The sequence below is a fragment of the Cryptomeria japonica genome, chromosome 9, assembly GCF_030272615.1.
Source record: "Cryptomeria japonica chromosome 9, Sugi_1.0, whole genome shotgun sequence".
Taxonomy (NCBI): Eukaryota; Viridiplantae; Streptophyta; class Pinopsida; order Cupressales; family Cupressaceae; genus Cryptomeria; species Cryptomeria japonica.
In genome coordinates this window covers 676,416,159-676,488,247 of record NC_081413.1, presented here as the reverse complement: position 1 = coordinate 676,488,247, position 72,089 = coordinate 676,416,159, and the positions used below count along the sequence as shown (strand labels likewise).

Genomic DNA, 72,089 nt, shown 5'->3' with positions numbered 1-72,089 from the left:
ATAACAATGCTAGACCTATGTAATATCAAACAAAAGAATGGTGAACCTTTCATGGTCTTTTTACAATGATGGAGATGATTGTTTAATAGATATCCAAGAGATGTACCAGATCAAGAGAAAATGGACATATTCATTGACAACCTTACCAGTGAAATGAGTTATCGTCTCAAATTGCAATGTCCTCCTACTTTTGCTAAAATGATTGATAATGGTCTAAAGATAGAGGATGCAATGCTAAAGAAAGGAGAGTTAAAACTCTACAACAGTTCCTACAACAACAATCACAAGAACAACAACAACGACAAACCTAATTTTTGGTCAAAGAATAGAAACGTTACCAATGGAGGAAATGATGATAACAATGCTGCCAAACAACAACCAATCTTCAACTTATCAAGTTAAGTGCCAAACAACAACAATCAAGAGAATAGTAAACCCAAGTCTTTCTTCTCCAATCCCCACAAGAAATTCACAAACATTGGGGAACCATTGGAATCAACTTTGAAGACTCTTCTTGTGAATAAATTGATTACCTTACCAGAAGCAAGAAATTATTCGCCTCAAATTAAACCGAGTTGGTGGAATGACAATCATTTTTGCAATTATCATCGAAACAAAGGACACCAAACCAATGATTGTCAAAGATTGAAGCACCTTATTCAAGACTTAATTGATAATGGAACTATCACAGTGGATGGTCATAAAACGAATAAATCACATCTAGCATTAAAAACTCCACTCCCAAATTATGAAAAAGGTGAACAATCCAAACCAAAGGATGACAAGGGCAAAGCCAAGGTAAACTATACTTACACATATGATGATGTGGCAGATGTCATCATTATCAAAGACAAAACACCTTCAAAACCAATTAACATCATTACTAGAAGCAAAACGAAGGTTACATTTTTGGGTATAACAAATGAATCAACATCCACTTCATGACAATACAACTTAGTGGAACAATTACAAAAGATACCCACCCAAATATCAATTTTGGAGCTCCTAAAATTTTCACCTATGCATAAGGAAATATTAGAGAGAGCTCTAGCATAAACAACAGTCTCAAAAGACCTAGATGTGGATCAATTCCAAAACATGGTGGGACACCTCATAGCCCCTCATTGCTTATCTTTTTTTGAAAATGATGACACATCCTTACAACATCCTCACAATGCTCCCTTACATATTGAAGTCACCATTCATACAACCCGTGTCAAACGCGTACTCATAGATGGTGAAGCTGGCTTGAACATTTTGCATTAAGCTTAATAAAGGCTTTGGGATATTCAGAGAATGCAATAGATCCAAAGAAAAGAAATAACTATCAAGGTCTATGATGAGGAAGAGCGTTCTTCTAAAGGGACTGTGGTGTTGCCAATCAAAATAGGACCAATGGAAAGAGACACATTGTGCCAGGTTCTAGATTTGAATCTATCTTATAACATTCTCTTGGGAAGACCATGGATTCATGACATGCAAGCAGTTCCTTCTACATAGCATCGGTGTGTTAAGTTTCCTCATAATGGACAAGAAATCGCCATATCAATAGACTCCAGCCAATATTGCAATAATCTAAAACCAACACAAGATGTAAGAGTTCCACATAATAGAGAACCAATCTATCCCACCAAAGAAACTCAAAAAAAATTATGGGAAAATTTTGAGAAAAAACTCAAATTAAATGATGAAGGAATGGGGAAGTACTCTTTACCACTTTCACCAAAGTCATATGGAAAACCTACAAATGCTCAAATATAGATCCAATAGAAATCAGTCCAAATGTTTGATGGAGCATTTGTTAGAGATGGAACACTTTCAGAGGAAACTAAAGACAAGGACATTCTTAACCAGTTGTACAAAGATGAAAATAAAACTATAGCAACACCTGCAGAAGTCAATATTCCCATAGAGCAATATGGCAATGGTTACAAAACCATGCAAAGGATGGGATATGAAGGAAAAGTACCAATTGGCAAGCATCAAGAAGGTATTTCAGAACCCATTTGTCCTCGCACACAATCTAAGGAAGATAAATCAAGAATCGGGTATTCTAAATCAAAACAAAAGCAACAGAATTATCAATACCCAAAGTAGAGAAATAAAGAAATCCCTAAAGAAGAACCATGGAAAGAAAGGATACATCAAGCAACAGAAACAGTAGCCAACAAACAAAAACAAGAAGAACATGAGAGGCAACAGGAAGAGCTTGCTATTAAAAGAGAAGAAGAATCTTGCAAACAAGTCCAAGGAATACAAGTAAGCACGAAACCTGATCAAGATATTTTAGAAATAGTGAAAGAACAAATGACAAAAATCAAAGAACTATTCTCACCGTATAACATCCCTGTCAGATATAATAGTGTGATTTTAGATAATAATTCAGAAATAGATTCAAATGAATATGAATGGGGTCCAGATCCATTATCTAATGTATCAAGTGAAGAAAATGACGAGGAGCAAAATACTGGTACAAGTGAAGACACACTTTTCACAAAATAAAGAATAGAGTTGGAAAGAAGGCAAGAATAAATCAGGATTCATAGAAAAGAAGCTTATGCAAGGCAACAAAGAAAATAGAATGAGAAGGATCAAGAAGTGACAACTTAGGAACACAAACAATTACTCATCAATCATCAAAAGATCAACATGATATCAGATCTATATCAAACATTGAGCAAGAGATACCAAGGTATGGAAGAACTATAGAAGAACTAATAGAAAGTCAAGCAGGAATGACTATTAGTCCAGAAGAAGTTGAGTTTGAGAGAAGGTAGAAGCTAGCAAAGGAAATGGTGACAAAATCATCTATGCCATGTGCACAAATATGTCAACTTCAAGCCACAAATGAATATGATGAAATTGACCCAGAAGGAACCTGCAGTACCAAATATATATGTGTTGATATAATCCATTCATTTGAGGGACAAACATCAAATGATGAGTCGCTTGAGAGCGAATTGCAAACTAACCATCCTGACTTTGTTAGAGCTAATTGGAGAGCACTTGGGAAAGATTATCCTCAAGAGAGTTCTATCTATGACATTACCTACTCTACACCAAACTATGACTATTACGTCATGAACCTTGGAATACCCAACGATGATGATGACTATGACCTACCCCTACTTTATCGAGAGCTGATTGATTGGGATAAATTAGAAAACCCTGAATTGGATATCTTTTCCACTGATCATGACTTAGTTGTATATCTTAATTCCATTAAACCAATCACACCTAAGATATCTTCCATTGGTGAATCGAGTAATGCTTCTTGTAGTCAGGAAAGTGCCAAACTTTTCGGTCACAAAATTGAAATAAAACAAGGAAAAAGACCTAGTGTTGAAAACCATTGCATGACAACACTAGATCAATCAAGAGGAGATACAAAAACGTATCTAATGGTGAAAACCTCTTTGAGGTGCCGGAAGATGGAAATTTTGACACCCCCCTACATATTTTCAAGAGAGATCTGCTATATTAATAGATACAACAAAAGCAATAAACATTGGCACACCAAAGGATCCCAAGGTCCTTCATCCTGATGCATCATTATCAGATGAAGAAAAGAAAAAATAAATAGAATTCTTCAAACAAAGACAGATAAATTTTGCTTGGTCCTATGCAGACATGTCAGGACTTGATCTAGATCTTATTATGCACCATCTCAATGTAGATCCAAAAGTGAAACCAATTAAGCAAAAGCTAAGGAAGATGCATCCACATATCGCTCTCCTTGTCAAAAAAGAGCTAAATAAACTATTAGATGTGGGCTTCATAAGACATGTTGCTTATCCAGAGTGGGTCTCAAGCATTGTGCCAGTGTCAAAGCCGGATAAAAGCATAATAGTCTGCACTGACTTCATAGATTTGAACAAAGCATGTCCCAAAAATGATTTCCCACTACCCAACATTTATATGATTGTAGACTTATTAGCAGGTCATCAGATGTTTTCCTTAATGGACGAATTCTTGGGGTACAATCAAATAATAATCGCCCTTGAAGATCAACAGAAGACATCATTCACTTGTGCATGGGGTACTTACTATTGGAATGTCATACCATTTGGGCTTAAAAATGTAGGAGCAACTTATCAGAGAGACATGACAACAATTTTCCATGACATGATGCATACATTAATAGAAGACTACGTCGATGACATATTTGCAAAATCTAATACAAGGAAAGATCTTACATTTGAATATCTTGGGCAAGACCTTTGATAGGCTTGAACAATATCAGTTAAGATTGAACCCAAAGAAACATGCATTTGGAGTTACCTCTAGAAAACTTCTTGGGTACATTATATCAACTCGTGGAATCGAAGTAGACCCTGAAAAGGTTAAAGCTATCACGGAGATGGACTCACCTAAGAATATAAGTCAATTGCGTTCTCTACAAGAGAGATTGAAATCAATTAGAATATTCATTTCTTAGCTAGCAGATAGATGTCATCCCTTCACTCACCTATTACACAAGAATGTTCCATTCAAATGGGATCATAAATGTGAGGAAGCTTTTATGCAAATCAAGGAATATCTAGCGAATCCTCCAGTATTGATATTACCGATCAAAGGGAAACCCTTGTTGCTTTACATCTTTGCAACAAATGTATCACTAGGATCTTTCTGAGCACAACATGATGAAGAAGGAAAAGAAAGAGCAGTGTATTACATCAACAAAACACTTGTAGGCTATGAATTGAACTATACATCAATTGAGAAGACATGCCTAGCAGTTGTATTTGCAACTCAAAAATTGCGACACTATATGCTGACTCATTATGTGAAATAGATAGAAAAAATAGATCCGCTAAAGTATTTGCTAAGCAAGCCAACTTTGATAGGCAGATTAGATAAATGGGTCATGATACTAATTAAGTTTGATATAGAATACATATTGATCAAAAATTTATCAAAGGACAAGTCATTGCTAATCAATTGGCTAAATTACCCCTGTCAGATGATACACTATTGCACATCGAATTTCCTGATGCAAACATTTTGACAGTTAGCACAAATTTTTGGGAGTTATACTTTGATGGCTCCTTTACACAACATGGATCAGGTGCCGGAATCTTGTTCATCACACCTCAAGGTCACACAATTCCAAAATCATATAGACTGCGATTTCCATGCACGAACAATACTGCAGAGTATGAGGCATTGGTTATTGGGATCAAAATGGCTATTGAATGGAACATCAAGGAATTACATATTTATGGAGATTCATAGCTCATAATAAACCAGATAAATGATGATTATCAAACCAAGGATGACAAGTTGATACCCTATAAACAGCTGGTTGAAGATTTTAAAGAGCACTTTGAAGAAATATCATTCACTCAGATCCCAAGAAATGAGAACAAAGCGGTATATGCAAAGGCTACAATATCATCTCTTTTGCAGAACCAAGAGAATCAACAACATTACGAATTTCTGGTGGAAGATATCTTGTATCCTACTATTGAATCCCAAAATACCCACATGATTTGCCACATAGCCAGTACTGATCAATCCTTATATAGCCAAACTTATCGATACCTAAAGAAGAATATCCTTCCCTCTAACCTATCCCGCAATCAGAAAAGAAACTTTATCCGTCAGTCATCCCGCTATACTATCATTCCTGATACCTTATATAGACGAGGTCTAGATAGCACTCTACTGAGATGTCTCGAACAAGAGGAATCTGAGAAAGCTCTCAACGAAGTCCACGTAGGGATTTGTGGCACGCACTCAAGTGGTTTAACGCTGGCTAAGAAACTTATTTGATTGGGTTAATATTGGCCTACTATGGAGAGAGATTCATTTACATATGCCAAAAAATGCAAACAATGTTAGATCCATGGGAACCTCATCCACCCACCAACACAATAACTGCATCCTATGGCAGGATCATGGCCATTTTCTCAATGGGGTCTTGATATAGTGGGTAAGATAAATTCTTCATCTTTTAATAGACATAAGTTCATTTTGACTGCTATTGAGTATTTCACTAAATGGATTGAAGCAGTACCTTTGACAAAGGTGATAGGAAAACAAATATCATCATTCATCTTGAATTACATAATCTATCGCTATGGAGTCCCTATGACCATCATCACTGATAATGGGAGACCATTTAAGAATCAAGATGTGAAGGAACTATGTGAGCAATTCCATATCCAACATAGGTTTTATACAACATATTACCCACAAGGAAATGGTCAAGCCGAGGCATCAAATAAAACAATCCTAAATATCCCGAATAAGACAGTTAATGAAGCTGGTAAAGACTGGCATATTCAGCTAAATCCTACTCTATGGGCATACCAAACCAATATTCGCACACCAACAGGGGAAAATTCATATTGTCTAGTCTATGGATTAGAATCCACATTACCAGTAGAAGTAGAGATACCTTCTCTATGAGTATCCTTGAAAAGTCTTACCCCAGAGGCAGAACAACGAGTCTCTAGGCTTCAAGAATTTGAGCTGGTTCAGGAACGTCGCCAAAATGCTTCATATCATTTAAAAGCATACCAACAAAGGATGGCGAGAAGTTACAACCATAGAGTTAAGCCACACATTTTTTAGATTGGAGATCTAGTCCTAAGAGAAAATCCACGTAATCAACAAGATCGAGAAAAGAAAGGTAAATTTGAGCCAAACTGGCTGGGTCCTGTTGTCATGGTAGCAGCATACAGATTATCTACACCAGAAGGTGATTGGTTCAATGATCCTATCAATACTATGCATCTGAAGAAATTCTATGCTTAAAAGTATTAGCAAAAAATACCAAAAAATAGTGAAAAATTAGAAAAAACCCTAAAAAACAGAAAATCAACAAAAATCCCTAAAAAACATAAAAAGAAAAATACAAAAAACAATGTAAAATAGCAAAAACAGTCAAAAGAATCAAATATGGAAAAAATGCAATAAATTTAGATGGTGAAAACTTGGCAAACAGGTGCTATCTGAAAGTGGGTTCCTCCATCTATGAGATCACTTTGCCCATCTATCCATCTTATTGCATCCATCTTTCCTCGCATATTCATTTCATCTTTCACATCCATTTCTTTGAACCATTAGCAAGAAATATGCAACTTATCAACAATTATCAATCTTTGACATACTTAGCATAGTCATTGTTTTGGATTTTATCAGAATCAATCATATCTGCATTGTATCCCACCATGATTTGGATCATCCATCATAAAGTTTGTTTCCGCTGGGGGAAAAATCCTAAATCCTTTTGCTAAGGGCATCTTTAAAAGCTTAGAAAAATCCAAAAACATTCAAAAACTTAAAAAACCCCAAAACACCTAGGGTTTTGAGACAAACGACAAACAACAAGGCAACAAAGATCAAGACATTTGTAATAATTGGATCGTGAAATCTAGAATGCAAAGATTAAACCAACAGGTAATGAAGGAATATGAATGATCATTATTCAAGATGATTATATTAGTTAATGACCATGAGAACATATACACGACATACATGATTCAATGTTTATATCTTGATTTTTGTTAATCATGTACCCTATGTAACTCAATGATGTCCATGACTAGAGGAGCTATGGTGGGGCATGATTATTTTGTTTGTTTGTTGTCTATTGTTTATCTCTAAGTAAGTTATGTACTTGTCTAAGGATATGATCGACAAAAGATCATGGAGGACGTTCTGAGTCATGCATGAAAAGGAATAATCCTTGTCCGTTCTGCAAGAAATACTCAGGTCGACTTGATTCATCATATCAAGTTGCTTGTATTAACTTGCTATATCAAAATCCATGTAAGAAGTACTCAGGTCAACTTGAATCATTATGTCAAGTTGCTTGTATTTTCTTACAACAATTTAAAAGCTCAATGATGAATTTAAGAACTGTTTCAAAAACATTGAAAATATGGCAATATCATTTAGGTCTTTGTATTTCCATTGCATTTTCATTTTCATTATAAGCATATCATTTAATCATTGCATTTCATTATCAGTACATTCATTATCATCACATCATTATCATAATCATTAGTCACATTCATCATTGCATTCATCACATGCATATCTATCGCAACATCATGGTATCATTCTTCACTTTAATATCTTCATCATTCATCCAACGATCATCTATCATGTATTATACGAGATGTATCTTTCCTGAAACCAGACTTGATCTCAATCCAATCAATTTTATCAATCCAATCCAATCAATCTTGTCAACCCTGTCTCATCACAAGGGTGTATGCAACAAAAATCAATGTCTCATATCAATATGTCAACTAGGACAAAGAGCACCACTCTTTTCAGATGTTGTAGGCCTCGCTGATCCTCCTGTCACCCCCTGATGAATCAATACATCTAGATCCTCCTGTAACATGATATCAACAAAATGTCAGTTCTCGATCCAATCAATCGTTTTGATCAATCAATCAACTATCCTATCTGCTCACTTGAGATTTCTATCAATCTCTTTGACCACATATTAGTGATGCTCATTCATCATGAGGTTACGCATCTAGTCTATCCAATCTTGAGTTTACATCATTGATGTTCATCAACCATGAAGTCAATCAAACTCTACCCTATCAGATCATCAAAGCTTCGAGTTTATATCATTGACCCTCATCGATTATGAGGTCAATCAAACTCTATCAATAATCAAATCAAGCAGCATATCAAACTAATCAAAGAACGAACATTTTCATCAAACAAATTTGTAAAAATTTAAATCTTTTCAAATAATTATCGTGAGATCAATCGCTCAATCAAATTGTTTTGATCAATCTCCCGAGGGGGCACACAATCAGGATTTTCATTATTGTCGGAGGCATTATTGAGATTTGATTTAATCTTTGAAACAATGTCGTCTCAACATCATTTCAAAGAGGGGCAAAATGTATACACATAAAATTAGCTATGAGCAATTAAATAAATATTTTATAGTTATTTAATTATTCTTCTTCTATTAAATAGTTAATTTGAAAAGATTAATTTATTTAATTTATTCAGATATTCTTCTATTAATTAATTTAATAGATATATTCCAATTGATTAATTCATTTATCTTCTTTTCTTCTAAACCAATAATTAAATATCTAATATTTAGTTATCTCCTATCCACTATCCTATAGTCTCATCAATTAAATAATTTCTCAATTATTTTAATCTCCCTTTGTCAACTCACCTCATCTCCACATCATCTTCTTCTTTGCCAACTCATCAATCATGTGGCAAAGATATTAATATTTTTAATATTAATATGCATCATTATCTCCAACTTCCAAATTCATTCTTCAAATAATGTGTACGTACACACATTTCTCAACCTCCCTATATTCTCTCCGACCTTCGTACATCTTTGGAGGGAGTTGAGTCCACTTGTCCTCTTATCCCTAAATCTTTTCCAACTATCCTATATTCTCTCAGTCTTCATTCTCAGTCAAGGTTAGCCTTCTAACACTTGGCTTCTCCTCCCACCTTTTCCTCCATTTTATAGGTGTAGGAGGAACATCTTCCACCTTTATCTCTCACATCTCAACCGTGCTTGCTCATAGCCATCCAAATTACAAGATTTAATCAGGACTGTTGATCTCTACCACCTTAGCTTATGCACTCAAAAATCTATAAATAGAGGTCTCCTAAGACATTTTTGAAACTAATAGCTAATATGATAGTCAATTAGGAGTCTTTATCTTTGCATCTGTGAGTTCATTTGTTTAGCATTTTTAGAGTTTTTGAGAAATTTAGCATAAATCATTATCATAGCATTAGTTTTGCATATCATATTATCTATCAGTCCATTCTACACTTGCCATCTTGGAAGCTAGCAGTGCTTGTCTGAGAGCAAATCATCTGCAACCAAGAACAATGTGGTTAGGACACAATGAGACATAAATCATGAAGGTATAATCTTTTATTTACTTTTATTTCATGTTGTTTTATTTGTTGAAGCTTGAGTTATATTTGCATGATGGACTAATGAGTTTGCAGGTAATTTATCTGAGGTGAAACTTAAGTTGATACAGTAAATATTAGTGTCTCTTGCTAAATTGGTGCTTAGTTGTGGGAGTTGTTGCCCTCGGTAGGTGTCGTAGTTTTCTCCCATAAGGGTTTCCTCGTAAAATTGTATGTTCTACTTATGTTGCATGATTATTGCATCATATATTCTTGATATAATGCAATTGATGGTTGTGTGATTGTTAAGTTAAAAAGTTAGAAATGAAATTTACTTATTCATCCCCACTCTTAGTAAATCATGTGCTCTTCACATTTTTCTCAAAATGTAGTAATTTTTAAACTCTAAACCCTTATAATTGTAGATTAAATTTTTTCAAATAGTATCTATTAATCTTAATCCTAGACCTTAATGCTTTTTGGGATTTATAAATAAAGTTAAGATTTTATATTTGTAATTTTCTAATATATAATCACTAACCCTAATTTTAGACCCCAATTATTTTTTTCTAATATATAATCATTAACCCTAATTTTAAACCCCAATTGTTTGAACTATATTATTAAGAATTCAACTTTTTAAATCAAAATGTACCACTAACCTTAACCTTATATCCTCTTTTAGGGTTTACAATCAGGATTGAAGTATTTTTTGAAATTTCTAGTATAAGTTAATTATTAGTGCTAACCCTAAACCCTAATTCCTTTTTATGATTTTTTATTGAAGTTGGAGTTTTTTTTAATAGTATGTATTAATCTCGACTCTCAATCTTAAATTTTTATATGGTTTATAGTTAGGGCGAGGGCTTTATTTAAACAATACATATTAAGGCTAGGAATAATATTAGGGATTTTTTATGTATGTATTATGTTACGATCATATGTTGTAAAGGTTGTTTGTGTCCCTTATTTTCTATTTAAGGTTATTGTCATACAAGAAAGCGACTTTGCATTTATGTATGATATAATCATCTTTAACTTGTACAAAGTCAAATGTAATTATTATGGCCTTGAATTTTGTGGAAACTTGTATCCTTTCAAATGGAATTTAGTAAAATAAATATGGCCTATTCTTAAGTCTTGTAAATAAAGTTTACAAATATCACAAATTAGGTTTCAAATGACACTCAGATCATATTCAAGAACTAAGATAGAGAAGGTAAAGACAATAGTTGGATCAACATCTTATAAGGCTAGAATCAATCTTTCAAATGAGGTAAACCTATCACAATAATCTATCTCGGATACATTTACACCTTCCTATACATCATAATAACCTAGCATAGCCATCAATGCCTTATTTGTAACCCATAAACACTAAGATTGTAACCAATGTTTAAGAGTGTAGAGTGGATAAAAATTGTTTATGAGTAAACTTAAAAAGTGATTGTTAATCTTTAATATTATTTTAGCTTATAATTCAATATTGTTAGGTATCCATACTAGCAAACTATGGTGAATGTTATTGTTGTGAATCCTAGGTTCAAATACCCCTCATATGGGACTTTATAGATTGAAATTTTAAGTGATATAACATACAATATGTGAGCAATGCCCTCTTTAAATATCACAAGGAGTAGAAAAAGATAAGTTACATTATGACCTAAAGGGTTAGATAAGAATATTATGGTGAATGGTAATTTTGTTATGGGTATTGGGTTTAAATCCCCTTCATGTGACTTAATTGATTAAAATGTTAATGGATAAAAATTACAATATGTGATTAATGTCCTTTCTAAATATCATAAGGATTGAGGAAAGATAAATTGCAATATCATGTCAAAGAGGTGGATACATAGGAGAAACCATACTCTTAACATCTTCCTTGCAACATCCAATGTTAGCACTGTTGGTGTGAATGTGGTTATATCTTAACTAGTTCTTAGTTAGAACTTATTCACATGTTAAGTTTACTTAGGACCTAGATTGCATTTAAGTTAGTTGTTATACAATTTCTTTATGTAACTTGTCATTTAATAATGTTTAGAGGATCATTCTAGTTATCTTAGGTAGCGTTCTAGAAGATGTGAGATCATGTCCCATTATTTAATATTTTCTTTAGGCATTTATCATTATGCATTGGTTATTGAATGTTTGTATCACTTGGGTAAATGTCTCTACATCATTACACCTTACATGTATATACAAGGTTCTTGTACATTGTACTGTATCACATTTTCATTTAATCAATATTGATTCTCTTGTTCATGCAAGTTCATGTTGCAAAATTCTCTTGTTGTTGGCATCTTTCTTGGTTGATCTTTGAAGCATGTATCTTCAAGATGGGTTCTTTATCATTCCAACATAGTATCAAAGCTTTGTCCAAGTGAAATCCATCCTATATCAGATAAGTGATCTTTTTTAATAGAGATTTATTTTAAGTTTTCAAGGTTTGAAGTTTGCTAGTTATCAACTCTAGGAGGTAGTTGATTGTCTACAACAATTTGGATGAAATCCAACCTTGCTATCACATCTAGAAGGCTTGAAAAACCCAAGAACATCTATCAAATTATTGAATTTGGACACTTTCATCATGGGAGACACTGAGGTTTTTTTAGTTTGTATCATCTGTACGACATTAGTACATCGCATGGATCTTTACAATACAAACTAACAAAAAAATCATCCTCTGCCAAATTCACAATTTTTTTTGCCTATCCAGCTTACTATTTTGGGAAAAAAACAGTGTATTTTTTTTGGTGTGTTTAGGCACATATTTGCCTCTTTTCCATGTACATTATCAACTTTGTGTTTTGTTAGCAAGTCAAAATTAGCTGAGGTACTGTTTATCAGTTTTAGCATTTAAAATTCAAAATCATAATTTCTTCCATTCAAGGCCAATATTGTGCATTCATCAGTTAGTGGTTTTGATATCGTGTTTGGGTCCAAATTTCCCATTTGTTGAGGTGATATAGAAATTGGCGGGTTTGAGGCTTTTTATTGGTAGTTGTATGTCATTTTGTTTGATGTGATATTATCTTTTGGTGCTTGATATTTGTGGTAGACGTATAGTTCATTGGTAGAGGCAACAATTTGTGGAGCGACTTAATTGCGGAGGCCGAAGTCATTTCTTTATTGAATACTAGCAACTTCAATGTTGATGTTGTCTCCCTCAATTGCCAAGAGTCTTTGCCAGCCAGGTCTCCAACCCCATACTATTAAAAATATGGGTAGTGATAAACATATAAGCTGCAAATAAATTTAACACAAATAATACAGTGCTTCCTCATTTTTCATTCAAATACATAACACATATATAGGAGAGTCTACTCATATATTCAAGGAGAGATTATCTTGACAGATCCTTGTTTAGTTGTGATTGTTACTCACACAACAATACACAACTCAAATCATATGAGTTGTTAAAATAACTCCAAACCATAATATATATTATTGTTAATATAACAATAATATTACTAAATACAAACATTTACATAATAATAATTACTCACATAATTATTATTTACCCACATACATGGAGCACTAACTCATATTTACTAACATCCCCCCCCTTAGTGCAAACATGGTAGAAAAACATTCACACACTCCTTTGCAGTATGCTCACCCCTGTAGCATGTCTATTCTCGTGGCTCATGACCTTGATACAAAAGAAAGTCTCTCTCCTTCAATGGTTTTAAACAAGCTTACCACAAACATTGACATGAACAAGAACCCATCAACTGTCCACCTTGTGTGGTTTTCTGGATTCTCCCACAAATCCTTTCAAGATCCATGGACTGACTTACTCTAGTGCTTTTTTTCACCACTATTCTTGTACATCAAGGAAGTTATATAGAAATCAACATATGTATCAAAAATATGAAAAACCCATACTAGAAAAGGTTTCACATTATGTTCCATAAGAACACGATGTTCTTAATTGTAGTTTGTTATCGATCATTGTCACTCGATCTCAAATAGCATAGATAACCACCACTGCCACCAAAAGCTACCCGTAACTTTAGTCATTTTGGAATTGTTCGTACCCAAATCAACAAATCCCCAAACCCTAAAGGATTAGCTACTATCTTATTCTCAGGCTCAGGGTTGGATTTGGCCAACGAATGAGATTTAGTCACAAGACTAAAATCTCCCACACTTTTGGCCCTACAAAACCAAGGTGGGTCTCCCTAAACAATTTATAAATATCCTACTTCATTTCATGCTTAGACATTGTAAACTATGGCAGATATCCCAATGAAAATATACCAAGGAAAGTGTATAAACTTCAAATTTGGCTACAATCTTGGCTTCTTAACATTCACTCAGCCACTGAGATTGATTTTCTACACTAACACTACTCCTACAAACAAAAAGGAAATGATATGATTTTGGATACTTAGAACCAAACTGAAGCAGAACTTGTAAAACAATGACCAGTGCCAAAGAGAGGGCATCAGAGTCATATGGAAAGCATTTTATGCTGTCATGTTTTAAACATTCTTTAAAGATCTCCAAAATGTTATTAACTGGTAATAACAAAATCACTAAAACATATCACACAACCATTCTTAACAATCCATCTGAAAACATAAAAATCTCATTGCATTCATGAAAGCATTTACTCTGCCCCTTAAATAGAAAGCAATCACGACATGCAACTCACGACAACAAATGTGCTTGAAGAATGTGAATAATACTTGATTATTTTCCTTCAAAGAAGTTTACATTTCGAGTTGGAGATAGTTGCTTGATAAGATAAACCCATTAAACATGTTTCAGAAAACAACATTACAAGCTAATGACTAACTTCCATATACTTGACCCAAACTATGAACACTTGACAAAAAAATTACAAACTTTTTGACTGCCTTAGCCAAAATCAGAATTGGAACTGCTCAAAATGAGGAGAAAAGAAGAATAAAAAGACATAGAAGAAACCCTAAAGGAAACTTAAGAATGACACATGGCTTTATCTATGTCATTAATCTTCAAATCTGCATTTTCTCTCCTCAATTTGCCTTTAATTTGCATCCTTGAGCTTGTTGGTGACACTTGGCAATTTTGGAAAAAGTTCCAGCATCTTCACACTCTTCTTCTCCCATGCTTTTAAGTAAAAAAATTATCTTTATCTGCAAACATACTTATTGTGACAAATAAATTTGTCTCTTTTTGTTTTATGCAATTTTGCCTTTGCCTAGAAATCTCTTTTTTATATCCTTTTGTCTCTATTTGCAATATGCATTTTATCTCTAACTATGTAAAGTAATCCATTTTGTGGTGGTGGTTGTCATGTCTCTTTCTAGACATTCTCTCTCTCATGAAAAATATTCACCCTTTTTGAACAAATCAGAGCTCATAGATATTATTTCATGTGTAGTTTCTCATTTATTATTTCTTGTGAGAAAATTGCACTCTTAGGTGAAGTGATCAAATTGCAACATTAATAAAACAATTTCTTGTGTGAGTAAAAAGCACATTAATAAAACAATTTCTTGTGTTTGCCCTTGCTCTGCCTATGTAGAAAAAATTTATCCCCTAGTAAAGACACTTGCCACACAACATATTACTTTCTGAGCAAGAAAATATTCCTTGCCAATGGAATTTCCACTTGATCAGTGAAAATACTTTATTTTGTCTATTCTTTGTCTCCTTCGTGAACATATTTCACTTTGAGTTTAACTTTTATCATTGAGAGGGAGAATCAATATTTATTGCATCTCACCTTGTATGAATTTGTCTTTTGTGTGTATTGCAACTAATTTCTATTTTATTTCTCAACCTCATGCCTTATATCATTTCTTATCATAGTTCTCTATCTGATGCAACCTTAACCGCTGGATGTACTTTTTCATCGCAATCCTCTTTTTGCTCTCCACAAATGTGTCTTTAGCTAGTGACAAATATGAAATCCGCAGACATGAGACCATCCTTGTGCATGTTAACATATTCACCGCATATCATGTCCCAACTATAGAAATGTACAAGTATTCGATGGATTTTGAATAAACATTGCATTCTAAACCACTTCATCATGTCAGCGCAAGGGGTACCAACATGTTCCAAATCTACGGGCTGAGAGGTTCAAATAACCATTTGCTGATAAATCTGTACTCGCTACAATTATAATGGGGTGCCATAAAACATGGGTCACTGCCTAACTAGGGTTCTTTAAGTCTATGTGTTGTGCAATGCCTGAGGGATACACAAAGAGGCGTCATAAAATATTTACTGCACCTATATGCTAAACCAAGTTCGCAGTGGTTGCCATCACTTCCCATTACATGGTTCGACCCTCTTCTTTTCTCAGCATAGGGGCGCATATAGAAGTGTACAAGACCAAGTCCCAAACCAATGATTGGGGAAATCATCTACTTCGCCATAAACACGAACCAGGCAGCGTGGGATGTGTGTCGGGCGTCTTCTTTCCCTCGCATCCTCTCTTTGCGTTCCTGCTCTATCATCCAAAGTCCGTCAATGCAGCTCATGGAACTCGTATACACTGAAAACGTGGCTCTAAGCTAGGAATGTGTGGCCTTGGGTCGAAGCCGTTGTGCAAGTTCATGCCTAAGGCCCAAATCATACGATCCATGCCTATGATAGTAGGCAAAAATATACAATGAAGAACCTCAGCCCAATGTTCCCTTCAAACAAAGAATATATATCTTGCAAATTGCTCCCACTTCCACTTTCTGGATCGCTGCCATATGAGAACGATCCGTATGCCATTCTCTGTAAAGATTTTCACATCAGCATTTATACTTATTCCTGGTTGTAATCTCTTCAAATTCTAACATGAAAACATGCCCATGAACCAACGCGCAATCATTGTTATATTTTTCAAGGACCAGATAAGGCGTCCTCCTCCTTTGAGCTCGCACACTTGGAGCGCCTCCAAAAGCATATAAGCCAATGATGTTGTGATGTGTTTGAAAGTGTATCGCCGATGTATTATGATTATCTCTGCTTTCTCGCAATAATAAGCTATCAACCTTGCTTCATGTCCGAGAGCCACGCTGCTGGGTCTCGAACAGACTTTGCTCTTCCTTATATCTGCTGGGATTGTGCACAAAATGGGCTATTCTATATGCCTTGGCATTCCCTTTTGCTCATGATCTTTATCAAATTTGGAACTCGGGCTCAGTTTCTGGATGATCCATTCAAAACCAGTGAAGGAAAAAGAACAACGCATGCGAACCCTAATCTTTTTTTTATTGCCTGCTCGCATTCATCTTTTGCCCTAATCTCCTTACTTCTTCCTATGCTATCTCTTTGTTGCCTTGATCTTTATTCTTACTGTGGATAAGAGAGCCTCCTGCATCCCCGCACACATTTTCTTGATACCCTAAAACCATGCGGGCTGGAGGGGAAGTCCCCTCCCCTGCGGGCCTGCAATATTCTTTCTCTTGCTTAACTCCTCCCTTGCTCTCCCACGTGCTTACAATTGTTTCTTCCCTTGCTTTGCGTTATGGACGAGGCAATAAGAACATTTTAGCAAATCTTTTCCTCAGCAAAGTTTGGAATGTTTTCTCGGGGCCCACCACATTAAAATATACTTAAACCAGTTTTTAAAAAGATGTGCATAGGCTTCACATTTTCCTTTTGAAGGTTTGCTCTCAATATTTCAAATCATTTATAACTTAAAATATTCATTTTACCACCCACTTATTAAAATAAAGTGGGCATTCATGCAACCTTGGCCCCATTAATAATATGATTATTTAAATCTTATATTGATTATAATAATATGAACTTTAAACCATTCTTGTAATAACCCCTCAAAGCCATTAGTTCAAGCAAAAAAAATCATTTTCAAACCCTTGAAGATGTTTAAAATCTCATCTGCACATATTCTAGATTCAAAAGCTTAAGTGGATCATCATTTAATTTGACATTTGGCATCCTTGGATTCTGATCAAAATAACTCAAGTGACCTTCGAAACTGGTTTTAAAAGCTGACCAAATCACCTCCCCAAGTCTTGGAAACTGACACGCCTGTAAAATGTCATACAAAGAGCTCAAAATACCAAACAATTGCTCATGATGATGCTTGAGATGAAATTTTTTAATCCTTGAAGTTGCCTACTCAGACATATCTGAAAGTGCACTTTTCAAACCATCCTAAAACAAATCTAAACACTGATTTGAAAAAAAACCAAACTCTAGTTTCAAGGGCCGCCACTTGGCAAAATGATACATCTAAATACCATGAGCATGTGTGCAAAGGGGCTTGTCTCAATTCCATCATGTGTAAAATATTCATACCCAAACTTAACTTCTTTGAAAATTCTGAAAATGTTGTTTTTTAACCTTTGTAAAGTCCATCTGGATTTGACTTTGAAAAAATATTAAATGAAGTGCTAGAGTGCTACAAGCTAGCAAAGTGGTAGATAAACATATAGAGAAACATGGGGAACATTCACCTTTACATGAAAGTCAATAGGTCATGAAATAAAATTCAATATGCAGGGCTACTTTAGCAAATTTTACACAGTCCAATCTGCAAATCTAAACAAATTGCAAACGGATTCGACTTGGAAAACATGTCAAATGGATTCATGGGGTTCTGAAAACTGACATGGGAGTTCATTAAGATGTAGAGAATAACCAAAAATTATTGGTCTGACATGACACTCAACTGACAACAAAATGCAGCTCTCCAAAGACGGCTACTCAAAAAAGTTTTAACAGTTGCAATCAACAAACTTACTTCAGGACCCCAAAACAAGGACTTAAAAAACTTTCAAATATGATCCTGGGAGGGTACAAATGGACAAATGCCATCTCTGGTAAGAGGTTAACATGATCTCAAAGTGGTTTATCATGAAAATCAAGGGATGTCAAAATACTGGCCTTCAAAGTGGGCTACTTGGAAAGATTTTGCAAGGGCGTTTTTGAATGTCATAAACAAAATTTCAACATGGGACCTCAAAATTTGGCCAAATTTTGAGGGTCCCAACAAGAATGAAATGGAAATGGAACATTGGTTATTAGTCCCCCCCACAATTTGAAATTTCCACTTATTCACACAACCAAAAACACTAAAAAGTGAATCATATTATGTTGCATACTACTGTCCAAATCTTGCTGCCTAGATCTCGCAGCACAAGATCACCATTGCCAATGAACGTATTCATTGGACGATCATCTTCCAATGAAGTACGATAGTCAGAGGATCTCTACAATCATCTGCTCTCCAATACAATCATTTATTCAACATTCACACACCATACAAAAAAGCTGAAAACACACACTACATGTTGTACATTTATCACCACAATAATATTACTAAATACTAACATTTACATAATAATAATTATGTGAGTAATTATTATTTACCCACATACATGGAGCACTGACTCATATTTCCTAACACATACACCAACCCACTTACCTTTGCAGCTCATGTGCCTATGGCCTATCCGGCTCGTACGACTTTTGTCACACCCCTGTCTCATCAACTAAGGATCTATATCATCACTAGTGTCTTTGTTTTGTTAAAAAATATTTTAAATCTTGATGGTTTTTATTCACCGATATTTACCTCATCAACTAGCAACTTTAAATGTGGAAAAAAATCACTCTATCAATCCACTTGATTTTGTCGTTTATCAATCTTTTGTGTACCTTGAAGTTGACCCTTATTTTTGGACTCTCAAGCTCATAACATTTTGCCACGATCTCTAATTTTTGTAATCCTTACAACATTGGAAAGGTATTAACAAGCTCTATCGTTCAATCTATGCAGTTTTTTTGTTTCCAACACCAAGTACTATCTATTGAGTTTTTGCATTTTAGGGTATTTACTTGATACCTTGGTCATCATAATACTTGGATAGGTACAATTTGTTGGGGGGATTCATTTTCAGTTGCTTATCATATCCAAAAACTTTCAAGATCAATTTCTATTAGATATTTTTCTATTTTTCTCTATTTGCATGTTGTGGCTTGCATGGTTGATTCAACTTTTGAGGTTCTCAACCCTCGTAATTATCACATGTGGAAGGTGATGATTCATGGATTGCTTTGATCTAAGGGATTATGGTCTACATCCTTTCACCAAAGAGTATAAAGGATTTGCACATAGGAACAAATATGATGAGCGATGGGCTTGATTGCTATGCATGTTTCAAATTCCTTGTTCTTCCACATTGAGAGGTGTCGAAGTTAACTCACTAGTGCCTTGACACATGTCACCATTATGCAACTCCAAGAATTTTCCACAACTTTCTCTCTCTAAATGAGCACCCAAGTGACAAGTGGCACTGTGACACATTTCCTAGGAGTAGCCACAAGATACAAGTCTCCCATGAAGCACATAGGTGACAAGTGGCACTCTATTGTGATATCCTCAATATGCATGTGGGATTCTCCTCCCATACTGACCCCACAAGGTGATATGGCTTCCTATTAAAGTTTGCAACTTGAGATATAGCAATATTTCCATCAAATATTATATGCAAGGACTCAAAGGTTGAGACACCTTAATCCTAACAAAATCTAGTAGCTTGCAAGCTCTTTTTTTTTGTTGCAATAAAACATATTGTAAAATTTAGGCATTTAGAAACCAATTGAATCCAAAACATATATGGTGATTTCAATGCAAGGCTCCAATAGTAGCATGGATTTATAATAAAACCTTTCTACTTAACAATCTAATCTAACATAGATTTCTTAAAAAGATCAAAAGAAGTAGGATAAAGAGAACTTAAAAGAAATCTATTCTATCTAGACAATGATAACAAACACATTCACTTTGCTACAACGGATGGTTAGATTGAATCTCACTAAACTAAATATGCATAAATTAGAAATCTACAACTCATACATAATACAACCATCAAAGAAAAATTGTGAAATACTTAGAACTTTCGAATTTCATCACAATTACAAAGCCATACCCATGCGCACATGTGAGATGAAGTCCTACGAAGGATCATGGAGTGTGATCCGAAACATTGATTCAAAAAACACTCGTGCAATCAAAAGATCATTTGACAACCAATTCATCTAAATAATACTAATATGAAAAACATATCTGAGGTACATAAATTTCTATTTCAGCTTTTGGATAAGCTCTCAATTGCTTCCAATCATGCAAAAGTCTTCAGTAAAAACAAACACTCCATCAACAGTCCCTACAACCAGCATTCAACACGAACCGTAGCAGTTATTATCATATTTGGTTACATTGCAAAGGCATTGTGTTTTGACTCTCGCTTGGAGACTGAAGTCTGTGCTTATGCTCATCCTTACGGATTTGCATATCTGAGAACATAAATCCAAAAAGAATTAAAAACAAAAACAAGAGAAATTTAATTACAAAGAAAGTAATTTATTTCCTTTTAAACAACATATATAGATTTCAGAATGAGCTAGTGCACGATTTAATCAGTCACGCAATATGTCATCATCTCCATCTGAATCCTCATCATCTGGAATCATCAAAATGGCTGCTACTATATTGCCCAACAATGCTTTGAGAATTGACTGGTTCCAAAGAAGGACCCTCCCAGCTCTTATCCGTCTTATCCTTTCTGAAAGAGAAAGCCAACCAGATGAACCACCAGCTTCATATTCTTCAGAAGATCCTCTTGACAAATCCTCTGACAATGAACCACAACACTCAAGTCTGTCTGAGTATTTTAGAATGTATTTCTCTTCTTGATCTAAAGCCTCAAAATCATATGCAGCAGGAAGAGGCCTTCCAACAACTCGTGCATGACAAACACTGCAAAGACACTCAATAAACAATTCACATTATCAAAAAATTTCAAATTCCTCAATTATCTTTAGTAACGCCCATGATTTTTGGTTTAACCATACTAATTTCAAATTCCTGGATTATCAAGAAAGATAAAAAATAATCCATTCTGAGTTGAAAAGCTATCAGTCTAACCATACTAATTTTCAAATAGAGCTTTAGATATTAGATCCACTATCAAAGGACAGTCCTAAAGATTTCTAATGCTTATAGTGATTCTATCAATTACGAAATTCAAGAAAAAGTAAATGTCTAAAAATAGACTACATACCATATATAATATAACCCATCCATTTCTTGTCTCTGTACTCTTCCCAGCAATTCAATCTGCAAGATACCCCCAATGCATAAGACTGGCTTTGGTAGTCTGAATGTTTGAAGTTTATCCTCCTGGAAAAAAAGGGGCCAATTAACATTCAGGTTCAAACTACAAAAAAATTCATGAATTGATAAAAGGAAAAAAATTCTGTCATAACACCAGAAATACCCTTAATTCCTCAGACTTTCTAACATTGAAATTTCTTGCTGTTTTCTGAAATCTTGCTTGTATTAATGAGGTTATTATATAATATAGTCCAAGGTTTTATATAATGTGATGTTTTTAGGGCATCTATCCACTATTATGATTTCTACTGAAATCGGGGGTAACATAGATGAAAATTAATAAAACTGCAAATCAAGTCGGGACAATAAATATTTCACTAATACAATTTTTAATACATAGTAATCAAAATGGCAAATGTTGGGATGGCCCTCCAATAACCTTATAGCCATTGCAGACGTATTGCAACACAGTAACACGTACTAAAAGTTCCAACAAATAAGAATGTGAAGCATTCTTGCAGTGGAAAAGGGATTATTCATGCTTGTCGAAGGAAGAAATTCAGATATCAAGAACCCGTGATGTTAAAAATTGGGACAATCTCTTACTGCTGATATAACTGCTAAAGAAATATTTTTGATACTGTTGCAAGAGATGTTATTTGGCAGTGTAGAGATTGAATAGCAAACATTAGGGCATCCCATTTATGCCATGTAAAACCAGAAAAATGGACAGGAGAGAGAGAATGATGATGATGATGATGATGATGATTGAATGATAAAGTGTGGGTCAACTACAGATGTGTGGGGTCAACTGCAGATGACTGACGATGATTATGATGATTGCATAGGGTCAACTGCAATCGTCAAGTCTAACTCCCTACCGTATTCCTACTGCTCTGTGGACTCAGGTTTAGTCAGTCTGTTTCTGCATACCAAAAAAAACTACCAAGACACCCAAACTTCAGTAGAGCAGGCTGTATAGCAGAATTCTGGAAATTGAGGAATTTTGGCTCCAAATTTGAAGAACTGGTTTCCCTTCTCCAACAACAACGACAAGAGGACAGTGTCACTAATGATTTTTAGGCATGTATCTCTCTGCTTGAAAAATGTCATGCCATCACACCACATTTTCAGCAACTTGAAGAGAAAGTTTTGTTGATTCAAAACAAACAATTGGAATTATTCCTTCAGCATGAGCACCTAAGGAAAAAAACAACAGTACATCAAGAGTCCAGCAAATTATGGGTGGATGAACAAAATTCATGGATTCATTTGGTTAAAGGTGGTAAGATAACCCCTCCCATTATTGTAATTGTTGTTCAGGTCAAATTTGATGAGAAAAATGCTAGGCTTGCCAAAGCACTCAACCTCCAAATTCATGGGCCCAAACTGATTGAACCACTACAAGAGGACGTCCCCCAACCATCCTGGGGACAATGTCAGGGAAACTTTTTTAAAAACACTTTCAAGTTGCCAAAAAAAGGCATTTTTTTAATTGTTTTGTGGGCCCCTACCTCCCAAGTCGCCCTAAAAGTCATAGGCAAAAGATTGACTCATTTGATCATTTGTATGAGAGGAAAAAAAGTGGAGCAGCAAGAGGATTTGAAGAAAGCAGCGGGATAGAAAGAAAAGAGGTTGAATCTACGGTGGGATGTTGATCCCAAAGATGTGACCCAGGTTGATGAGGAGACACCAAAGGGATTGGTTGGGATTCCGTTGGATGAGGTAGACGTGGACCATGACAGTGGTAGAGACTCAAAGGACTCTGGTTTTGATGCAGTGTTAGGAGCTGCAGATTAGGGGCAGCAGCGTACTTTGCTTTTTTGTATTTTTTATCATAATTGAAAATGAAACTATATGGCAGAAGTGTAGCCTTTGGGCATTTTGTATGTTACTTTTTTAATATCAAAAGCATTTGACAATGAATTCTAAATTATGAATGCATATTGAGTATTGACAATGATTTTTGAACACAAATGTTCTATGTTAAAACTTAAGGTTCTAAAATGTTTTCATATGCATGCTATATCCATGTTTGTATATGAATATAAGGTATATATGCATGCTTAATCCATGTTTTCATATGAACATTTAAAATTTCTGTATATATATTGCCATCCCGAAAGAAGCCCATCCCCCCGTCCCCGTATCGGAAACTCAGGGTAACATTGGATAACACCCTTGTAATCATGTTCCAGTCTAGTCAAGCGCATTTACAAGCACTTAGAGCTAACAATCAACTTTTCTCTCCCTGGAAAAAACAGTATGCAGATCTTGGAGGACTTTTTGAAGAGAAGCTTAGTAAGGCTTGTGCTCTGGTTTTTTGTTGTCGAAAAGGAGAACAAGTGGGTTGTTATTAGAGACTACAAAATTGTTGGAATTGATTTTTGAACCCAACAGCACCCCAAAATCACTTGTAATCAGAGTACCCAATCACACAAGACAGAAGCAACTAATTTGCTATAACGCCTAAGATTTCAATAAATGCAAATGAATAATGATTGAATATAATTAAAATATACAAAGATAAACCTGTGTTATAAAGACAAAGATGAAACCCTATGATAAGATTTAATTAGATCATGACCTATGTTTTAATCCTATGACATGAGAAAGAAAAAAGCACATGGCCTAAGTTTTAGTATGCTAATGTGAATAGAACCTAAAATGAACTAATTAGGTGATTTACCTTTTTTCACACCAACACTTCCCCCAAAGTGCAACTTAGGGAGTATGATAAGCCGCAAAGATGTACCCATGATGAATATGGACATGTCTTGAATAGAAGGCCTAATGAAGTACCGATACAATGCAAGCAAGATTTGCAGTTATCTTTATGAAACACTCCTATAGATTGACTGATCCATTGTACATTAATGACAAAAATAGTATTCGAGCAGGGCATAATGTTAAATTCTCCTTTCTTCCATCTCATGCACATGCTAGTTTACACTTCTTCTCTCTTTCGGAGAGGAGCTTTTTCCCTTGAGGTTTTTCTACTTTACTCTAGGTGTTAAGAGTTGCAACAAATACTTCAGCCAAAGCTTTTTGCCTTTCGTGGTTTAAGGAAAAAGGCATCAACAAGATTGTTATGGAGACAGACTCCGAAATTTCAGCCTCAAATCTGAATCTAACCAATCTCTTGCAAATTGGAAATTGAGAGGGATTGTTAAGAAGATACAAAAAGTCAATAGTCCTCGGTGACTTTGTGAAATGACATATTGCAAACATTATTCCTGTGGAATAATACAATGCCAAACTTTCTAGAAAAATTTGGCCTCAAAATTGGAAAGTGACAAGGAACTTAACTCAAGATAGAACTGTCATATCCCCAAATAGGGATAATAAAAAAAAAAAAAATCTCCAAAAAGAGGGCAACGAAATTTTTTAAATTTTATTTGCATATAAGAAATTCTTCTACAAACTCAGATTTGGATTCAGATTACTGATCTGATTTTTCTGCTGCTATAAATAAATTACTGAGTATAGAAAAAGTACAGAAAATCACTCTTAATTTGCCCAAAAATTTCAGAAATGATTCATGTTGACTTAATTTTATTTTTTTAAGACGAAGATAATTAACAGTATGCAGATTTAGACACAATACCCTAGAAAAATCTTCAAACCCTATCTGTCCTTGCCAAAATACCAAAAAAATCAGAGTTAGGTATGTTGTACTTGTTTCCACTTGTCCTTGTTGTTGCTATCTTCAATTATGCCCAGTAACATGAAGACACCTTGCGGTAGATAACCCAAATATGAACCTGATGCTTGAATTTCACCTTCAAAAACTGGCCTCGAAACCTAATAATGAATTGCAGCTCTAAAAATGATGTGCTAGGGCATCACAAATCGAAGCCCTCCCACCGAAACACACCCTTCTAACTAGAGGGAGCCCATATGTCTCTCTGAAACTACGAATACTTGAGGGTTTCATACCTTAAACCAAAGATTGCAAAAGCAATAGATAAGAGACTGATAGCATAATGAGCTCCTCAAGAACCCTAGAATGTTATATAATGACTCCCCAAAGGATGATTTACCTCAACCCCTAATCCACTACCAACTTAATCCAATGCTTCACATAAAAACATTGTTTCACAAAGTTTCTTGACGAAGGGACGCAAGGACCAAGGGCCTAAATTTGGGGTCGAAGGCAGGTTGGGGCGGGTAGTGCTAATATAAAAATAGAGGTGAATCGAAATCTTCAAAGGCAAAATCTGCAGTATAACATCTATGTGAGTACCCCATGAAAAGCCAACTAGTTTTCACCAAGTTAAAGGTTGCAATCAATAAGTAATGGCGTATGCCATATAGCAAGTGACCCAACGACGTTCTCAACAGAGGTGGCAAAAGTGGTGGTGTTGTGAGGGGACAATCCCTCAAGTCCCTAAGTCTTAGAAATGTCCCCTTACAGGGGACGCAAGTTTTTGGGGGGGGACACGTCCCCATGGAACATTGATAAAGACCCTAAAAATGAGCCAACAAGCTCCTTGAAATCCCAAGCTCCCTTGGCCTTTTTGGTACAAGCTTATTAAAATCGCTTAAACTACATGTAAAGGGGGACAACTTAAGTCTTTAGGCTAGGAGTCACTAAAGTTGCATAAAATGATGTGCCCACAACTTATGAATATAATAGAATACAAGCGAAAGACCCCATACTTACCCAATAATGCTCAACGTCCTCTTCCTTTGGATAATCCAAGGAAAGGACAGCCAATGCACTGTTAAGCCTCACGGCTTGATTTGGGGACAACACAAAAACAATGACGACATCAAAAGGCATAGAGAAAGCCTTAACCATCTTGATGAGAAATAACAATAGCTTCAAGTCTTTTTAAGTAAGATGGGTTATCCCCATGACCTCCTTGACCTTGAACAGTATTAACTCAACTGAAAGTCTCACCTAAAGTAATCATCCACCTTTAAAACACCACTTTGATGTTGTCACATGGGATATTTCTTTAAGGAATTTCTTTGATAGAAAATTATAAAAGGGGCCTTCTTTCAAGACAAGGTAACCATTATAGGTCCCACTAGTAGTGGATGAAGGATTGTTGTTTATGTACAAACCATAGTCATTGTTCCACTTCCAAGATCTCGCTTTTGGATCCCATGTTTTCAATTATTAACCTCCTTTGCTTCCCAATGATTATTTTTGTTCGACTTGGACTGAGGAGATTTTGGAGAGAATGAAGCTTTAGTGAAAATTGAGTTGCCTTTGAAGGTGAGTGTTGATGTATCCCCAGTTCAAGTTTCAACTACATTTTCACCTTATCTCCCAAGTTGATTTGTTTTTAGTCTCCTCCCTATATTTTTTCTACTATGATACAAGCTTGGTAAATTATCCATTTGTTGATTTATATATGATCTATCTTGCAATCTTGGATTTTACTTTTAATGGTCTAACAATATTTTGTCAAGCATCACCATCCCTATGCTAAATGTGTCAAAATGCCAAGGCATAAATCACCCCTTGCTCTCTAGCTTGAGACTCAGCACTCAAACCCTTTTTTTTCACCAAGACACCTATATGTAAAAATTATAGTTTTGGGCAAGCTCTTCAACTCTATTAAACATGCTTGCCAATATATCAATATCCACTTCCTCCTAACCCTACTCAGACACGCCCTCATCAAAGAACCCATAAAAATGCTATTATGATTAAAAAAATCACTGAGCTAACTAGCAAATCAGTTCAAGAATCATATTCAGCCTATAAATTCTTCTATCTGTGAGTGCTTGAAACCTATAGCCAGAGATATTTAGGTAGTAAAATCCCAAATTTAGTCACTTGAAGACCAATAAAACAGAAAAGTCAATCAAAATCAGACATCTCAAACAGCTCCATTAAGCTTGACTAGACATCCTAAATCAAAGAGGTGGAACCCTACATAATTATGAAGTCCCCACAATAAAGCATTAGTATCAAAATCTCATCACCCAACCTCTTTGAATATACTACTAGATATAAGTGGCACTTAGAAAAACTTGAAGAAATAAATAAATGATCCATCTTATCATACCAAGCCCAAGGCTTATTTAAGCCCATACCTTATAGAGAGATCACGTAAGCCTATAAACAAATGAGGGATCCTAAACATATCCTTGTAGTTGTTCCATGTAAATTTCCTCTTGATTATCTGCATGTAAAAAGGCACTCTTCACATCCATCTAATTCACTATTCAACTCTATGATCCAGCAAAGGAAAAGACAAGGCAAGAAAAGGATTTCAAATCATCTTTTTAATAGGTACAAAGTCCTCTAAATAATCAGCCCCTTCAACTCGGAAGAATCCCTTTGCAACTAAGTGTGCCTTATGCTTATCAAAAGAGCCATTTGTTGTACTTGGTTCAACAAACCAATTTGCATTGAACCAACTTTCTTCCTTATAGAAAAGAGACTTAAGTCACATTTGTTATTCTTCTAACATAACTTCATCCCACTCAAAATTTCAACTAGATCTATGAAAGTCTATCAATTCTCTGAAACTGCATATGTAACAAGGCTCACTCCAACTATCTAAGATGTAGTGTGGCGAGAATATGCGGGATTTTTTGGCAAACTTGTTACTTACCATTATGTAGTTATTCCCCATAATGAGAAATTATGTGCCATAGGAGGTACAAGTGTAGCTTTTGAAACTTCCTCATCTTCAGCATCCAACAAGTCCTCACCATCTAGGGAAGAATCGAGTAAAACATGAAATGAATATGGAAGAGAATTGGAAAATATTAGTTCAAAATCCCACGAGTATTGTTCAACTTAAACATCTTGCCTAAAAAATACTTCATGAATTCTTTGGTTGGAAAAAAGATAGCTTCACACCAAACAACAAAGATTGAAGGTTGGTCCATCTTCTCCATAGCCTTGCACTTTTTATTAGGAAGAAACACCCAAGGTTCCCTATTGTTATCCCCAATGTTGATAATGCCAATTTTAAAGCTTTGGGTCCTCCATGAAAAAGCTTGTCAATTGAAATACATTGATTGAACTTGTCTTTGAATTTCATGCAAGTACTTCAATTCAGCTATAAAAATCCTCCATCATATAATCCCAATTGAGGCAAATCATGACACACTATGAAGCAAAATCATTAATCGTTAGTCTTAGTCGTGTGTGATTTGGAATAAAGTTTGTCATCTTGAATTATTGCAAAATTACTCGAGTCAAGACTTAAGGCCATGTGATCTTGTAATCCTTCAAAGATGTTTAAGAGTCCAACAAAGTAAATATGGACATAGTGCAGAACTTCAATGCAATTTCGATAGTTTACAGTTTTGTAAGTTGGTGTTTTTGCAGTTTGCAATTTTGCCATTGCAAGAAGACTCAAAAAGTCCAATGACATATTTAAATAAGGGTTCTTTTGAGTTCATCTTCGTGTTTAAATGTGCTTGTAGATAATCTCCAAATATGAAAGAAAAAGACTTTAGAGTTTTGATGCATTGTCACAAGCTTCTAGAAGTTCTCACAAAAAGATAACAAGTTGTGTTAGGGAAAGGTGTGATGTTCACCTTGCATAATGTTATAATGTCAAAATTAACATTATTTGCGATGGGGATCCAGGGATGAAAGCTTCACATGGGTTAGACATTCTTGGGGCCACTTTATATGTTGTATGTAAAATTGAGATAAATATTTAATACAAGTTTGCAAATTGAGAAAACATTTAATACTGAAAAAACTAGGTGCCAAAAAGGTAAAACTTAGTACCAAAAAGTAAATGATGGGGGGAATGGTTTTGCAAGCTCATCGTATAAGTCACATGGCTTATGTAATACAATTTGATGGTTTTGTGCAAGTTTATTTCCATAAAAGCAAGCACATGAATAGTTCTAGAAGTTGGCTATCATAACCTTTGGCTTGCTGGCTAAAGTTGATTGAGCATCTCTTGCAAGTTGCATATATGAGAAGATGAAGCATGGATTGACATGTGTGGTTATATGATTCTCATTTACTTGTTCACATGGAGTGCATGTAGAGAGCTTGATAAATTCAGAGATATTCATGGAGACTTTGCAAGTGCATTGTAATCTTTGTGCATGAGATCATACACTGAGTGTAGATGATTTTGGAGACTAAGATTTTCCCTCATGAGGGTTTTCGTAGGGTGCATCTTGTGTCATCTTGATGGTACATCTATTTTTCTCTTTTAGGGTTATGTAGAAATAGTTCTATATGGCCGCATATTTATGTCATGCCCCGCCATAAAGGAGATAATGATGCCCTAGAGAAACATCTTTTTTTTCTGTGAAGGATGGTCGAATAGCATGGTGACTGCTTGAGGAACAATGATTAATAAGAAAATTTGTTTTAAGATAGCAATTGAATATTACAAACAGCAAAACAATCGATGCAGGAAGCATTAAGAAGTGCACTTAAGGATAATAATGATTGGTTACGAAGAGATACACTAAAGGTAAATTATGAGGAGACACATTCCTTTTGAGAAGGTAGCATCTCCCCCAAGGAACGCCTATCTTCATAAAGCAATTAAAGTACATGCAGAGGAAGATCCGATGGGAAAGGCATCAAGCAATTGGAATAAAGGAAGATCAAGCAAACGTTTGGAAGAGCATCCATAGAATCGACATCTGCAGCAATCATCAAATCAGACAGAGGTTATTAAGAATAGCAAATACCAGCAAAGGATCAGACCTATAATAGATCAGATCCAAACTCTTCATCTCAAAACAACTAATAGCATTATTACTGTTGTTGTGGATGTAATCAAGGCTCATCAGGTTTAAAGGAGATCTTTTATTTGGTATAGTTATAACCCTCATAGATGAAAAACTCTGCGGGTTTTTCAAAAACTCACGAGTCAAAACCCTAGCCGACTCACTTGCCATTAAACTTGGCTTCGAGTTTCTATAAAAACACGCAGCGTTTTTGAGGAAATACTCGTGAAATCTCGTGGGTTAAACTCTATTTCTCGAGAAAAACTCGTCAGGAATTACAAATTTTATTCGCAACTTCTATTTTTTGGCCAAGAGATAGGATGCGCTAAGGTTTTCATCTGGTTTTTGAGCGCGAATAAAAATGTAATATGATTATATGACTGAATAACTAGTTAAAATGTAATATGATTATACGATTGTATTTTCAAATGTTCAATAAAGTTATCGAGTTATTGTCGAGTTTTTTCCCGAGTTTTTTAAAAATTTTGGGCTTGCCGAGCTCGAGTTTTTCAACTATGATAACCCTAACCCTAATTGTGATTCTAGGGCAAATTTAGGGAAATTTCAAAAGGGGTTATTACAATTTCCTTTCAAAATGAATACAATTTTGAAGAGCTTGAGATTTATAAATGGTAGACAAGCGATTGAAACACAATTAAGGATTCCACATAATATTCTAAACTCGCATCTATATCTAAAAGATTGAATAATTTTTACAATGTATTGGAATTCCAAAGGTCTTCAACAAGTTTACACTAAAAATACAACTAGGTTTTACTTTGCAAGTTCAACACTTCTTAAGAAAATGGGGTTTCCAAACTTTGAATAAACATTTGACGTGAACAGTTTCACTTCATGCCTCAAAGAAATGTGATCTAATGCAATGTGTAGATTGCAAGATAAGCTCGAAATAAGGTTTGTTGTAAAGGCCCTCAAAACTTTTGAATAAATGCAATTGGCAGCTATAAAGCCAGAGCTCTCAACTTTTGCCAATGTTCTCACAGCCTACTCAAAAATGAGAGTCATGGAACAAGCATTGAAATCCATCAAAGCATAGTTGAAAATGGATTTTTGTCTGATATTATTACAACTGTCCTGTTAGACATGAGTGCAAAGCATGGAAAATAAGTAAGGCACATAAACATAAAAGTGGTCTCATGGAGTATAATGATTGCAATATATATGCAAATGGATCTGCTAAAAAGGCTTTTGTAAATCTCAAGAAAATGTAATTGGCAGCTGTAAAACCAAACTGAAAACCAAATAGGAAAACACTAAGAGGAGGGGGGAGGGTGGTGAATCAGTGTTTTTAACAACATGAACCAAAAATAAACAGCATGAAATAAGAGAGACAAAGATGCAAAGTTTTATCTCGAGGAAAACCCAAAAGGGCAAAAACCACGGTAATCACTAACTCAAATGGGCTCCAACCCAGTTACAATAAGTGCTCCAACACTACAATTTGAGACTTCAATCTCAGTTACAAGGCTCCAACCTATGCAATCAGACTTCAAACTTGACTCTAATATTGACAGAATGAGGACTAATAAAGCCTATACAATGCTGTGGATATCCTCCATTAAAATTCCAATGCCAAAAATAACTCTTTCTTATACAAAAAGAACACTCCTTTCACAGTCTCCAATCAAACCCACTTTCAGCATTGATCATTTCCAGTTTTTGAAGACTTCGCACATCACGGGCCCCCTCTTGTGATTCTAGTGTATTTAACAATGTATCGTTTTATTTGGCAAAGACTGAAATTGAGATTTATGGTGCCCAACGTCTCCAAAGAACTCACAGTACAAACTGAAGCTTATATTGGTCCCCACATCTTCACACGACTTTCAGCAAGATCACTACTTCACAAATAATCGTTCAACATGAATATTTTTTCCTATGAACTTGCCTAGATCTGAGATAATGTCCACGTCTGGGTAGAGAAAGCTTCAAGGCGCAACTCTATAGCATTTTTTCTCAACACAAACTACACATAAAACCTATCGATTCCATCTGCTACCATAGCAAAAATCTTCAACAAAAACGGCTTCTCATCACTTCTTATAATACATGACCTTCAATAAAATCCCTGCAATACAAGGGTCTCTTTTCTAATTCATTGTCTTACATACATGGATATTGTATTCTTCTTGCTTTTCAAAAAATTTAGTCACACCAAAAATGTCACCAGCTATATTCCATCAATACACACTTCAAAATGTCTTCTTCAAAATGTGAATGCCCATACAAAAAACACCATCTTCACAGTTTTTTTTTTTTTTAATTGCAAAAAAACTATTCTATGAAAAGGCTTCACTGAACTTGACAGAGCATCGTTCCACAACCACGCATAGGAAGAATAATTAAAAAAAGCCTCAAAAAGAGTACAGAGCCATTATTAAGCAGATGCATCCAAAACGCCATTAATATCATGAGCACCTGGCCATCTACTGAAACACAAATTCAAACACAGCCTGAAATCAACTGCATTTAATGATTGCCTGGAACCGTCAGCAACGAAGAAATACGTACTTCTGAAAAAAAAACGTCTACAGCTCAAAAGAATCCAAAACTGGGCTAACAAAACAGTGTAACTGCTTTCTGCAACACGTGTAAACACTTCTGACAACACGGGGAATCCGAAATACTAATACCATCTTACACAGAATCCAAAATGCTGTCTGCAAAGCTGAAAAACAAATCTTGTCATCTTACACAGAAGCCAGGAAGTATGAGTTGCTAGGAGACCAACACTGCAGATCATACACTTCTCAACTAGCCAGGTGTACACTAATAAACTCACTTAGCATAATAAGACTAGGAGACCAAAAAGCTTCTAAGCAAATATAGAACAAGTCGATCAGCCAAGAACACTTGGCTGGACTTGACATCAATGACACTTCAACACAAACTTCACAACCTTTCTAGAATCATCACAGCCCGAGTCAAGTTGAGAGTTTTAGGATAGAGAGTTGAGAGTTTTAGAATAGTGTATGGATGTCTATCAAAACATGAACAAAAGCTGATTTTGTTGTGCATTGATATTGCAACTGTCTTGCCAAACGTGTACAAAATGTGGAAGCTCAGGCACAAACTGAATAGTTTGACAATACCTCGTGAAAAACTAATCCATAGTTAAGCGAAATGGATCATTTGACAAAATTCCTCAAGGAAATATGTTAATAGCTGCAGATCTAAATCAAAGCTTGGACAAGTCACATGAACTATTTGACAGAAAGCTCATCTAAATCTTGACTCCATAACTTTTGCAAACATTCTTTTGGCAGGTGTCAAAATGAAAAATTTGCAACAAGATATGGACATTTGTCAAACACAATAGTGTAAAATATAAAAGTTATTATCAAACAATGTGGTTGTAATCTCCAGGATAGGCATGTATGCAGATGTGCAAGTAGCAGATGTGAAACAAGGTGTGCAAAACATTGAAGAAGAAACATGGCACATGGATTGTTTAATACGATACTTAGTGTCATAAATTGCATCCTCGTACAGTTTCATACTCATTTGGGGCTCCCTTTGGTGCTTCTCCCTCCTTACCCCCGAGATTGACTGATTCTACTCAAATCTAGGCTAAACCTGAGGACTTTGCACCATATTTGGTTCTCTGACCTAGTTCCCAGCCCAGGTGGACTAGACTAGGGCACCTAGACCCCCTGGACTAGGGTGCCTAGCACCATAGTCCAACCAAAAAAGGCCCAAATTTGAACCCTCTAACAGTCGGAAAAAGTTGAGCGAGAAAGTGATCCCAATGTCAACCTCCGAAATTTTCAACATGTTTCATGAGGTTGAGAATAAAAGCAAGTCTTATCCCCTCATTTAAAACATCTCTCATCAAGGAATTCAATTCACGTCAAGCAATTCAATTGGGCAAGCGATCAGTCATTCTCAAGGTAGTGAAGGAGAGGTCAAGTATTCAAATTTTTAAGCATTCCAGATGGCATCCATGATCAAGTTTATGTGAAGGCATGCATGATCTTCCACCTAGCAACATCAACCTTTCATGAAGGCTTCAAGGCAAGGAGATTCATAGCAAAGGTATAACATTTCAATTCTGCATCTCCTTAAGGTTTTCAGGGAGATAATTTGTACAACATTCTGATCCGAAATATGTTGATGATATTTGCATCAGACACTTTCAAGTTAGTGGTGCCTAGCCACATTGACCGACACTTCCAAGCTCAAATTGCAGACCCAAGTTCCTTTCTGACTCCTATTTTCAAATCTATTCAGAGTTTGCATTTATGTTTTGTAGCTTATTGTTCATGATGATTATTGTCAATTTTACATCTTTATAACTAGTTCATGCATTTTCTTATTCTATCTTATGCAATCATATCAAATCAGAAAAAGGGGAATGATCAACTATTGTGCCCAACTCTCCCAAGGGTTTGTAGTTGGGCCTATCGATTATTTCTCTAATGTATGTAGATGTGAATGGGTTTGATTCCTAATTTGCATGATTAGACTAGTGAACCCCATTTCCACACACTACATTTTGGTGAACCTGACTTTTCTTGAATATTTTTTGATTTGGATGTTCAAACTTGAGTTTAATCGCATATCATTTTTAGATTTAGAGACATTAATTGCTGAAATCTATCATTTTTGTAGCTCATTTTGCTTAATTAAGTGATTAATTCATCATTTTATTGTTATATTGCATTGTTTAATCACTTGTTTCATTGTTATAGTTGCATATCAATTGTTAATTGCTTGCATTATCATTTACAATTAGCATTGAGAGCATAAACCTGTTCCATTAGCTTTGTCTGCCTTGTGTATGAGTTTTATTACCTGTTGTCCCGAATCCAATATCTCAGTGCAAAGTTATAGACTTATAGCTTCTCAAGGTTTAAATACTAAGGGTGTTAAGCATGAGTTGGCTAACTTATTCCCTAGGAGCTTGGGTGAATCCTACTCTCTTAATCCAACACCTGCTATGCCTAACATTGTTTAGAATCCTTCCCTTCATGCTTCTCGTGATGAGGATGACTCTTCAACTCAAGTGTTTAATGAACAGTTCGGGAAGATTGATAAGCACTTGGAAGGTCTTCAGCAATATGTGAGTCAAGAACACTTGGGTGCAGTGGCAATCCCCTTGATTGAAAGTTTAAGGAGGTTGATTCAAAATGATGAACATGGTGTGGATGTGTTATGTGGTATAGCTCATGTAGTGGATGAAAACACTATGAAATTGGCTAGTTGCACAGAAGTGCTTGGACATTCCAATCCCCCAACCCAAGTTGAGATTTCCACGCCTATTCCTACATCTCTACCTAATGTGCCTTACATATACATCTTCCATCATAGCTACCTCTGCACAAAATGTTAATGCTACACATGTTAGTAGTGGGGGAAATTCACCGAGTCTGAGAACTTTTCTTTCTTGATGCCTTCAAATTCTTTCAAGTGCCCTAAATTTGGAGAAGAACTCCCCCGTGCTTTTGCCAAAATGGAGGAAATTGGAATTTTCTCTGTGAAGTATTTCCCATAAGCCAAATTTTGGCTATTAAATTTTTTGTAACACCTTCATGCAGACCTTTCAACTTTAGCCAAGATTTTGGCCATCTCTATGCTCGGACGAACTTTGCCTATGAGTTTGCCTTCAATTTTGAATTTGGCTTGTGTTAAGTAGGACAGACTTCGTCCTTGGACAAGAGTTTTATTCATTTCCTCTTTATTCTTCTTCATTCTTCCTGTTTCCTTTCCAACACTTAGTCAAAATTTGACTCTTTTGTTGTGGAAAATTCCACACTTGACCAAATTTTTAATTTTCTCTTGGCAAATTCCAACACTTGGGTCAGACTTTGGAAATTCCTTTCCTTGGGTAGGTGAATGTGTTGGCAAAGAGTCTTTAGAAATTCATGTGTTCAAAAATTTTCAAGTGTTGAATAAATCTTTGAAGAATAAATCTAATGAATAAATCTTTGAAGAATAAATCTAAGTGTTGGATGAATTTTTTAAATTCTCTCCAAGCGTTGGATAAACCTTTCCGACTTTCCAAACTTGACCAAACCTTCACTTATGGCGGATTTTGCCATGTGTTATGCCATTTTTTGCAAAGTGTCAAAGCGAACTTGGTCACATGATAGGCCAAATTGTGCTTTTCTTGAGCGGACTTTACCTTTCTTGTGCCATGCTTTTCCTTGGCGGACTTGATGATGTGCTAGGATATTTCATTTTAGCCTTGGCAGAGTTCATAGTTTTCAAGACAACTTACTTCTCCTTGGCACATGCCATTTTTAACCCTCTCATGTGTTGGGCAGACTTTACACTTGGCCAGCCAAACTTGGGCAGACTTCATGCTTGTCAAGACATTTCAACCAAGTGTTGGGCGGACTTTAGCAACTTCATGCCACTTCATAGTTTTCAAGACAACTTACTTCTCCTTGGCACATGCCATTTTTAACCCTCTCATGTGTTGGGTGGACTTTACACTTGGCCAGCCAAACTTGGGCAGACTTCATGCTTGTCAAGACATTTCAACCAAGTGTTGGGCGGACTTTAGCAACTTCATCCCACTTCCTTTACTAGTTGGGTGGACTTCATGTGTCATTGGACATTTTCAATTTAACTTTGGGCAAAGTTAACCTTTGTTTGGCCATGTTTTGACCTTCTTTGCTGCTAGGTGGACCTGACAACTGCTTGAACAATGTGCATAGCAGACTTTGAGATGCTTATGCCATTTCCATTGATTCTTTCCTTAGCGGACTTCATAATTGTCAAGTCATTGTGCATGTGCTAGGGCGAAGTTTCCTTTTGCATGCCAAAGCATAGCGGACTATGCATATCCCTTGCCATCTCCTCTCCATTCCTTCCAAGGCGGACTTGATGCTTGGATAGCCATCTTGACTTCATGGCATGGTGGACTTGATGATAGGTTGGATATTTCTCGGACCTTGCCAAATCCAATGGTGGCACACTTTGAACCGCCCTGAGACATGAATACTTGGATGAATTTATGTTTGTCTGGAACAATACCTTGCTTGGAGATTTTCCCTTGCTTTTTGTACTTGAAAACACAAAATTTTGATTCTAACGATAGGAACGTTGTTGCCATGACCCGAGGGACCTGTTGTGACCTTTTCACACATCGCCCCATTACAAATGGGGACCCCCTCTTTCTGACTTTTTGCATTGGTTAGTTTAAGGTTTTGGCAGCATAGTGGGCAATTTTGAGTTTCTTGTGCCCGAGTCTCAAAATTTTGATCATGCCTATTGTCGTTTAGGGTTTTTGAAGTTATAGGATCAAGCGCGTAAAGTTGAGATTTTAAATGATCCTAATTTTTGTCTAAGTGTAGACCTTTTAGGCGTTACGTATTTTGAACATCTACGTCGGTGATTTTAAAGTGCTAAGGTATTTTAGGACCTTTCGGAGTTGTTTTCTCGCTCCTAGGAAGTTATTCAAGTTGATTTTGCACTTTATCCTGATAGCTTTCCTTGTGTTTCGCTCAAATTTTTGGTGAATTTGCCCAAGTCCAGATGAGTTTTATTGAGTTTTGAGGTTTCCTAGCGATTTTGAGTGGAAAAATCATCATTTTCCGGATGAAAATCCATATTGTAAGGGTTAAAAGGTTAAAATTCCACACTAGAGGTGCTTTTCCCCTCATATTTCTGACTACCCATGATTTTCCCCACTCAAAATCTAGACTGGACATGGATTTCCCTTGGATTCCAGACATGCCTTGTTTTTCCCCTATTTAGAATCCATACTAGGATTGATTTTCCACGAGATGATTGAGAATTTGACTGAGTGTTGGGATTTTTCCTGACTACCTTCGTTTTCCACTTGGAGTGTGGATAAGGTTATGGATGACTTTTATGATGATTCCTGAAATGGATCAATATTCCACCAGGACTTTTGTGACGAGATTTGTGGATTTTTATGCGGATAATCATTACAGACCCTAGGTGAATTTCCACTGGAGATATTTTGATGATTTTTGTGTATGGATGACTATCCAGACTAGGGTCAATTTTCTCCCAGGAGGATTTTTGTGCTAAGTGATGAAGTTTAAGTTGGAATTTTGATTCCAGACCCAAATCGATTTTCCTCTGGACCCATTTTTGTGCAAGTTGATGAAATTTTTGATAGAGATTTTTATCCCTACTTGGGGCGATTTTCCCCCAAAGGGGATATTTAATGATTTTGTTGGGATTCTTATCCCAATTAAATCGATTTTCCCATGTTGGTCATTTTTTTATCTAAATTTTAAAATCTCTCAATAAAGTGATCCCAAATTTAAATGTTTTTACGAAGTGCAAACAATTATTTAAAAATAAACAATTAATAAATGATTTGCAATAAACATTTAATGATTTTACCTTCTAGAAGCAAATCGGTTTTTTGCCAGGCAAGTATAAGTACAAGTTTTTTATCCCACATTGCTTGTGTGGTGAAAGTTCAAAGTGAAAACAACTTTAAAAGGAGAAGGCCAGCATTATTATATTATTATATTTGCCAAGTGTGTGCTTGCTAAAGCGATTTTTCCTCCAGCTGGCGAATTTTGGTGAAGTGTTAAGTTGACACATTGGGTTGAAGATTTTTTTGTTACCCATTTTTCCTCATTTCCAGCCCAAGGCGATTTTTCTTGGCTGCCATTGGAGTGTGTTTAAGCTTCATTTTTTCAGACTTTGGCGATTTTCCTAGAGGTGGCGTCATTTTTGGAGGGGGGGCGATTTTGGTTTGGAGGAGATTTGCCTTCATTTTTGAGTGAATTTCTTCATCATTTGTGATTGCTTGGCTGGGAGATTGCTGTCAGACACTTTCAGACCTGAGTTGTGATGCCATTATTGAGATTTCTTACCTCCATTGCTGGCTGGAAAATCAATTCTCAGACATACATTTTATTTCCAGCTCAATTCCAGCCTAGGCGATTTTGTCCAAAGGCTGATTGGAGGCATTTTCAGTCAATTTTCAGAGCTTTTCTGTGTTGTTGTAGGGTTGAAACTTCATTGAAGGGTGGTTGTCCTCAGAAAACTCCATTTCCAGCCACTTGTCATTTTTGGCGATCTTGTTTGGAAGGCGTTTTTGGTCATTTTCAAGGATTTTTACTACTTTGCAAGTTGCTGGTAAGTCTGAAACAATTCATTTTCAGACTTGTCCTCAGAAAATATTCTTTTTACCAGCCATACTTGCATTCCCGGGATTGATTGTTTTCACCATTGAAGTCGATTTTTATCAAGTTTGTGCACATTTGAGTGATTGCAACATGTTTTTAGAGATTAATTTGTGAAGTTGCAAGTTGTCTTCAGATTTACTGGCAGCCATTGTTGACTTCGGAAGGTGTCTTCAGACATAGTTTTGTGTGAAAACATAACCTTTCACACCTTTCCTTAGTCATTGTTTGATCCGGTATACTCCTTTGCACTCTAATTTGAATATAATTTCTAAGTATAAGGAGGTGTTTTCAAACTTTGGTCTGAAAATTATTGATTTTAATGAATTTCATGAGGGTTTTATGCCCCAACCTTGTCACATTTTGCATTCTATTGTTAAAATCTGTTGAGAGTGTGGATTATTTTCCTAATTTCCATACCCAAATTTTTCTAAATCATTAGGAAATCAGAATTTTTGTCGAGAATATTTTCCGAAGTTCTATCTTCTAGCTTCGTACAGGTATGATGTCGAGGTCCACATTCAAGGAAAGGAGAGAATAACAGAAGATAGTTGAGAATGGATTCTATCTAGAATCCAAGATGTCATCCAGATGGGAAGGAGGTTATAGACACAAACATGCATTTCCTAAACATGCGACAAATGCGACAGCGGATGTTCGAAATTGAGAGCTAGATTCCTTCCCCAGCTTATGTGATCATTATGAAGAGTGGCCTTTATTAGGCCGCTGGATTTCCGCAATCCATACAGTGCAGTGAGCTTATCCTGGAGTGTGCACAATGTTATGATCCTCGCTCCCAAATGATTAAGACTCCTAAGGGTGCCATCATTGCCTACCTTGTTGAAGATGCGATCGCTAAGGTGTTTGGAATTCTACGTGGAGCGGACATGAAAGATATAACTAGGGATGAATATGAAGACCGATATAAGAAGATGGATGCGTGCAAAACCATAGTGAACAAGGAATGGATGATCGAACTAGGACTCATCATTCCAAGGGTCCCAAGACACTCATGTGCACATACTTCAAAGATGAATACAGTGATTTAGTATTCTTGCTTAACCGAGTGATGGGGATGCCGCAAGGTGCAATATATGATGGATGGATGTTCTATTTCATCCAAGATTGTCTAAAAGGAACATTGATAAATTGGTCTAGAATCATAAGTGACAATCTGGATTTTCGGCTAAGGAATGTGGAGCGATTCAGGTCATTCGCCATGACTTCCTATTTGGTGTACCTGCTTGGACGATTTGTTACATACAAGGGATTGATATGCAGAGGTGAAGTCAGGAATGGACAAGGACAATTCAAGAGTTATGAGTGCTATCCACAACTGAACATGTATCAAATTGAAGATTATAAGTGAGTGAATGATGTATTCACAATGTACATAACGCGAATGTTGCAAGGTGGAGTCCATAGAAGGTTGTCCAAGGAGGCAATGGATCTGATAGAGAAATATGGATCGTGGTATATATAGTTTCCCACTTTCACATATCTTAGGATTCAAGGATTTCAATCCGAACCCTACAGGCTTCCTAGGTATCCTTCTGACAGAGTGATCTTGTTGGAAGTGGCGAGACAACTTCTGGAGTTTGATTCCATCCAGAAGGAAAAGAACAGAATGGGCACGTCATTTCCTATTTCAGTTGGGAAGACATTGGAGGTTTGCCAATCCGCCTTAGCAGCCAGCACAGCAAGTGAGGAACTTGCGTTCTATCGATTTGCAACATACAAAAGAAGAGAAAGGTTTGATCCAAATAAAAAAGTTGGAAGGATCGGGGGAGAAAAGTTCATCCACAAGGTAGACACAAAAGATTATTGGGCCAACCTAAAGGACGAGCAAGCAGTAAAGAGAAAAATGTGGTCCACAATGTCAGTGGATTTCATGAGGAAGTGTGGACTTTTCCTCATTCCTGACCAAGTGTTAGATGACAAGGATTATACGCATCCACAATATGAAAATGAAATGAAGAACGCGATTCTATTGCCTAATTGGTCAGAACCAGAAGAAATAGATTTGAATGTATTGATGAGAGACGTCTTGAGTTTCTCCCGAGCATGGGTAGATATTCAGATGAACAGATTAGTTGATATGGATGTTACCTTCACTTATGAAAAGATGAAACCGGAGGAATCCGGTTCTAAAGATGATCAGAGGACTATCAGTGATATCAAGATTCATGCGGATGAGGAGAGTCAAGCTCCCAAGAGAAGGAAGAACACACCAAGAGAAGTCAAGGCTAGAGGGAAGAAGATTGAGGAGGTTAAGAAGAAGAAGCAAAAGACTATCATTCCTTCGCCACCCCTCAGTGTCTCATCAATCAAGGAAGTTGAAGTGCCAGAACAAAACAAGGGGACTGAGCAATGTTCCAACACAGTGATACTGCCAGAGAATATTCAAGATTTACATGCCACAGCGACATCTGCTCCACCTAATGAGGATGATGATCAGCTGGGATCCCCTACTGTCTTTTTGGATGTTAGTTTGGGAAAGAATGTATATGATTTGACCAGGGATAATCCTGATGATGTTATCTCGGCATTCAGAGGGCTTGATCGAGATATGTGTCTCGATGATGGTATGGAGATAGCCGCTATTCCTGATTGGCTGATGAAGAGTATGGAGAAAAGTAAGAAGATGATAGAGGCACAGCTTATTGATGACATTGATGACTAATTAGCTAGAAGCAATAAGGAAAAAGAACCTAAGAGAGTTGAGATTTTGTCAAACATAGCTAGAGATGACACAGGAATGCGGATTGCGCAGGTGGTTGTTCCTATTGGAGGTGTGACGGTGGACATTGCTACTCCCATGGATTTCTAGATTACTTCAGTTGCCCTTGGCCATACTACAAGGGAGCAGGAATTTCAAGAGGTTGGTGATAACCTCAAGGCAATCAGTGCGAGATTGGATAGAGAGATATAGAAAAGAGTGAAGTACGAAGAAGAGAATATCAGACTTAGAGAGTACATTGCAGGGATAAGGCGTGAGAATCCCACCCTTATTTCCCCTATTGCAATTGATCATGGACTACATTCACATTATGAGGCAGCAAGAGATACACTCTCGGAGGTGGAGAAATGGATTGAAAATACAAAGAGACTGGCAGATAATTTCCTTACTTAGTTTGTCCAGGTATTTGACAGGACAATAGGGCTCATATTCAAAATATAGTATTTGGAGGGAGTTTGGGAAGAATTCCGACCTATTTAGGAGAAGACTATTCCACACCTCAGAGCTTTGAAGAAGATTCCTAAGTCCACATTGGTCAGGGAGAATGTTGTACACAATGGAGATAGATACGATTTCCATGGCTGTTATTGTTCATTAGCCATGAAGAAATCAACTTATGAGAGCGCACAACTGAGTTGTGCAGAGATGGAAGGATCAATTCATGATATTCAGTTGAAGATCCTTGCCTCAATTGAGGAGTTATTGGGGGTCGATGTCAGTGAAGACAGTGGGTTAGACTTAGCAGAATTAAGAGACAAAATGAAATTCATGTATTTTAATCAGTTGGACTCTTTCAAGAAGAGTCAAATTGATGATTTGGTCTCTTTGTTGATTCATGTTCATAATTCGCAGAAGCTTATGTCAGATCGGGAGAACACTTTGGATGCTTGCTCGAATGCTTTGAACGTGATTGATTTACAACAGGATACCATACCCAGCATTTCCATGGAGGAGTTAGATTTTGTATTGGCTAGATTCTTGGAGTATGGTAGGAGAGAGAGATGCAAGGAGGAATCTTCTAGAAGATTCCCTATTTGATGACTAGGTGTTTTTCTATTGGGCCACATGTTGGTGGCTCCATTTTTTATGTAAACCCTAAATAGGGCAACTCTAGGATTTTGTTGGCATGATCTTGGCCATTGATTTAGTTTTAATCTTAGCCATCCATTTTGTATGAGACTCTATATATACCTCATTGTCTCTCATTTGTAATAGAGAGTATAAGTTGGTATATGCTGCAGCTTTTTGAATATAAATCATTGTTCAACTTGATGGTGATTTTGTTTTTCAAGTGTTGTTTTGCATTCAAGGTTCTCAATTCCTCTAAGTTAGATTAGAATTTTCTTTCATGTTTGTTAGATTGAATGAAAGAATTGTTGAGTATATTTGTGTGGAATCCATGAATCCATACCACTAGCCTCTTGCTGATTGTAAGTGCGCCTTGCGTGGTCAACTGGAAATTTATGCAAACTTAACTTCGATGATTACATATCCATTGTTATGCATCAACTTGGATGGTTTCAATGCTTGATGGTAATAATTTGAATACCTATGAGATACCCCTTAGATGATTGCACTAAGCTTGTGTCAAAATTTGTTCGATTTGATGGTGAGACCTTGCCTAGTTTGATTCCCCACGAAATTTGTTCATCATTTCCTGCATTCCTAGGCTTAGAATAGATTTCCTAAACCCTATTCCCTTTTGCCATTTTTTAGTAAGTCTTGTTAGAATTAAGTCCAGAACTACATTGCCATATCCTAAGTTATCAACACACTGTCGTGACGTATTCACACATCGCCCCATTGCAAATGGGGACCCCTACTTTTTTTGCTTTCTAGGGTTTTCTTTCTAGGTTTTTAGGGTTTTGTTTGTTAGCCTTTGCATTATGAGCGTTGCCAAAGGGATTACTAGGATGGCAGGCTCTGCTTGAGCCAGGGTGAGTCCACAGGGCCCCAGAATTAGGGTTTCTTTGAGAGTCTTCCTTAGGGCCTAGTTTTGCTCTTGTTGCTAATTGTGTCTTGCTTGGTGAATGAGTATCATCCTTGAAGGTCTGAGCTAGGTCAAGTTGGTGAATCATGAAGTCTAGAATGTCATCCCGATCTTCAAAAACCCTGAAATTTGGCTAAGTCTGGAATGTCTACCTGATCTTGAAATTTGACTAAGTCTGGAAAATTGAAGAATCCTCCAAAAACTAGATTTTGCAATATAACTCTTGGAGGTCCGAAACCACTCTCAAACATCCTGACAGTATATATGGAATATAACTTAAAGTATAAGAAAGAAATTTCTTATACTTAAATGTTATATTCCATACAATGATCCTGACGGAGAGACCAAAATGTCAAATTTCGTACCTGAGCCTTCCAAAGGGTCCAGAGCGAAATTCTCCATAAGACATTCTACTTTGACCAAAACCTAGAACTAACGCATTCCCAGGCTTGAATGAAGGTAAAAACGCTTGTTTGAATGAGGAAATGTGAAAATAAAGTTAGGATTTGAGCCCAAGGATGATTTTCGCTCCTAACCCTTCCAAAGGGTCCAGGGCGAAATTCATTTTTCTCCACTTTGCTCTTTGATATGACCAAATTTGTTGACTTCTGGGGCGTGATGGGAAGGTTTTGATGCACATTTGTCTTCGAGAGGAGATTTGAGGTGACAAAATGATGGAAATTAGCCTCAGGTAGGAATTTCACTCCTGACCCTTCCAAAGGGTCCAGAGCGAAATTCTTGAAAACACCTCATTTTCTCCCTTGTTTAGACCAATGTTCTAGTTTTGAGGTGATGGGATGTGAAAATGTGAAGGATCTTGGCCAAGATTAGGAATTTTGCTCCTGACCCTTCCAAAGGGTCCAGAGCGAAAATCCTTATACACCTCAATTTATCACGTCAAGACCAAATTCCTAGTTTTTAAGGCATGTTTGGAGGTGTTTTGAATGTTCTAGCCTTAGGGAGTGACTGGAGGTGAAAAAAATGAAGGATTCTAGCCTAAAAGGTGAATTTCGCTCCAAACCCTTCCAAAGGGTCCAGAGCGAAATTCATGTAAAACCCTATTTGTTCGCAAAAACTGGAGCTATATGTCAACCTAAGGGATAAATTTGCATGATCATGAGGGAAGGAGGCCTAATGAAGTTTGTCCAAGGTATGAGGAGGAGAAAATTGTTGTTTGTAACTAGGGCTATATAGGGTTCGGATTGCCTTAAGGCAACATCCAAACCCTTTTAGGTCTGGGCCCTAAAGGGTAACGTGCCCCAAGTCTAGGCCCTGCCCTAATCCTCACGCTATCCTAAATACACTCGCATTAATAATATTGGCGCCAAAACTTAAAGGAGGCCGACTTACAAATAAGGGTTAAAGGTGCATATAAATAAAAGCCATTTCACAAGTCAAATACATTCAGTTTTGCTTATGCTCTCAGTTATACGAAATAACTCCAGCAAGGTGCAAATTCAGTCTATGTGAAATACTTCAGTCAAGGTGCAAATTCAGTCTAATCTAAGTGCGACCTTGATACCTAGAAGTGCGAACATTATTGTGCAAAGTTGAAGACTCTGCTGATAACACAAGATTCAACATTGTGTGAAGAGCTCTATGCCCTAATTGCAAACTGAAAGTGTAGATTCAGTTGCCAAGAAAGTGCAGACCTGATGCATGTGAATGTCCAGATTCAGCTGTTAAAAGGAGCAGACCTAGTGCATGTCAAGGTACAGATCTGGTTAATGTTAAAGTGCAGACCTGGTGTTTAAAAAGGGCAGATCTGATTCATGCAAGTGTGCAGTTTGAAGATCTCACTTTTGAACTAAGTATTGTATTATTACAATTCAGAATTGAATACATAATCTGACCTGTGGGTCTTTAGTGCTGGGTTTTTCCTCCTTGGAGGTTTTCCCAGGGTAATTGAGTTGGTCTCTTGTGCACTCATTTCTTTCTTTCATTTACTAGTCTTATTCACTTAATCCTAATCTGAAATTACATATTGAAAGTCTGATTGCTGGTCTAATACTCAAAATCCAACAAAAATATGTGAGAAATTGGCTCAAAAGGTGAATTTCGCTCCTGACCCTTCCAAAGGGTCCAGAGCAAAATTCCAAAGCACATCCATTCTTCACTTTGTTTGCACTAAGAGTCTTGTTCCTTAGATTTATGGCGAAGGTTTTGATATGTTCTTGCCTAAGAGGTGTTTGAAAGCATTTAAGGATGAAGATTATGACCTAAGGCATGGATTTCGCTCCCGACCCTTCCAAAGGGTCCAGCGCGAAATTCATATTTCCTCTATTTTGCTTCTTAGCTTGACCAAGTTTGGAGCTTCTAAGGCATGGTTTGGTAGGTTTTGATATATATTTGCCTTGAAGAGGAGTTTTTAGACCTTAAGATGATGAAAATCAACCTGGGAGGAGAATTTCGCTCCTGACCCTTCCAAAGGGTCCAGAGCGAAATCCTCCATTTAGCCTTCTTTTGGCCTAGAAAACTAGTTTGAATTTGCCTGGGGCCAGTTGAGTGATGGGTTGCCTTGATTAGGGTGGATGGAAGTTGGTCTGATCAAGCTTGGGGGAGGATTGGACGAATAAAGTGCTAAATTAGCCTGGAAACATGATTTTCGCTCCTGACCCTTCCAAAGGGTCCAGAGCGAAAATCCTTATAACCCTTGTTTTCTTCCTTATTTTGGCTAGGCGTTGGCTTGATGGAGGATGAATTGGTATGTTCTTGCCTTGAGATGTAATTGGATGATTTTGAAGATCAAGATTTTAGCTTGAAAGAGAATTTCGCTCCTGACCCTTCCAAAGGGTCCAGAGCGAAATTCACTATAAACCTCTTTTGCTACTTTGTTTGGGATCCAATCCTTGTTCCTTAGGTGGAAAATGATCTAACTTTGCTTCTTGAGGTGGTTTGAAGTTGGAAAAGTGAAGAATCAAGCCTAAAAAATGATTTTCGCTCCTGACCCTTCCAAAGGGTCCAGAGCGAAAATCTACCTAAGACTCTTTCCCTTCCTTGTTTGACCAAATTTTGATGTCCAAGGCATGTTGAAAGGGAGAATGAACATGTTGTGGCCTTTGGGAATGTTTGAAAGAGTTGAAGAATGAGCGTTTTAGCAAAGGAAGGAAATTTCGCTCCTGACCCTTCCAAAGGGTCCAGAGCGAAATTCCTTGCAAACCTATTCTTTTGACCTTGTTTAGGCTTAAGACCTTATCCCTTGGGTGAAGAATGATGTTTAGTTGCCTTCTAGAGAGGATTGGAGTTGAAGAGATGAAATATCAAGTCAAGAATGAGATTTTCGCTCCTGACCCTTCCAAAGGATCCAGAGCAAATTTTCTCAAAACCTCTCTTTGCTCTCAACTTTGTGCTAGATAAAGTGTGGGCTAAGGTAAAATCAAGAAGGAGATGTCCCTAAGAGTGACTTCAAGTTGCTAGAAATCATTGAAATTGAAGGAATTGAGCCAAATCAAAAATTTCGCTCCTGACCCTTCCAAAGGGTCCAGAGCGAAAATTCTACAATCACTTGTTTTCCTTGCAAAATCAGGTCAACTTTGAGTTTTTATAGCTTGGATGAGTGTGAGGAGAGGTGTTCTTGCCCTTTTGAAGTTGATCGAGGTTGAAAGATGGAGGAGTAAGCTCAAACCAAGGATTTCGCTCCTAACCCTTCCAAAGGATCCCAAGCAAAAATCCCAAGAGCACCTACTTTCTTTGCAAGGCAAGTTAAAATTTTGATTTTTATGGCCTAGATGGGAGTGAGGCGATGTGTCCTTAGTCTTGGAGGTGAATTGACATTAAATGATGGAGGAACATGCTAAAAAACTTGAAAATCTCTCCTGACCCTTCCAAAGAGTCCAGGGCAAAATTGTGCAAAACCTATCTTTTCCCTTAAATTTATGCCAAGTCTAGTGAGGATTGAGATCAAAGAAGGCCTTAGAGATGGCTTCAAATTGCCAATAATTATCAAGTTTGAAGGAATTGAGCCAAATAATGAAAATCGCTCCTGACCCTTCCAAAGGGTCTAGGGCAAAAATTCTTCAATCACCTATTTTTCCTTGCAAAATCAAGTCAAACTTGGGTTGGATGAGAGAGGAGAAGTGTTTTCTTGCTTTGTGAGGTGGATTCAAGTTGAAATGATGGAGGAATGAGCTCAAAACAAGATTTTCGCTCCTGACCCTTCCAAAAGGTCCAGAGCAAAAATCCTAAAACACATTCTATCTTCAAGAGTTTGTGCCAAGTCAAGCCTAGATCGAGTGAGGGATGCCCCTAGGATTGCCCTTGAATAGTTTGTTGCCTTCAAATATGCTATTTTTAAGCTAAAAAGTGAATTTCGCTCCTGACCCTTCCAAAGGGTCCACAGCAAAATTCTTCCAACCACCTTTTTCTTCAAGATTTGAGTGAAGTCAGGCCTAGACTAGAGTGGAAGAAGCTACTTGGAATTCCTTGGAAAGATTTTTGACCACCAAAGATGCAAATTTTGAGCTAAAATTGGAGTTTCGCTCCTAACCCTTCCAAAGGGTCCAGAGCGAAATTCTGGATAGGTCTTGTTTCTGGCCATGATTTCTAGCAAAATTCTCTCTTCTACTCATTTTGAGGTCAAAACTTTGGTTCCTATAGCGTATATGGAAGTGGAGTGATGTATTTTTGCTTGGCAATGTAGATTGGAGTTTAAGAAATGAAATTTCAAACTTAGAGAAAGAAATGAGCTCCTGACCCTTCCAAAGAGTCCAGGGCGAAATTGTGCAAAACCTATCTTTTCCCTCAATTTTATGCCAAGTCTAGTGTGGATCAAGATTAAAGGTGTCCTTAGGCATGTCCTTGAATTGCCAAGAGTCATCAAATATGAAGAAATGAGCTCATAACAAGAAATTCACTCCTGACCCTTCCAAAGGGTCCAGGGCGAAATTCTTATGGGGCCTGTCCCTGGAAAGAATCTTGAGCAAACTTCATTTTGATGTCTTCTTGTTGATGATTTAAGGTAGAAAATGCTATGTTAGAATAAATATATTATGTGTCCTTAATCATCTTATGGTTTGTTTTGCAGATGAAAGAAGACCAGGCCAGGGCAAGGACGACCTCTTCCAGTCCAGCATCATCAAGGATGACCTCTTCTAGTCTAGCATTTCAAGGAAAGGTACACCATCCATCCTGCACATCAAAGACAAAGGAGGTTAAAGCAAGGGTTCGTTGAAGGAGCCAATAGTTTCAAAAGAGTTAATTAAAGTTATCTTCTCAGCATCATCAAATTGAAACATCAACCAAGTTACAAGTGTCAGACAAGGTGGCGTCCCAGTCATCATTCCTCCAGTTGGATTGGTCCACCTCAGCGTGTCTAGATTCAATGTACCCGACTCATCAAAGATGACACAAACTTCGATGTACCTACCCTGGTTATCCATTGGTCGAATATTCCAGAGAAGACATGTGTCCAAATAATGCAATTATTTCATTGGCCAGAATTAAGTTTGTCGTAACAAACCCTAATTAGGGTTTGCATTGTAAAAACTCGGCCATTGATCTCAAATCGATCGGAGTCATTGAATTGTATTGAGAGCACTATATAAGCCATGGCTCCTCATTTGTAAAGGCTAATAGCTAGAAGGTTAATAGTTAGTTCATAGAGGTTAGAATAGCTAATGATTAATAGCAAATAGAATAGCAGTTAGAGTAGAATAGGAAGAGAAGGCAAAGATTGTTGCCAAGATGTTGTTGTAAAAGACTTGTAAACTTCATTGAAGAAATGGTGAAATCTATGGGTCGATTCAACAATTTGCATGGTCTCTATACTTCTCAGATTTGATTTCATGTTATTAGATGAGTGGAAGAAATGTGTTTGATTGATGGTGAAATTTGTATATCCATACTACTAGCAGTTTGTTGATTGCAGACTTGCCTTGTGTAGTCAACTGGAATCATTCAGCTTAAGCTTAACTTCAATTGTCGCTTCTTCATTGACATGCATCAACCTGATGGTACTGTAGTGATGATCTGAACATCATAAAGCTTTCCTCCGAAGATCGCACTAACCTTGTGGAGATGGTCCTTGGATGTCAAAACAAGACTTAGTTAGAATTTCATCAAAGGTCATTCATTGCTCTTACATTCTTAGTGTTAGAATTAGATCCTTTCCTCGCCCTCATCCTTTTTTCTTTTTTTCAAAATCTAGGCTAGTGAAATCCTATGTTCCAGTAATATTCAAAGCAAATCAGACGTTCAGTCATCAAGTGTAAGTCCCCTTGTGATTCCAGCAAAATCACATCATACCACAGAGAGCTTATCCACACGTAGAGATCCTACATAACAGAACCTTGGAGTTACTCTGACTGATCCTTCGGCGAGATCTTCAGCAATCGGGAACTTTGTTCAAGAGAGGATAAGGTAACTTTAGGTATTTCATTTTGTGTTTGGTCGTGTACAAAAGACACATCAACACACACCCATTCCATATCATGATAAGAAAAGTTAATTCGAACAATTGTGTAAGTCCCCAAGTGAAAACAACAATTCACATCGACCATTGAGTTACCCACTCGTCCAGACCTGACTATAGAAACCTTGGAATCATTTTAGTTGATCATATCCTTAGCATCTGAGGTGATTTTGTTCAAGAGAGGGTAAATTACTTTGGTATTTTATTCTAAATGTTATGTGCATAAAACACACATCAACAGGACCCAATCCTATGTCAACTTTCGAAAAAGCTGAAAAAAAAAAAGCAAAAAGAAGGCCAAAAAAACTACATCCCGGATTGGTCCCAAAGTGCCAAAAAATCAAAAAAGCAAAAAAACAAAATCTCACAAAAATAGGAAGGTGTCAGAATTGAGCCTAAGCAATTGCGTTTTTCGTCCTTCAAGCCTTTTGAGTGCTTTGATAGTGTCCAAAATACTATTCTAAGCATGATTTCCCTATCTGACTCGGATGACTTCTCAAAAACTTTAACTCCTCATTGCAAAAAGACTGGTGATTAGCAGTTGCGATGCCAAGGCAAAACCCTAAAAAGCAAAAACAGGGGGTCCCCATTTGCAATGGGGCGATGTGTGAAAAGGTCACAACAGTTAGCAGTATTCAAATCAAATTTATTTGAACTGTCTCCCATGATCCTCAGCTGCAACACTCCTGTATTTTTTCTTGAAAAAAAAAATGTTCACAACAAATTTTCTTAATCAATATTAACGGCCAGCTTCTATTAATGAATTCATTGAAGTTTTGAACCAAGGATGAAAAAATTGTTCAAAAATCGCCTGAATAGCGATTTATCGCGAGTTAGAATGGCAAAAGATTTAATCGTCCAATAAATTGCCAGCGATTTTGTAAAAAAATCGGGAACTTTTGACTGGATTAAATCGCGATAAAATCACGATCAAATTGGAAAAAATCGCGTTTGTAGAAGCGACTGTGTTTTTAACCCTAGAAAGTGGGTGCAAATCCGCGATTTCATTTTTACTGAGCACACAAGTCTTCACGCGATGGCCAACAGGGTTTGCAGGCTCAGCAAGATGGGATTTGCTACCATTTGGAGAATTTGGAGGTATCGGGCGCTATGGTCCGCTATGGTCACAAATGAGTTTTTTAATTTCATATATCGAACCTTTAATAGATATTACATATCCATCATTACACATTCTAATGGTAATACCTCTAAATTCTCCAAATAGTTATTACCATTTAATTTAATTTAATGAACCTTTAATAGATTTTGCACATCCATTATTTTAATATATTTATTATTCAAGAATCAAAATAAAAAATGATGGTGAATTTAATTTAATTTTTTAAAATATTTGTATTTTCAGAAATTATATATTTTCAAATGTTCGATAATTTTGCCAATTTATTGCCGATTTTTTTCCGATTCCTGATTTTTTTTTAAAATTTGGCCAAAAGATTTATTACCGATTAAGATATTTACATCTTTGTTTTGAACAATATTTGATGATATGCTCATCTATCTGTCAGACCTGCATCACGTAACTACCCTAAGGTTACCCTACAATTTGATTAAAATAGTTAATAGGTTGATTGTAATGATACAAAGCCTAAACAGGCCAATGCTTTCATTTTTATGTTTCAATTGGTACTCATCAAAGAAAGCAAAATGTTTCCAGGGTTGCTATATATCATGTTTTTATGTTGCATGAACTGGTAAATATCCCTTTTCAGTAGTTTTCGTATTTTGTAGCATGCAACTTGAACTTATGATTCTTCTCAATGATCTGTACAATTTTTGATGTTCCGTAGTTTTTGACATTTTCCAAACTTTCTAATCTCTTAAACGTATTTAACTTAAATAGCTATGACAATAATGCTAATACGTCTTAACATAATATGAGGTCTGTGAGGAACTAAATTAGATTTTTTTAAGGCAGTAAAACAGCTATTTCATTAACAAGTAGCATTTCTCCAAGATTCAGGGACGGAGTGGGGAGGACAATGCACTTACAAAAGGGGATTGGCAAATAAAATTATATTAAAAATTTTAAAATAAAAAAAGATTTAAAATACATAAAAAATAACTTAAACAAACTAAAAAAAGCTAAATTATAAAAAATATGAGCATTTAAATATATTTAATTAATAGATAAAGTATAAAGATGAGCCCATACCTAGTATATAACCCTTGAAAACTCTTCTACAATTGAAAGGGAACACGTAATGGGCTACCCTATCTGTTGAAAATTCAATAATGGTCTGATACTTTTCCCTTTCCTGAAGTTTTCTGTGGTTTAGTTGTATCCTGGTGCATTTGGTGTAGGAAAGGTTTCATACATAGATAAAACCAATATACAAGAGCAATGCATTGATATACACGAGCAAATTTAATGCTTTCATTTGCACCAATTGAATATTACAATGGATTTATAACACTGAGATTTTTCTTTGCAGATATTATTGTCAATAACACACAGTGCATACAATTGCAGTAATGATAACACCACCAATTCCCAAAAACAACATGCATTCACAACTTTCAGAATGAATCAATAAAGAACCTGACTTATTTGTTGTTGTGATAAAACATGTGTTCCACCGGCGTTGGGGAGGGGGGGATGGGGGGACGGGTTTCCGGGACGGGGGGACCAAGGGCCTAAGTTTGGGGACAGTGGGGGGACGATGGCTAGAGTGATTCGCATCCACTAACAGGGTCTTCCCTGAAAACCAAACAGCTCTATTGTTGTGACTAACTCAGCAAATATTATGAACACTGATGCTTCTTACTTCACCCAGCATGTTATAGACTGTGTACACCAACAAACTCGGCTTCAGCACTATATGTATGTGTTTTGCCAACCATTTCCATTACTACTGCTTCCCTTATGCTGTAACAATACCAAACCCACTCAACCTTTCTGCCAATACTCTCTATACAGGCGACTGTTATTGCTACGCCCAGCATAAAGGAAACTTCCAGCTACACCCAGCTATTGCAAAATCAAACCTTCAACTGTAAGCACTGATTGAACTGCAATCCCAAACTCAGATACTGTAGCTAAAGGGAATAGCTGGGTACTGCGTTATCTTCCCAGCTGCATTTTGTCGATAATCCGAAATACCTTTCACCATTGTCTCTTCAATGCTCGTTTGTTCTTATAAAAACTCCCCAGACCTGGTCTTTCACAGGCATAGGAAATGTCACATCTGAGGGATTTCGTCCTCAAATGCCAAATATTTCCAGAACTGAATCCAGAAAACCCAAATCCCAAGAATTCACTATTTCCAAGATGTCCCCCTTCAACATTAAATGCTCATATTTGAGACTTTCTTTGGGCACACTTTCCAAGACACCACAAATGTGGTATAAATAACTTCTTTTTAAAATATCACTTCTCTCTTAAGTGAATAAAATGTACCTTTTCAAAATAAAGTGATTTTATAAATAAATGTACTTTAATTTAATAGTCACTTTATTAATTTAAACTCACTTTTTCCCCTTAAAATGCCACTTTCAATAATATAATGATATTTTGACATTTAAGGTCACTGTTTTATGCGCCCAAGATTTAAAACCTTTCACGTCGGTTCCAACAAGCTATAACACTAAGGTTGGAATTAAATATTTGAATTAAATTTAAGCAACCTTAGTAAAATAATTAAAATAGCTCATTAATGCACCAAATTTGCAAAAACTTGTCAGAACACATCGGAATCAAGTTCCGATCGCACCGGAGTGATCCTGATGACAAATAATAGCAAACGAGGCCGATCAGGCAACTTAGTAAAAATAGACAGCTTCTCCAAGATTCTTGGAGACCAATCCAAAGGCCAGAAATCACTTCGAAAAGTGGCGTATAACTCCACTAAACCAACTGAGTTCATCAGAAACATCAGATTACTCATTTGAACAAGCAAATGTGAACCCAGAGTGTCAGCTACTAAAGCTTGCTAGAGAACCTGAAAAATTGTGGACATTACTCACACAACTACGTAGTTGTGTGAGTCAATGTCAATCTGAAACAAATAAACCTTTGACCACCACCAATTAGATGAGACAACAACTTTGCTTTCCATTCAACAGGTCCCCAACTTTCATTAATGACTTAGTGTTTTACTTTTATTCCTTGCTTCTAACCAGCAATGCTTCATGTTTAACTTCTTGCTTTTGTAAAGCAAAATGAAGGCCATGAAGTTGATTTTTATCATTTTGTTTGTAAAAGTATTTAGGTTAAAGTGATTTATCTGAGGAAGGAAAAGCATTGATGTTGTTCAAGAATAAAGTTGGCAAAGAATCTCAAACTTTCCTAGCATCATGGAACAAGCCTTTACAATTCCTGTGCAAAGGGACTGGAACCACATGAGACAAATTCCAGCAGGCAAGCACTCCAAATTTAGCTTTCCTAAATCTGGAAGGCTAAACTAGATTCTTCACTCTCCTCTCTACTCTGTCTAGAAGGCTTGATGTAAGCCACATCAAGCTCAGGAAGCCTTCCACATTTTATTTTATTGGATTTTTTTTCTTCTGTTTAAAAGTTGCAAGCATGAGGATACACAGGGCATCAACAATTTTAGCAGAAAAGAAGAGGATGTCCCTCTTTTTTAGGGATGTTCTACTTTTGTTAGGAAAATAGGGGGGGGATAGGGGGAGATGCCCTATCCCCCATCCCCAGAATGTTCTAGATATCTGGGTTGGGTGTCTAGGCCCTGTGGAACACTGTCTAACATGTCAATGTAATAAGTTTTTTGGGATTTGTAATACTACAGTCACAAGATCATTCTGTGCATAGCACATTTATTAAAAAAGGAGGATTTGCATAAAAGAACATGGCATCTCTATTGCTAGCACAAAATGCATAAACAAAAATCCAGTCTCCATCCCTCTTGCTAGTGTCAATTAGGATCAACCATGTTTGCAGTTTTACCAAGTATGTGAATCATAAATCCCGATATGCTTACCCAACACAAACTTTAAACTTACCATAAGGAAACAAATAACAAAGAAAAATGAGACATAATATGCAAATCTATAAGCATCAACAAACAACTTAATTAGAGAGCCTCATTAGTCACTGTTGATCCAGAAAGCCATGTATTACCTGCTGCATTGGGAACTCAGGTGATATATATGTCCAAACATAGTCCTCACTTGCAGACCTATCAGCTGACATCATCCCATCAAGCATTCCAGAAGTAAGCAATGTTGATGATCTAGTACGACCCAACCGTATACGAACTGCTTTTGCTGAATATATAGGTAATCCCATCTGAAAGTAGGCTGGTTGGGAATATCAAACAAACTTGTTAGCAGCTCTGGCCTTTGTAAATCAAACTGTGGCTCAAGACTAACATATAGAACATTATTTGGTCTAGCACATACCTTGAAATGGGTGTATTTTGACTTCATGGACTACACATAATCTAGAGCTCAACCTGTAAGTCAACGTTTCAGGAACATCAGAATTACTCTCTCCTTGACTTGACCAATAGGATGGTCTGTCATCTTCAATAGCCGATGGATGTAAAGTATACATAATGCTCTCATCTGGAAAGATGTCAGTGCTAGATGCACTGATAGGGTGCTGAATACAATTATTTTCAGTTGCAGGTTCCATAAGATCTCGTGCTAATTGTGTGTAGACCCTGTGCTCTCTCTCTATATTCTTCCATTCTGTGACCTTGCTCAAACTGGCTCCTTCAAAATTGACTTGCTGTCCAATTTCAAAAGCGCATACAAACCTAGACACTTCTGGAAATAGTTTGATGCAAAGCCCTCTAGAACATTGGTTTTCAGCAACTGCAACAAGTATCTGGCCGGTAGTTACTCAGAATGCAAGAAAAACTGAAGCCACTACTCATCACAATATATATGATTAGAGGTTGAACTATAGCAAGTCAAGTTCCCAAATCAATGAGCATGATTTAATTTACTAGGCTAGAATATGAAGCTACCTTCATCCTTCATACGAGGTGCAACTGCACGTGTATGACCCTGGGAAATGTAGGTTTAATCTTGAAACTCATTTTCTTGTTAGTTGAATGGAGAGGATTATTTAAAACACACATGAGAATAAATGCAGAGTGGTAGATTTCAATCCTGAAACTTCTCTTTTCAACAAGAATTGATGGCAGAAGTTTAAAATCTTTTTATAAGGATTACTACCTGTCAAATTTAGGACTTTATTCCAACCTCTCAATTTACTTGTTAATGAGAAGATAAATGTTTTCCATCTTGTTGATTCTAAAGGTGAAATTGGATTTTCTTTGTTTGTAACACTCTTCCCATATAATGAAGCCAAGATCTATAACTGACATGAAATAATAACTGTCATGGAACCACTAGGACTCAATCACTTGTTGGATTTTCTAAACACTGACAATAGAACTGTAATTTTTGTCTAGGATAAGTCAGTTTGAATGCATTATTCTTCTGATCACTCAGAAATCAAAATCTAAACCTTCCATAGCAAAAAGGTATCTCTCCTAGCAAAATCTCCATTATGCATCCATTTGCAAGGCTAAAGCATATGAAACTTGTGCAACTCCATATCATGATCCAAAAACAAATTAAACAGAATTGCACAATTATTCCTCCACAGGCTTAGAGATTTTAAATTATATTATATTGAAAACACTGTGCAAAGAAATTTTGTGGCAAAATCCCTATAACTCATAGTTATTATCTGTGATCTAATCTACAAATAGGTGTGAAGCTGATAGAAGATAATAATAAGCTGCAATTATAAGACTGTTTTGATACTGTGACAGCTTAACAAGATGCATTTAAGACAATTATAGACGAAAGCAGACAAAACATAATGAAGACATGCATCATTTAGGTTATATCCTCAATTTATTGGAATTTCTTTGAATTACTCAACTTCATGTTCAAGTTAGACCTACATATAGAAAGTAAGTGTAATATAATAAAAATTACCAAACATGAGCTAGTAATTTGTCTTTTAAAACAACTATTAGGGAGACCATAACTCAGTCAATCCATCATGATCCATCTTTGGCTGTATAACACACATGTTGTTACTTCCTCACCAGACTTATACCCGTGGGCCTGACATAGGATCCCTGTGTAATGAAATTCTGATGCCCACGGCCAAATATACAAGTTCATTCTCATTCACTAATAGCATATGTGGCAATAACAATTGACAGCGGAGAATGATAAGACATATTACCACCACAATCTTATTGTTCATCACTATATGTGATCTACAAACATGTAAGTAGAGTAGAGTTATTGTCTGCAAGTTCTGCAGAGTGTGCTACTTTGTTTAATCCAGACATTGTGATGAGATTCCATATGACAAGGATAATGAAGACAAATACTCTCTATAAACATCAAATATATAGATTTTAACAAACCAAAACTGGAAAGCTATAAGGCACAATATTTGAGCTATCAAGAACATTATTAAAAACATACTTTTTCATTCACAGCACTGCGACTTCTCTGATCCTAACATTTACAGCACTTATCAGCCACAAATCCACATTACTTATAATTTTTGTGTAATGTCCCCATTTGTGAGCATCAGTTTTCAGAGGATCAGCCTATTTCCTGACCCTCATAGGCTAATGGAATTGTTCAGAGGGTCCAGTTTGGGCATCACGGAACTTTTCAGGTGGCAGTTGTCAGCCTTTACTTCTCCAGATCTTTCTTATGTTCTGAGGCTAGGTTATTCATAGGTTTCTGACTATGATTTGAGGTACTTGCTATTTATAGTAAGTCAGTGCTACATTAGAGACCCACCTTACTATTTTTAGTAAGGCAGTTGGATGTGTAGTGGGAACAATGGTTGACCTCCAGGTTCAGACGGGACAGAGAGATAATGAGTAATCAATGAGATATTAAAATTATAATGGCATTTAATGATATTATTTGTTAATGATTATATTATAAAGTTATTATTTAACTTTATAAAATGTCATTAAGAGTGGGGCCATTATAGCATTAAGTGACTTTATAAAATGACAATATAAAGGCATTTTAATTAATAAAGCTCTCCAGCTTGTTCGAGAAACCACTTCATAAGGAGGAATTAAAAGTAAAGGAGACTTTATCCCACATTGAGAGTGGAGATTGATTTGGAGTTTGAGCAGTCTTTGTAAACAAACCTTGTCTTCCTTCAAGAGCATGTTATGAGACTATCATATTGAGTTATTCCTCGATTGTTGCTGATATTCAGTGACTGGACTATTCTAAGGACAAAGTCTCTTGGATTTCTTGATGTTGGACGGAAAACCAAGCACCATTGTGAGGTGGTTTCACTCAGGAATCACTATGGAGTTTATTGCAGGTTCTTAATTCATGTTTAAGCATAATAGCAGCTAGGGTCTGCAAACAAATTCATATTATCAGCTGCACATTTATCCCAGAATGTTACAGCAGGGTTTGAGAGCAAATTAAAAGGGCAAACATTGCAGATTGAAGACACCTTAACAAGCAGACCTGTAGCTTCATTATTGCAGCCATTGTTGATCAGATTTCTGGAACTGATTGGCAGCTCTTAATCACAGGAAATCTCAGATCAGATTTGTGGCAGGCCCATGTGAGCGTCATAGGCATGGACTTTGTCAAAGTATTGCTTCAATTTTGTATCAGAACTTATAACCTTAAGGGTATGTACATCAGCACACTTAATATTGAACAAAGGTTATTGTTTGCCAAGTGTTTGTCTAAATGCCTATTGGCTGTAAGTGTCTTTTGTTGTACCTTCATGTTGGGTTGAATAGATAAATGCCAAATGTTTGATAATTTGTCAAGTAGCTGTAGTTAATATTTTCAGTCACTTATATGCATGTGAAAAATCATAAAAAGCTGGCATATCATTTCTATGTCATTGTTAGTCAATCTTGCATTGCTAGAAGCATTCAAAACATCAATTGCAGCATACAAACCAAAACAATACAAACAGAAACTCATAATAGTAAGTTCAGACATTGTATGCAAAGAGTTCGACAATATTCTTTGAGGGTTTAATCAGCAACTTGAGGTCAGATTAGACAAGGGTTAATACATTTTGGTGCTTACAAAAAACTGGAAATAATTTCATTAACATTCTAATAGTCGATTTACTGTTTTACATTTCACATTTCAACCTACAAAAATTATCTCTTTAGATTTCCAACAAGCACTGACTTGCATTTGACAAGTGATTTACCAAAACACTGCTATCATGTGCTGGAAAGTGTGAAATGATTATGTAATGTCTCCTTTTGGGATTGCCCTAAATCTTGTCCTTATAGATATCAAAGTCTGCTAATTTTCACCCTTATTAATTCTGATATTAGATATTGATCCATTGAATTTCTTGTCTTCTTTGATCTTAGGATGATTCCTCCAATTCCCCTTCTCAATTGAATTAATCTCTTCTTTATATCTTCATTTGTGGGAAGTCACACCTCTTCATAAGAAATGAGTCATCACTCTTCATTGCTGCCCTTTGAGAATTATAAATTATTCTCCAAATTGATCTCCCTTGGATGTCCTCCTCAAGTGAGACTTTCTCCTTTTTATATTCTCCAGTGTGACGGAGAGTCACATCCCTTCACCATGTCTGCCCCTTTGCAAGGGTCACAACCTTTCATAAATACAACTCTTTGAAAGAGACACAACCCTTCATCATTTCTGCTTATTGAAGGGACCAATTTCGTATTTTCTTCTCATTCCTCTTACACATCTTTCTTTCTTCCTCCATCCTTCTCCCTCTTTCAAATGAAGTTCTCTTCTCCCTTTTATATCTCATGTTTGAGGAAGTCACAACTTTTCATCTCATGCCTTTTGACCATTCATTAAACTTAACTAAATTTTAGTTATGGTTATGTTTAATTTGATTCTTTTATATTTATAATTTAAATCTTTTTTTTTATTCTTTTACATTTTAATTTTATTATTATTGTTTATTATTAAATCCTATTTCAAAAAGGGGACATTACAGATTAATGGCGAAATGGGTTTGCCAGTCACTCTTCGAAAAATCTGTTGGGAACCTATAACTAAGCATAAAAGGAAGGTTTTAGCTGCTGATTTTATGTTAATCTTAGCAATCAGATTGACAGTAAATAACAGAAAACACAAGAGAGACGCATAACACAGTGATACCCTGGGAAAACCTCCCTCTTGGAGGAAAAACCCAGCAACAATAAATGCAAATCTGATTAGATTATTCACAGTAGCTTAATACATCTTCACCCAGCTAGGGCACAACACATAACTTATCTGATGTAATGCAGATCAGATATCCAAACTTGATAATGACACCCAGCCTGTGATTCAGTGGTCCTAGTTGAGGTTTGCTTGTCCTTGAGAGGGATCGCACTGCAAGCACAGGTATTCGACAGTATAGCAGGTTTAGCAGCCTGGGAACAACTTCAGCAGTCTTAGAATGATGTTTGCCCAGTCTGTTTCAGGTTCGATAGCCCAGAAATGTCTTCGCTCAGCCTTGAGATGATGTTTCCAGCGGTAACATAAATTTGCTCTCCTTTAGATGAACTCGCTGATAAAAGAACCTCAATTTGCTGACTTTGCAAGTGTTCGCTGCCCTAGGGTGATTCGTAGGTGCAGAGATTAGATGCATATGAGTGTGATAGATCTTATGCTTGATGTTCGCTAATCTCTAATCATACTTTGCTGTTCACTAAAGTAATTCGCTTATGGCAGATAGGAATGTGTTTTCTGAATGTGTGTCTTGTGACCTCAAGTCACTTCCTTTATATACATGCCTTTAACCCTTATGCCTAGGTCGGCCTTGGTGCCAAATTACAAATTCAATTTGCAAATTACATAGAACCTACCCCAAGTTACAAGTTACAAATTCAATAGGTCACAAGTTACACAATGAATAGGTCTTGCCCCATAACCATTATCAGTTACATAAGTTGAGCGCCCAAATAGGGCCTGCCCTTAACATTCACAAGTTACATTGATATCTATTTGGGCCCAGCCCAATTACAAGCTATCCAAATTGGGGCTCAGCCCTAAACATTAATCAATTATATCAATACAATTAATTTTAAGGCCAAGGGCCACATTAAAATTAGTTACGCTAGGGATTCGACCTAGCTACATTTCAACATTAGCATTGGTCAAGAGCTTTTCAAAAAGCCAAATAGGAAAAACTTCCAATAACTCAGTGCAAAGATACATCACTTTTCCAAAATCAATATTTGTCAGTTTCAAATTCAATATATTGTACAACCACTGTAAGCGATTGATCATTAATAAAAGGCATGAGAAGCAACCTATCATCATGACATATCTGCAGCCCCTTTTGATTAAAAATTTAAATCCAGTCATTTATTAAGCAAAACAGCATTACTACCAATAACTTAAACCCTCTCACATTCCATGAGCAAAGCATAACCACACACCAAGGACTCATTTATTGCAGTAAATGACCATATTATTACAAGAAATTTATCATTTAGACTTCTATGATTACATGAAATTCACCACAAACTTTTTGAGTTACACCTACTTCATGTATGTACATGACTCAACCTTTTGTATTAATTAAGAATTTAAAAAAGTACAAGAATGTAAGACCCAATGACAAGCATTGATTAAAATGAGTCAATTATTTTGTTTCTTGGTTAAGTTGGGCCCTGGATAGAAGTCTTGTCTAGGTTTCTTGTTTCGAATGTTCATATTTGCACAAGATAGTGGGAATTTTAACCGATTAGTATATGTTTTGTACTAATAACCTTATGTATTCATATGTTGGTATTTTATTTAGCAATTCTTATTATTTATCCAATAAGGGGATTTGAGATAAGGCAAGAAAGTATCTAAGACATTTATTTTCATATATTATATATTTCCACTCTTCAAGGTGTTAGTGTACACTAATAGGTTTCAATACTTTGGTCTCCATCAACATTGGAGTTCAAAGAATGAGTTAAATCCTAGCTTTGACGCCAAAATGAAGAGAACTAATACCGATAAACCTATGCCAGAGAAGCAACACTAACAGAATCTTATATCTAGAAGAAAGATAAATGGACTCACACTATAAGACGAGAATTTAAATTGGTAAATGTGGTCTGGAAAAAAACTAGCGAAAACAGCAGTCACTTACCATGTTAAGTCGATCACTTACAATTCAATAACTAAATATTATTTTGCACTTGTGCTTAACCCTACTCCACATGTGAATGTTTATAGGCATATTAGTATACTAGGCTGCTGAGTGGTATTACAATGCAATGAGTTTAAAACCCTCGGCTGAAAAGTCACCTATAAGGGCCCCACAAAATTGTGGTGAGGTATACACTCTATAAGGGGTGTAAAGAAGGAAATCATACAAGTTACAACACATATCTAACAGAAAATTGGATAGTAATTGACAAGTCCCATGTCTATGGTATTAAGCATTGATGGTTGTTTGTTGTACAAATATTTTAACTTTGCTTTTTTGCATGCAATTCCTTTTACGGAATTAATTAAATGCATATGGTGTGTAATCTAGCACCAATGTGTGATGAAGGCTATAGTTATATGGTATATCCAAAAAAAATTTTAATGGTCAAATGTAAGAAAAAATAATAAGGCCCTAATCATTAGTATTAATTATATTGAATTTTATAATGTACTCCTAATCCTCATATTCGAATGCAACAACCAAGAGATTGCAATCATTCCCTATGATGAAATGTACAGATTGTTGCAGTATGGTTTTCTTTCTTTTGTGGTAGTGTTGGTGAGCTTTGTCCTCCAAATAAAATGTTTTTGTGTATATGCCATTAAGCTCTGGAATTAATGTGTGTTGTAGGCACAAGTGGTATTGATTCCTCCGTATGTTGATAGACAAGGTATCAAGGGTGACTTGTCAATAGAAGATTGCTGTTTAAGCCATGGTATATGTTATTTGCTACATTGATTACTAGTGTCTACCATGTGAATCGAAAGGGTCATGATGATGGTGCTACACTTGCCAAGCACTCTGACCTTCATGCCCAAAATACATTGAAACTAGATTTAGTTTTAAGGCCCCAAGAAGATTTTTATATGAGCAACTCACCTCCTTGGCCTGCCAGGAGTTGTAACTGTAGTCAAACTACCAAATTCTTTACTTATGCTAGTAATTCTTCGTTCTAAGAGTTAGAATAAATTACTTCAAGGCTTAACCTTGTGTGTCAAGGACCGCTCCAAAGATGATTAAATGTGTGAGACCCCTAGGTATCAAGGAGGATCAGAGAATGGTTTCATTCTCTCCCTCGCCCGTTTTTTGTAAATACTACATACAACTCATGTCATATCATTTATGTTCTCCTCTTGTTATCTTATCCATTGTGGACTTTCCCATGGTAAAGACCTATAGGTCCATATGTTCAGTGTGTTCACAATAGGGGCGATAGGCTGTGGAAGCCAATGATGAATAAATCTATCTCATATCTAAATGTTCCACTTGGTTATGAAAAACTCACGTCTTTGACCAAATGATCCATACTCACAGCTCTTGCTCTGAGAAGGAGAAGACAAAATTAATACTTTAATTACCTCTACATAAGTAACAAATACCTCAATGTACCCATGCATCCAATTATTTGAGCCTCAACCTCAAACCAATATTAAGGTTATAGTCCCTGTAAAGATTCTTATAGAATTTAAATTGATACAGATGTGAAGGTTTAAACAAAGCTGTATAGTCTCTCTGATTGTATACGACAGCTCTCCCTGTTGCTCTTACCTGCAGTGATAGTCCTAGTTCCTCAGAAGTTGAGGTATGTTACTTGGTCAAAGTGATCTAGACTCCCAATATTTTTCTGTATCCAAATTAATTTGTACAAAAACACTATAAAACAAGGAAATCGCTATACTTTATGTGTGGATTCTTTCAGAACAAATGCTATCACACTAAAGAATGGCAACATACCAAAGTGCCTCCAAAACCGTGAGACAGCAGAAATACGAGCAAGATCAGCAGGTGTCTCCAAATATTGAAGCACACTTCTTGCATTATCTGCACCTATTTGCTGCAGTAAATCATTCCCGTTCTCCAAGGGTAAATTCTCAATAACAAGATCCATTTTACCTAGACAACACGTATAAGTTTAATGTAAGCTTCCCTGCATGGTTTCAATAAAGATGCCATCACACGCTACAATTGCACATTCACATCATCCTAATCAAAAACACTGAGAACACAATCAATCAATGAGAAAGTGTGTGTGCACGTGTTTGTGATTTTGGATTAAAGAGAACATCATCAATGAAAAAAAAAAGTGCAAGGAAGTGATTTCCTTGATATATTCACATAAATCAATTCCATCTGAAGATAGGTGCCTCAACAGATAATCAGCTATATAATGAAGATAGTAGAAAGCCTGAGGTAGTATGAAGCCCAACATCTAGTGTTGAGCGTTTTCAACTTAATTAGTTGAGTTTGGGGCATCATATAACAGTAATGATTCAGAGACAACGAGGATGCTCTAAATTAAATCAAAGTTGTCAATTAATAAGCAAGTTAGTATACATCCAATTTTTCGTGATTGAAAAGGATGAAATCAAAAGGGTTGAGGATGCAATTTGCTCAATATGATTACATAATTCAATTCTAGCCAAAAATGGGCACCTAAAAAGATAATCACATATAGAAAACAAATACTAGGAAACCTGAGGAAGGTGCAGCACTAGAACAAAAATGAGTAACGTTTTGAACAACAGATTTAATTTAATTTACAAACTGATAATGCAAGTGTGAGACTCTAAACCAAATGTACTGAGTCAATTGACTAGTAAATGTACCGAATCAATTGGCAACTAAATGCACTGAATCAATTACCAAATAAATGTACCGAATCAATTGGAAACCAGACAGACACAAACTGGGCTTAGGTTTGACAATTTCATCACTCTGAGATGACATGCCACCAAAGCTAAAGCCTAAAATATTGTGTGCTCCAAAAAATAATTACTGAAATCGGTGAATCGACCACTCAAAACAGAATGATCGCGCAGTTTAGTGGTAAAATGGACAACTAGGGGAAATTGCATATTGATGCAGCTTGAAGATATGGCAGAGGAGTTGGCTGTCAATAAATCCTTGACTCGAAGGCGGTATGAAAGAAATACAATGGCTTCTTACCTAAAGAGGAATGCTCTACATTACAAAGATTGTAAAGTGTAACGGGATGGAAGCCCACATCCACACAATTACAGGTCCAATTTTAACCTTGTTCTGGAGCTCAAAGCACAGAATATGCATTTCAATTCCACGAGAAGCAAAGAACTTTAGAGTAACCATAGCCAACAGTTAACTGAACTCAAAAGCAAAGAATAGGCATTTAAATTCCAAGAGTATAAAAGAGTTTTGAAGTAATCAGTGAGTTAATTGGAATTAAACAGAGCAAAAGATGGTTGCCCTAAAAAGGAGAAAAACAAGTTTCTGACCTTGCAAAACTTCAAGGCATGTGAACTCCATCCACGACATACAATCAGCTTGTTTAGTACATACCTAATTATCGCATGCTTGTTATAACAAATTAGGCTAAACTAAGTTCATGGCAATAGCACGCTAAATTGCTCATTGAATGTTTACTTAAAAAGCTACCAATATCATCCCTGAATCACACTCCAAATCATAAAATTCTTGATGGGTATACCCTTAAAATTTAGACACAATTCAAAGCATTCTTACCAATAAATACCAGGAAAGGCACTTTCAAGGGAAATCGACATGAATTTAAGAAAAACAACAATAAGAACTACAGGTAGGTTCAAAACCTGTAAACGAAGATAGGGACAGTCGAAGGACCCTGTCCGTTCGAAGCGTACACCTGGAATATCTCTATATATAGTAGTTATTTGCAATGGGACGAAAGAGGACAAAAGGAAGGAAGAAAAAGTGAATTTTAATTTTTAATTTATTAGAACGGGTTTCTACATTATATTACATAATCTGTCATTCTACCTAGGGTCAACTAGTGTTACGGTCAAATAGACTTAACGATTTTAAGGTTCATGTAAACGAAAATGTTTACTTCAGTGATAATTTGTATGGACAATGAAGATAGATTAATTAATTATAATTAAGATGATAAATTGGATTATTGTAATAATTATTATTTTTAAGAAAGTAAATTCAATGGACAGTGTTATTTAATTTGTTGATTGGAGAATGTATAATGGGATTTGGTTATTGTCTGTTTAAGAAATGTAATCTCTACGCTAGTTAATTGCTTGAAATCTACATTGGATCTATGTTCTATTGTGGTCAAATTTGTAATTGTAGATTTATCTTCAATTCTTCACCTAGTTGGTCTTCATATACTCTTACTCTTCTCTAACTTATGAGGTATGGCAATATTAAAAAATGCCTCGAAAGTATTGTCATTGTATCACAAGGAGGCATGTTCTCTTAAGTCAATCCCCAAAATAGTGAGTAAAAATTCAAAGATAACAAACAAGGGCCTTAAAATGGTATATGATGACTTTTTACTCTTTTTAGCACACCAAAATCAAATGTTTCACTGACAATTACTACCTTAATGCTCTAGAAAATAAGAGAGGACTTGTGTATTCTAGATGCGTAAAATGAATGCTAATCAATAATTTTTATGCTAGCATGTACCATCAAGTTTTGTAAAATGTTTACTTAGTTCAAGGTGTGAAAATAAAGGGGCCTAATCAATCAAAATTTGGATTTAAATTTTAAAAACATAAGGGCCAAGTTCACAACTACAAGGTTTACCCCACAAGTGCATAAATGACCCTAGGTTGGTAAATGGTCATATCCAAGTGTATAATGACTTTACCTTTGTAGTTGTATTGATAAATGTGATAAATATGTGGAAAATGTGAATATATTGGAGTATGTATTTATAAGTATAATATGGGGGCTATAATGTGAGAAGATGTGTGAATATGGATACATTAAGGCTATAAGAATGAGCCCAAATTTACAAAAGATTGGACCATTTGTCAATATGTACATGTATCTATAGAGTTGTAAATTGTAACCTTGTACAATTTACACCACTTTTTGTGTCCTTGCCTTAGTGTGTTTTCTCGTAGCTCTTATCCAAGCCTATTTTTTGCCTTTGCACTATAAAATTGATGTCATTTGTTTGCATGGTGATCTGAACCTCTATCTCGAGCTAAGTGCACCTCATCCTTTGCTTTTTCGCCATGTTTTGGATGGACAAGGGCATTTGGGATGCCCTTGTCTTGTACAAGGATGATTGGGGTGTTTGTATCCTTCAAAACCAAGCCCAAATTTGAACATGTTGATGCTTGCTTCTCGCCAATTGGTTCTTGATCGCGACGCCTCAATATGACTGTCAAAGGTTGGCCTAATTTGCAAAATTCCTTAACAACCCTGCAGAAGAGTATCCTTCCTCATTCATGTTCATCCTCAAGCATTCCAATCACAAGCATATTATAGCATATCAAGGTGTCATTTCATCCCACTATATCCTTCAAGCATTCTTCATATCTAGACATCATGGAGCAACAAATTACAACAATCTTCATGCAAGCATGTGTTTATGATTGATTCGTTTATGTCATATCATGTTATTGCATCGATACTTGTGATCACATTCAAACAGAATTGCATCATCAACCTTCATCAACTTCAGTGAGTATGAGATATATTATCCAACATTATACTTCAACACTTTTAATTCAATTCAAGGGTTAATTCCAAACATGAGATTTGACCTAGGAAACTCCCTATGCACAACACCATTTTTCTCCTCTACATGTGCAAGTGGCGAGATATAAATACACAATTGCATATTTAGGAAGAACAAATAGAGACATACAAGTTCAACTTTTGCAAAGGCGAAAAGTGGAGGATAAGGTCACCCCAAGCACCTATGCCCGACAATTTTCTGGTGAAACTTCAAGAAAATAATTAGAATAGCATCCTCATCTCAAAATTTCATCTATTGTCTACATCCGACATCCCAAGGATAAGGTCACCCCAAGCACCATTGTTTGACAGTTTCGAGCCCAAATGTCAAACACAAGTTCCTTTCAACTTCCTAATTCTAGATTTGTATTCATGTTTGCATATCAAATCTAAAGTTGTTTATCCATATTCATTATTGTCAATTTCACATCTTTAGCTCTAGAACTTGCTTTCAATTTACATATTTATATAGCTTATTTTTAACTCAAACAAAGAGAGAAACGGAAGTCAATTAGCATTCAAACATTTGGGATTGGATCAATTGACTTCATCCCTCTTTAATGTAATGAAAGTTGGAAGTAGGCTCATTCCTTGTTTACATAGATAAACTAGTGAATACATATTTTCCAACATTTCATTTTGGTGAACCCGACACTTATAGCATTTTGCATATTTTTGATTGGGTGTTTTTAGATCTAATATTTCATAATGAAATTTACAAAATTTGATTGGTTTGCTATTTCACATATGATCACACTACTTATTATCTTTTTTTATCAAAACCATGTGTTGGATAATAGCTTCTTTCATGTCATGTTGCTTTCATTAACTCATAAAACTTTAATGTATTGCATATAAGGGTTTCAAAGATTTTTCCTACATTCATGTCATTTCTCAAATATTTCGTACACATTTCATGTTGTTATATGGTGATATTTTTAAAGAAGGTAATAAAATATTTATATTTCATAAAAACTTTGGTAGATGTTTCAAATGGAATCCTTGCTAACCTTATAGATGATATTGAAATGAATCATACTTGTATCTCTCTTGGAGTATGGGTATGTGTAGGATCATGAGGGGCCAAAAAGTGGCGATATGAAAAAGATTGCCTTCTCCACTCACCTAAAAACACAAAAAATATGTGTTGACTTTTTGGTTGGCTTGGATGTCAGTACATTTAACCATGGCATAATCTAAATCATATCGAATATCCGACTAGTATCGGATATCCGATTAATATCATATATATGATATTATTAAAAAAAATATATATATATATATATATATATTGATCGATAAAAGGCCGAAGCCAGAGAAATTTTATTAATTAAAAGAAAGTGATTACAACTCCATTCAGTGTGGGCACTGATAGGAAAGAATGGAGGAAAGAAGACCTTCGGTCTCACCCAGATCCATCAGAGGATCAGAATCTAACGTTACAGATAGCTAGTAATTAAGTACAAGAAACAAGAGTCCCTAGGAAAATCACATCCAAGCTAAACTGCTTGAAAGAAAATTATCAATCTAGATTTCTGACGCAACGAAAATCGTCCCTCTCTTGAAAATGATGTCTGCGAAAATGATGCCCCGAAGACAGCTCTAACCTTTATTCCTTAGTTCTTATATTGTGAAAAATGGGTACAAATTATTCCACTGATCTGTAAAGGGCCTCAACACACCTTATGGCCAAGATCATCTCAGGAAAAACATTACAAAGCATGAATAAAAAAATAAACAACACCAAGAAACTCCCTAATTGATTAATAATGTTCCACCTCCCCCAAAGGGAAAAGCACTTTTAAGCTAATCGTGACCATACTTGCAAAAAACCTTCGAACTTGTCCTACATCATATCACTTCAAGAGATGTTAGCCTAGAAATAGACTCCCATCTATGATGTCAAGCCTTTACCAATAAAGTAACAACAACCACAGAGCTATAAGAAATGGAAAGAACTATAAATCCAACTCCCTGCCTGAATCAGAGTATAGAGGTATCATAGAACTAAAGTGGGAGATGGGGAGCCATTCGGAAAAAGGATCAATAAGAGACCTCAACTCTTGACAGAGAAACCAAAGATAACACACAGACTAGAACCTCTCCAAAGACAAAATAAGAACAATTCTTTCCAACAATCCGCTAATTAAAACACCAAAGAGAGATTTCAAAATGGCGTCCTTCTTAAAAACAGAGACAAGCATCAAGAGCATGAGAGTATATAAGTGGAGAAATCCCTGAACCAGAGAGAATTTTCAGAGAGAAGCTAACCCATTCTACACAAATTACCTTCAAATGAAGCCATAAGCGGACAACCTTACTGATTCAGACATTATTTGTCCAAAAGAAAAGCCTGTCAATACATAACGCACCCAAGTATATATATATATATATATATATATATATATATATATATATATACACACACATATGTACGTATGTATACATATGTACGTATGTATACATATGTACGTATGTATACATATGTATGTATCTATATGTATATGTATATGTATATATATATATATATATATATATATATATATATATATATATATACATATATATGCATATGTATATACATACACACACACATGTGTGTGTATATATATATATATATATATATATATATATATATATATATATGTACATCTATATATCTATATCTATATGTGTACATCTATATATATATATATATATATATATATATATATATATATATAGATGTACACATATAGATATATATATATATACATATATAGATATATATATATATATATATGTACATATATATATGTACACATATATATGTACACACACACACACACACACACACACACACACATATATATATACATGTACATGTACATGTATACATATACATATATATGTATACACACACACACACACACACACACACACACACACACACACACACACACACACATATATATATATAAGTGAACATCGATTAAGAGAAAAGAGGAGAGTAGAGATACAACATGGAATGTTTAGATTTATAAGTTCTGCAGGAAGCTAAGATGATAAGCATAATTGTCTAAACCCATAAGCAAGATCCAAAAATAAAAGAGACGAGAGGTCTCAGTGCTGAACTGAGAAGGAATAAACAAGCTAAAGAAAGAAAAACATAACTAAAGCTAGAGCATAAGTAAACTAAGCATCCATAGGTCTTATAAAAGATAGGTTTGAGATAAGTCAAAAGTTAAACTAAAAACCCTTAAGAGTCAAAAGGTGGCAGAAAGCAAAACCCAAGGCAATACCATCTATCTAGCCCGACATCTCCTTGCCCGCTCCTCTAGAACCCTTTCTCTAGAGTTGGCCAGAGAAATAACAAGGGTGGAAACAAGGGTGGGAGGGATGTCCAAGTCATCCGGGATCACTTCAATATTCTTCGCTTCCAAATAGTTAGCCAACCACCTATTACAAGTCGATTTCCTAACCTGCAAAAGCCACATGAGAGAGAATAAATTCCTTCGCCTAGTCAAGT

At 36.0% G+C, this 72,089-nt stretch overlaps 1 protein-coding gene across 6 annotated transcripts; it reads right to left on the bottom strand.

Moving 5' to 3' along the window:
• Positions 1-20,918: 20,918 nt before the first annotated feature.
• On the bottom strand, positions 20,919-66,801 carry LOC131077227 (F-box protein At4g00755). Of its 6 annotated transcripts, XM_058014676.2 has the most exons (7): positions 66,670-66,793; positions 66,337-66,400; positions 64,820-64,978; positions 56,308-56,724; positions 56,027-56,205; positions 21,915-22,033; positions 20,919-21,610 (listed from the first exon to the last, which is right to left on the bottom strand). In XM_058014676.2, the coding sequence occupies exons 2-7, from the start codon at positions 66,374-66,376 to the stop codon at positions 21,271-21,273; spliced, it is 1,254 nt and encodes a 417-aa protein (XP_057870659.1). In that variant the 5' UTR covers positions 66,377-66,400; positions 66,670-66,793; the 3' UTR covers positions 20,919-21,270. The 6 variants fall into 6 exon arrangements, with proteins under 6 accessions (XP_057870659.1, XP_059067063.1, XP_057870656.1 ...); XM_059211080.1 differs by lacking the exon at positions 66,337-66,400 and having other exon boundaries at positions 56,308-56,737; positions 66,670-66,801; XM_058014673.2 differs by lacking the exon at positions 66,337-66,400 and having other exon boundaries at positions 66,670-66,801.
• Between the last annotated feature and the right edge of the window lie 5,288 nt (positions 66,802-72,089).

Bases quoted from the DNA above. Each gene is read 5' to 3' on its own strand.
- LOC131077227 (XM_058014676.2), bottom strand. From the start codon at position 66,376: ATGTCGTGGATGGAGTTCACATGCCTTGAAGTTTTGCAAG. The intron at 64,979-66,336 runs GTCAGAAACTTG...CGTGTTGTCTAG, and splicing joins ATGCCTTGAAGTTTTGCAAG to GTAAAATGGATCTTGTTATT. The intron at 21,611-21,914 runs GTATGTAGTCTA...GTGTCTTTGCAG, and splicing joins GATGGGTTATATTATATATG to TGTTTGTCATGCACGAGTTG.